The sequence below is a fragment of the Oncorhynchus nerka genome, linkage group LG19 (assembly GCF_034236695.1).
Source record: "Oncorhynchus nerka isolate Pitt River linkage group LG19, Oner_Uvic_2.0, whole genome shotgun sequence".
In the NCBI taxonomy this organism is placed as follows: domain Eukaryota; kingdom Metazoa; phylum Chordata; class Actinopteri; order Salmoniformes; family Salmonidae; genus Oncorhynchus; species Oncorhynchus nerka.
Genome location: NC_088414.1, coordinates 41997101 through 42069189, shown reverse-complemented (window position 1 = coordinate 42069189; position 72089 = coordinate 41997101). Strand labels below are relative to the sequence as shown.

At 46.4% G+C, this 72089-nt stretch overlaps 3 protein-coding genes across 5 annotated transcripts in view; 2 read left to right on the top strand and 1 right to left on the bottom strand.

The window, feature by feature from the left end:
- alg5 (ALG5 dolichyl-phosphate beta-glucosyltransferase) overlaps positions 1–977 on the top strand; it is a 14755-nt gene extending 13778 nt beyond the window's left edge. For both annotated transcript variants that reach the window (XM_029650326.2, XM_029650324.2), the window contains exon 10: positions 1–977. This exon is cut by the window's left edge and continues 63 nt beyond it. In XM_029650326.2, coding sequence (XP_029506186.1) covers positions 1–53 — 53 coding nt within the window. In that variant the 3' untranslated portion in view covers positions 54–977.
- Positions 978–16094: 15117 nt separating this feature from the next.
- smad9 (SMAD family member 9) lies at positions 16095–62424 on the top strand. 2 transcript variants are annotated; one of them, XM_065004948.1, is made up of 8 exons: positions 16095–16364; positions 22042–22934; positions 31852–32067; positions 36538–36795; positions 40693–40797; positions 42793–43014; positions 45550–45806; positions 58577–62424. In XM_065004948.1, exons 2-8 carry the CDS (start codon positions 22739–22741, stop codon positions 58718–58720), a joined length of 1398 nt encoding a protein of 465 aa, XP_064861020.1. In that variant the 5' UTR covers positions 16095–16364; positions 22042–22738; the 3' UTR covers positions 58721–62424. The 2 variants fall into 2 exon arrangements, with proteins under 2 accessions (XP_064861020.1, XP_064861021.1); XM_065004949.1 differs by having other exon boundaries at positions 16097–16364; positions 40696–40797.
- Positions 62425–66832: 4408 nt separating this feature from the next.
- Positions 66833–68825, bottom strand: rfxap (regulatory factor X-associated protein). Its single transcript, XM_029653172.2, has 3 exons — positions 67995–68825; positions 67600–67710; positions 66833–67442 (listed from the first exon to the last, which is right to left on the bottom strand). The coding sequence occupies exons 1-3, from the start codon at positions 68430–68432 to the stop codon at positions 67338–67340; spliced, it is 654 nt and encodes a 217-aa protein (XP_029509032.1). The 5' UTR covers positions 68433–68825; the 3' UTR covers positions 66833–67337.
- Between the last annotated feature and the right edge of the window lie 3264 nt (positions 68826–72089).

Genomic DNA, 72089 nt, shown 5'->3' with positions numbered 1-72089 from the left:
TGCGTTACATCACCGGTGCCTGGAGACTGGAAAGCCCTCGCAAGACCGACTAGAGCCAATCACATCAGCCCTCGCACAATGGGAAAGCCCTCCGATTGGACAGATGAACTTCCTCGTTGGACGGGATTACCGTGAACTCAGTTGTGGGCTGCGGCTCAATAGTCTGACGTGGCTTGCTCTCCTTGTGTCCTCTCCTTCAGCTGCACTGATCTGAACTAGCAGGCCAGGTGAAAACATTGAAGAGGATGCCTACTGGGAGTTTGTTTTCACCTGTTCAGCTCTTTAATGTCCTCTGCAGATTGAGGAGAGGAAGCTATTTTTAGACTATTGAGATTTTGATGGCGGCAGGGTAGCCTAGTGGTTAGAGTGTTGGACTAGTAACCGAAAGGTTGCAAGTTCAAACCCCCGAGCTGACAAGGTACAAATCTGTCGTTCTGCCAATGAACAGGCAGTTATCCCACTGTTCCTAGGCTGTCATTGAAAATTAGAATTTGTTCTTAACTGACTTGCCTGGTTAAATAAAGGTAAAATAAAATGCATCAATGGGAGGGCTATGTTCTCTTTTGAACATTGCCATTGGCTGAGAAATCTTTAGATGATTGATTGACAGGTCCCGGTCTGTCCCGCCTATTGCCAGGTTCAGAATACTTGTTTCTTTCCTTCACCTGAAAAAGGGTTTGTGGTGTCCGTGGTAACATGCACATGCCATTGCCACGGTTTCAGATACACGCACCACATGATCAATCCATGTACCATGTTACTCTTTTTTTTTACATTTCTGTCAAATTGTTTGTGTGGGTGAAGAGGAATGTTGACTGTGTCTCTGAGGGATCAAATGGATCATGTTTTGGTTTTTATCATGATTTTGGTCAGGTAAAATTGAAGGTGCCATTTTCAATGAGGGTTAATTGGTTGTATAGGTATGTCTGTAATGTAGAAGGATGGACTGAACCAAATTAAATGAAAATCAGCTCTAATCATTAATGTTGTTGTTTTTTCATGTTAATTATTATCACATGTTGTAACTGGTAATGTGGCTTAGAATTAAATGCAAAATATAATTCTTATAAATATCGTAGCGACCTTAACCCAACAACTTGGGTTAGGACCTCTTTGCATTATGGGTAAGGTGTTGGGTTGTGACAGTTGCTGTGCCTATTTTTGAGTCTCGTCCAGGGCTGCCCTTCGAATTCTCTACAATATGTTATTACAATAATCACCATATTGTGGAGAATACTGAGGGGTACCAACCCTGTAATGGTGTAAGGTGAAGTTTCCTCTGATCTTGGGTCAGTTTAGTATTTCCCTGTCTTAACGATTGGGGGGAGAGGGAACTGATCCTAGACCTGCACATAGAGGAGAACACTTCTTCTCTCAGATTGTGTCCCATGTTGGCATCTTATTCCCTATATAATGCACTACCTTTTTACCACAGTACTATGGGCCCTGGTCAAAGTGCACTAGAAAGGGAGTCGTGGGGTGCCATTTGGGAAGCACAAGCCACTTCTTTCAGTGATCTTTCCACATTGTTACAGACATTTGGCTGATGCATTCAGATGTATTAACTCTGGTTCCCACAGCCAACCCATATTAACTCTGGTTCCCATAGCAACCCATATTAACTCTGGTTCCTACAGCAACCCATAGCAACCCATATTCACTCTGGTTCCTACAGCAACCCATATTAACTCTGGTTCCCATAGCCAACCCATATAAACTCTGGTTCCCATAGCCAACCCATATTAACTCTGATTCCCATAGCAACCCATATGAACTCTGGTTCCCATAGCCAACCCATATGAACTCTGGTTCCCATAGCAACCCATATTAACTCCGGTTCCCATAGCCAACCCATATTAACTCTGGTTCCCATAGCAACCCATATGAACTCTGGTTCCCATAGCAACCCATATTAACTCTGGTTCCCATAGAAACCCATATTAACTCTGGCTCCCACAGAAACCCATATTAACTCTGGTTCCCATAGAAACCCATATTAACTCTGGTTCTCATGGTCAACCCATATTAACTCTGGTTCCCATAGCAACCCATATTAACTCTGGTTCCTACAGCAACCCATATTAACTCTGGTTCCCATAGCAACCCATATGAACTCTGGTTCCCATAGCCAACCCATATAAACTCTGGTTCCCATAGCCAACCCATATGAACTCTGGTTCCCATAGCCAACCCATATTAACTCTGGTTCCCATAGCCAACCCATATTAACTCTGGTTCCCATAGCAACCCATATGAACTCTGGTTCCCATAGCCAACCCATATTAACTCTGGTTCCCATAGCCAACCCATATTAACTCTGATTCCCATAGCAACCCATATGAACTCTGGTTCCCATAGCCAACCCATATGAACTCTGGTTCCCATAGCAACCCATATTAACTCCGGTTCCCATAGCCAACCCATATTAACTCTGGTTCCCATAGCAACCCATATGAACTCTGGTTCCCATAGCAACCCATATTAACTCTGGTTCCCATAGAAACCCATATTAACTCTGGCTCCCACAGAAACCCATATTAACTCTGGTTCCCATAGAAACCCATATTAACTCTGGTTCTCATGGTCAACCCATATTAACTCTGGTTCCCATGGCCAACCCATATTAACTCTGGTTCCCATAGCAACCCATATTAACTCTGGTTCCCATGGCCAACCCATATTAACTTTGGTTCCCATAGAAACCCATAGGAACCCATATTAACTCTGGTTCCCATAGCCAACCCATATTAACTCTGGTTCCCATAGCAACCCATATTAACTCTGGTTCCCATAGCAACCCATATTAACTCTGGTTCCCATACATTCCTTTGTACTTTTCTATTGTTTTGTTTCTGACTGATAGGTCCTGTGAGGGGCACTTGTTTCGAAACATCTCCTCCACATAACAGAGAATACATCCCAAATGACACCCTATCTCCTAGTGCATTACTTGTGATCAGAGCCCTATGGTCCCTGGTCTAAAGTAGTGCACAATATAGAGAATGGGGTGCCATTTGGGACACAAGCACACAGAGAGAGTTCTTGCGGTCTGACTAAATGAAGTCTCTGGGTAATTTACTGGGTTGTAGTGCGAGGCTGAGGTTTGGCACCGGGCTAATAATGTGGATGTGTCTACGGGTTGCCTCCTTGAGCCCCGGAGAGCACATCCTGTTTGTCCTGCTGGTTGTCTGTATGTCTCTCCCTGCACTTCCTGTTTGTCCTGCTGATTGTCTGTATCTCTCTCGCTGCACTTCCTGTTTGTCCTGCTGGTTGCCTGTAAGTCTCCCCCCTCTCGCTCTGTCTCTCTCCATCTCTCTCTCTCCCCTCTCCCTCTCCCCCCTCTCTCTCCCCTTTTTCCCCTCCTCTCTCCCCTCCCTCCTCTCTCTCTCCCCACTCCTCTCTCTCTCCCCTCTTCCCCCTGCTCTCTCTCTCCATCTCTCTCTCCCCCCTCCTCTCCCCCTCTCTCTCACCTTTCCCCCTCCTCTCTCTCCCCTCCCTCTCCCTCTCCCCCACTCCTCTCTCTCTCCCCTTTCCCCCTCCCTCTCTCTCTCTCCCCTCTCCCCCTCCTCTCTCTCTCTCCCTCTCCCCTCCTCTCTCTCCCCTCTCCCCCTCCTCTCTCTCCCCCTCCTCTCCCCTCTCCCTCTCCCCCCTCCTCTCTCTCTCTCTCCCCTCTCTCTCCCCCTCCTCTCCCTCTCCCCCTCCTCTCTCTCTCCCCTTTCCCCCTCCTCTCTCTCTCTCCCTCTCCCCTCCTCTCTCTCTCTCCCCTCTCCCCCTCCTCTCTCTCCCCCTCTCCCCTCCCTCTCTCCCCCTCCCTCCCCTCTCCCTCTCCCCCTCCTCTCTCTCTCTCTCCCTCTCTCTCCCCCTCCTCTCCCTCTCCCCCTCCTCTCTCTCTCTCTCCATCTCTCTCTCCCTCTCCCCCTCCTCTCTCTCTCCCTCCTCCTCTCTCCCCTCTCCCCCTCCTCTCTCTCTCCTCTCTCCCCCTCCTCTCCCTCCCTCTCCTCTCTCTCCATCTCTCTCTCCTCTCTCCCCCCTCCTCTCTATCTCTCCCCTCCTCTCCCCTCCCTCCTCTCTATCTCTCCCCCCTCCTCTCTCTCCCCCTCCTCTCTCTCCATCTCTCTCTCCTCTCTCCCCCTCCTCTCTATCTCTCCCCCTCCTCTCCCCTCCCCCTCTCTCCCTCCTCCTCTCTCTCTCTCCCCTCTCCCCCTCCTCTCTCCCCCTCCTCTCCCTCCCTCTCCTCTCTCTCCATCTCTCTCTCCTCTCTCCCCCTCCTCTCTATCTCTCCCCCTCCTCTCCCCTCCCCTCCTCTCCATCTCTCTCTCCCTCCTCCTCTCTCTCTCTCTCCCCTCTCCCCCTCCTCTCTCTCTCCTCTCTCCCCCTCCTCTCCCTCCCTCTCCTCTCTCTCCATCTCTCTCTCCTCTCTCCCCTCCTCTCCCCCCCTCCTCTCTCTCCATCTCTCTCTCCTCTCTCCCCCTCCTCTCTATCTCTCCCCTCCTCTCCCCCTCCTCTCTCTCTCCTCTCTCCCCCTCCTCTCTCTCCATCTCTCTCTCCTCTCTCTCCCCTCCTCTCTATCTCTCCCCTCCTCTCCCCTCCCCTCCTCTCCATCTCTCTCTCCCTCCTCCTCTCTCTCTCTCCCTCTCCCCCTCCTCTCTCTCTCCTCTCTCCCCCTCCTCTCCCTCCCTCTCCTCTCTCTCCATCTCTCTCTCCTCTCTCCCCCTCCTCTCCCCTCCCTCCTCTCTCTCCATCTCTCTCTCCTCTCTCCCCCTCCTCTCTATCTCTCCCCCTCCTCTCCCCCTCCTCTCTCTCTCTCTCTCCCCCTCCTCTCTCTCCATCTCTCTCTCCTCTCTCTCCCTCCTCTCTATCTCTCCCCTCCTCTCCCCTCCCTCCTCTCTCTCCATCTCTCTCCTCTCTCCCCCTCCTCTCCCTCCCTCTCCTCTCTCTCCATCTCTCTCTCCTCTCTCCCCCCTCCTCTCTATCTCTCCCCCTCCTCTCCCCTCCCTCTCCTCTCTCTCCCTCCCTCTCCCCCTCCTCTCTCTCCTCTCTCCCCCTCCTCTCTATCTCTCCCCCTCCTCTCCCCTCCCCTCCTCTCCATCTCCATCTGGTTCTGCTGCAGCTCCCAGTCTGGAAGTCATTTTTCCAAATAGTCCTTCTATATACAGGTAACTGCCAAAATAAAGGAAACACCAACACCAAGTGTCTTAATAGGGAGATGGCCCACCAGCAGCTAGAACAGCTTCCGTGCACCTTAGCATTCATTCTACAAGTGTCTGGAACTCTATTGGAGGGATGTGACACCATTCTTCAACTAGAAATCCCATCACTTTGGTGTTTTGTTGATGGTGGTGGAAAACACTGTCGCCACTCCAGAATCTCCCATAAGTGTTCAATTGGATTCTTGTGGCTACGAGATGCCATATGCTTTACATCATTTTCATGTTCATCAAACCATTCAGTGACCTGTGGGTGGGGGCATTATCACCCTATGGGGACATAGCCATCGTAGCCAAAATAATGGCCTAACCAGCATTATGGGATGTTTATTTGCTTACTTATCTCAGGAACCACACTTACGTGGAAGCACCTGCTTTCGATATACTCTCAATATACTCCCGAGTGGCGCAGGGGTCTAAGGCATTGCATCTCAGCGCTTGAGGCGTCACTACAGACACCCTGGTTCAAATCCAGGCTGTATCACAGCAGTCTAAGGCACTGCATCTCAGCGCTTGAGGCATCACTACAGACACCCTGGTTCGATTCCAGGCTGTATCTTAACTGGCCGTGATTGGGAGTCCCATAAGGCGGCGCACGATTGTCCGGGTATCATCCGGGTTTGGCTGGTGTAGGCCGTCATTGTAATTAAGAATTTGTTCTTAACTGATTTGCCTAGTTAAATAAAGGTAACATTTAAAAAAAAATTTTTTTTTTTTTTTTTTTTTTAAATGTACTCAAGTGTTTCCTTTATTTTGGCAGTTACCTGGACACAGAGCATTCGGAAAGTATTCAGACCTTTGTCCACATGTTGTTACATTACAGACTTATTCTAAAATGGATTAAATACATGTGTTTCATCATCAATCCACAAACAATACCCCATAATGACAAAGCGAAAACAGGTTTTAAGAATTTTTTGCAATTTTAGTACAAATAAAAAACAGAAATACCTTATTTACATAAGTATTCAAACCCTTCGCTATGAGACTCGAAAATGAGCTCAGGTACATCCTGCTTCCACTGAATATCCTTTATGTTTTTACAACTTTAAAAAAATAATAATAATTGGACATGATTTGGAAAGGCAACACACCTGTCTATATAAGGTCCCACAGTTGGCAGTGCATGTCAGAGCAGAAACCAAGCCATGAGGTCGAAGGAATTGTCCGTAGAGCTCTGAGACAGGATTGTGTTGAGTCACAGAGCTGGAGAAGGGTACCAACAAAGTTCTGCAACATTGAAAGTCCTCAAGAACAAAGTGGCTTCAATCATTCTTAAATGGAAGAAGTTTGGAGCCGCCAAGACTCTTCCTAGACCTGGCCGCCCGGCCAAACTGAGCAATCAGGGAGAAGAGCCTTGGTCAGGGAGGTGACCAAGAACCCGATGGTCACTCTAAAAGAGCTCTGGAGTTCCTCTGTGGAGATGGGAGAATCTTCCAGAGGGATAACCATCTTCGGCCTGAACGTCAAGCATCACGTTTGGAGGAAACCTGGCTCCATCCCTACGGTGAAGCATGGTGGTTGCAGCATTATGCTTTGGGGATGTTTTTCAGTGGCAGGGACTGGGAGACGAATGGCGCAAAGTACAGAGAGATCCTTGATGAAAATTTGGAGAAAGTCATAAATACATTCCGAAGGCTGTGTGTGTGTGTGTGTGTGTGTGTGTGTCTGTGTGTGTGTGTGTGTCTGTGTGTGTGTGTGTGTCTGTGTGTGTGTGTGTGTGTGTGTGTGTGTGTGTGTGTGTGTGTGTAACTGTGTGTGTGTGTGTAACTGTGTGTGTGTGTGTGTGTGTGTGTGTGTGTGTGTGTGTGTGTGTGTGTGTGTGTGTGTGTGTGTGTGTGTGTGTGTGTGTTTATTTGAACTCTTTTCTATATTGTAGAATAATAGTGAAGACATCAAAACTATGAAATAACACATATGGAATCATGTAGTAACCAAAAAAAGTCGTAAACAAATCAAAATATATTTTATATTTGAGCTTCTTCAAAGTAGCCACCCTTTGCCTTGATGACTGCTTTGCACACTCTTGGAATTCTCTCAACCAGCTTCATGACGTAGTCACCTGAAATGCATTTAAATTAACAGGTGTGCCTTGTTAAAAGTTAATTTATGGAATTTCTTTCCTTCTCAATGCGTTTGAGCCAATCAGTTGTACACTTCAAGGTAGGGGTGGAATGCAGAAGATTTAGTAAAAGACCAAGTCCATATTATGGCAAGAACAGTTCAAATAAGCAAAGACAAACGACAGTCTATCATTACTTTAAGACATGAAGGTCAGTCAATACGAAAAAATGGTTGAATTACTGCAAAGAAACCACTACAAAAGGACACCAATAATAAGAAGAGACTTGCTTGGGCCAAGAAACATGAGCAATGGACATTAGACCGGTAGCAATCTGTCCTTTGGTCTGATGAGTCCAAATTTGAGATTTTTGGTTCCAACAGCCGTGTCTTTGTGAGACACGGAGTAGGTGAACAGATGATCTCCGCATGTGTGTTTCCCACCGTGAAGGATGGAGAAGGAGGTGTGATGGTGTGGGGGTGCCTTGTGGGTGACACTGTCAGTGATTTATTTATAATTCAAGGCACACTTAACCAGCATGACTACCACAGCATTCTGCAGCGATACGCCATCCCATCTGGTTTGCGCTTATTGGGACTATCATCTGTTTTTCAACAGGACAATGATCCAACACACCTCCAAGCTGTGTAAGGGCTATTTGACCAAGAAGGAGAGTGATGGAGTGCTCCATCAGATGACCTGACCTCCACAATCACCTGACCTCAACCCAATTGAGATGACTTGGGATGAGTTGGACCACAGACTGAAGGAAAAGCATTCAACAAGTGCTCAGCATATGTGGAAACTCCTTCAAGACTGTTGAAAAAGCATTCCAGGTGAAGCTGGTTGAGAGAATGCCAAGAGTGTGCAAAGCTGTCGTCAAGGCAAAAGATGGTTACTTTGAGAATATGAAATATATCAAATATTTTGATTTGTTTTACACTATTTTGGTTACTACATGATTCCATATGTGTTATTACATAGTTTTTGATGTCTTCAATATTATTCTACAATGTAGAAAATAGTAAAAATAAAGAAAAACCCTTGAATTGGTAGGTGTCCAAACTTTTGACTGGTACTGTATATATATAATTTGTATTTATTTATCAAATATTCTGTATATTAACCAGATGTATTGCTGTGACTACAGGGAAAAACAGACAAAGGCCATAGAAACGGCTTACTGACACTTCAATCTGTCTCTTATACACATTTAATTGTTCGGTCACTACTACCACCTGTAAGTTGAATTGATACACAACTCTCACTCACGGGTGCAACAAAATTGTTGTATTTTTCAAGGCGTGCCTTAAAATATTGTAATAAATCAGAAACAACAACACCGTGCACCCACTAGTGGTCAAAAGGTTTTTGTCGCTCCAGATTTACATTTACATTTAAGTCATTTAGCAGACGCTCTTATCCAGAGCGACTTACAAATTGGTGCGTTCACCTTATGACATCCAGTGGAGCAGCCACTTTTACCGTAATTACTGCATTCCGTGGGGTCGAATTACGCTCTTCTTTACAGTAATATACTGTTAAACCAAGGTTTCATTGGAACTGACGGTAATCATTCACCAGTTACATCTAAAATCTCCCAGAGTGCATTGCGAAATGCAGCAATTTACTGTAAATAATGAATATGTTAGATTGCTGTTAGTTTTATTGTATATATATATATATATATAAAAAAAAAAGATTTTAGCCCAAAGCAACAGTACCATACCATATCTCTGGAGCACCAAAAACCTTTTGACCACTAATGGTATTGGTATTGTTTCTTTCTGGCTCATTGTCATATTTTAAGGCGTGCCTTGTAAAAGGCAACCATTTTATTTTAGGACCTGTGAATAAGAGTTCGGGTATCAATGCAATTTATAGGTGGTATTAGTGCCCCAAAGATGATGGTATGGTCAGATTGGAGAGGTAGCACATTTACCATGTTCTTGTTGTGTTTTGCCCTGTGGTCACTGCAAGTTTGGAAGCCTTTGTTAAGGCCTCTCATACCTATTCAGTGTATATACAGTATATAATTGATATCCCTCATGTGTACAGGTGTTATTCTCCTATCACCCTCCCTTTAGTAGGACACATGTTCTGCTCTTTCTGGGCGTCATTATTTAACTCGGCAAATCAGTTAATAAGAACAAATTCGTATTTTCAATGACGGCCTAGGAACAGTGGGTTAACTGCCTTGTTCAGGGGGCAGAGCGAAAGATCTTTACCTTGTCAGCTCGGGGGATTTGATCTTGCAACCTTTCAGTTATTAGTCCAACGCTTTAACCACTAGACTACCTGCCGCCTCTAATAATAACAGCCTATAGTATATCATATTTGGTTGTTACAATGATGTTGTTTATTGAGCTACACCCAGAACGAAATGTTATACTAGCCTCAGCCCAAGAAGTCTGACTGTGACGACATAATGTTAGGTTATTGAGTCCTAATATATAAAGAAAACAATGAAACAAAACCCAACGAAATGTTATACTAGCCTCAGCCCAAGAAGTCTGACTGTGACGACATAATGTTAGGTTATTGAGTCCTAATATATAAAGAAAACAATGAAACAAAACCCACCTGTGATTTGTTTATAATAGGTTATAAACAATAATGTCCTACAAAAAACGCCATAGAAGCTCTCTCTTTATTTATTCTCAACATCAAGCTGATGCAGTTCTATGAACATGTGATACTAGTTATCCATTTGCTTCAGTATCCTAGAGCCCCCTCGGACTGCTGTTCATTGCGGATGTATACAACCCGTATTGTCTGAGTGCCGTGCCTGGTCCGTTAATGACGCAAGCCCGACTGGCGACAGTCAGTCTAGAAGTTTGACATTTTCACAGTTTACAGCAACTGCTGTGGAACTTAACAATACTTCCAATTTTAAGCGCATCCATTTCGAGAAAGATCCTCTCGAACCATATTTATCGGGACTCTGATGGATCGTGTCCAGAGCGTAGTGTGGAAAAGTAGTCAGGAGACCTGTCACACTGGTTGAATCAATGTTGTTTCCACTCATTTCAATTAAATTAAATTGAACCAACGTGGAATATACGTTTAATTGACGTCTGTGCAGAGTGGGTCGTGACTCAAGGTACCTACATCCAACCCGTTCACGGAGAAGCGCTAAGCACGCAATGAATGTGTGTTTCTATCATCCCAGTATCAAACAGTTTACCAATATTTCTGGTCCTTCCTCATCCCTCTTTTGCATAGAAACAAGTCTATTGTAGGTTCAAATTAGGTACAGAAGTACACTGACTAATACACTGACTAGGCTAAACCAATCATTTCAGACATTTGTAGAATATATGAGAATGCGTATTGAAGCTGTTCTGGTGATTCGTGGTGGCCCAACCCCCTAATTAAGACTCTTTATGTTGGTGTTTCCTTCATTTTTGCAGTTACCTGTATACCATATACATAGAGCGGTAAGAGTACCGGGTGTTATCTTCTGGATTCAGGTTCACTCAAACATCGTTTTAAGCTTTGTTTTAATATTGAAAGTCACAGCTGATTTCTTGCATTTATATCGATTTGTTCTCCTTAAATATGATGTATTCGTTTCAGTCTCTGAATTTCTTTAATCAAACCGTTTGCCGACAGCTCCCGATATCCAGGCATAAAAACTACAATCTGTCCTGAATTAGCATAGTTCGCATGTGCGCCGAGCTATATCCTGTCCCCGGTTTTCCTTGGCAAAAGTAGTTGGCTAGCTGAACTATGCTCGTTTTCGTCCTCATTGCCTAACTCCATAAATACTCTACCCTCAACTTCCAAACCCATTTGCTAGTTATACAATCATTTAACTAAGAAATTCACTTGAAAATGTGTTGTTTTATTGTTTTATTGAATAGTCATGACTGGTTCGAGCTATCTGTCACTCATGTCATAAGACAAAAGTGGCAAATTATTTTATTTATGTTTTTATTCAACTAGGCAAGCCAGTTAATTAAACAAGAACAAATTCTTATTTACTATGATGGCCGAACCAAGATGACACTGGGCCAATTGTGTACCGCCCCTACGGGACTCCCAATCACAGCCTGTTGTGAAACAACAGAGGATTGAACCAGGGTGTCTGTAATGACTCCTCTAACACTGAGATGCAGAACCTTAGACCGCTGTGATACAGCCTGGATTTGAACCAGGGTGTCTGTAGTGACTCCTCTAACACTGAGATGCAGTGCCTTAGACCGCTGTGTTACAGCCTGGATTTGAACCAGGGTCTGTAGTGACACCTCTAGTACTGAGATGCAGTGCCTTAGACCACTGTGATACAGCCTGGAATCAGATCCAGGATCTGTAGTGACACCTCTAGCACTGAGATGCAGTGCCTTAGACCACTGTGATACAGCCTGGATTCGAACCAGGGTGTCTGTAGTGACTCCTCTAACACTGAGATGCAGTGCCTTAGACCGCTGTGTTACAGCCTGGATTTGAACCAGGGTCTGTAGTGACGCCTCTAGTACTGAGATGCAGTGCCTTAGACCGCTGTGATACAGCCTGGATTCGAACCAGGGTCTGTAGTGACACCTCTAGCACTGAGATGCAGTGCCTTAGACCGCTGCACCACACAGGAAGGAGCCTAAGTATTAAGGATTCAAGTTCAGTTTTGAGATCCACAGGCGTTGCTGGACGTTTCTAGTCATTTGACTCAATGGGACATGTAGTGATTTTGACAACACAGCCAGATACACTACATGACCAAAAGTATGTGGACACCTGCTCATCGAACATCTCGTTCCAAAATCATTGGCATTAATATGGAGTTGGTCCCCCCTTTTGCTGCTATAACAGCCTCCACTCCTCTGGGAAGGCTTTCCACTAGATGTTGGAACATTGCTGCGGGGACTTGCTTCTATTCAACCACAAGAGCCACAATTAGTGAGGTCAGGCATTGATGTTGGGTGATTAGGCCTGGCTCGCAGTCGGCGTTCCAATTCATCCCGAAGGTGTCCGATGGGGATTGGGGTCAGGGCTCTGTGCAGGCCAGTCAAGTTCTTCAACACCGATCTCGACAAACCATTTCTGTTTGGACCTCGCTTTGTGCACAGGGGGCATTGTCCTGCTGAAACAGGAAAGGGCCTTCCCCAAACTGTTGCCACAAAGTTGGAAGCACAGAGTCGTCTAGAATGTCATTGTATGCTGTAGTGATAAGATTCCCTTCACTGGAATTAAGGGGCCAAACCCGAACCATGAAAAACATCCCCAGCTTGTGTGGCCTACCACTTTGCGGCTGTGACGTTGTTGCTCCTAGACGTTTCCACTTCACAATAACAGCACTTACAGTTTACCGGGGGCAGCTCTAGCAGGGAAGAAATTTGATCTAATTGACTTGTTGGAAAGGTGGCATCCTATGACAGTTTCACATTGAGAGTCACTGAGATCTTCTACTGCCAATATTTTGTCTATGGAGATTACATGGCTGTGTGCTCGATTGTATACACCTGTCAGCAACTGGGTGTGGCTGAAATAGCGGAATCCACTCATTTCAAGGGGTGTCCACATACTTTTGTAAATATAGTGTATGTACATTCCTGTACCCTTTAACCTTCTTAGTTGTTGATTAAATAAAACTTTATTGATTGACAAGAGATTGACAAGAGAAAACTCAATGAAAATAGAAACTCTCTACAGGATGCCAATGGCTACAATGAATGACTAAATAACTTCTTGGAGACAAAGGCGGCAGGGTAGCCTAGTGACCGGAAGGTTGCAAGTTCAAACACCTGAGCTGACAAGGTACAAATCTGTCGTTCTGCCCCTGAACAAGGCAGTTAACCCACTGTTCCTAGGCCATCATTGTAAATAAGAATTTGTTCTTAACTGACTTGCCTAGTTAAATAAAGGTCAAATAAAAATAAATTTAAAAAAGTCTCTATGGAATCATCACCACTCTATATACCCATATATATATATATGTGTTTAATTGGCTGTAATATAAGCATCATGGACAGCTTCAACCTCGCCCTAACTGACATGTCAGATGATTGGTCAGTGGGCGGGAACAAGGTCAACGGTATCACAATCATCCCCGTTGACAACCAGGCTCCATATATATATGTGTTTAATTGGCTGTAATATAAACATCATGGACAGCTTCAACCTCGCCCTAACTGACATGTCAGATGATTGGTCAGTGGGCGGGAACAAGGTCAACGGTGTCACAATCATCCCCGTTGACAACCAGGCTCCATATATATATGTGTTTAATTGGCTGTAATATAAACATCATGGACAGCTTCAACCTCGCCCTAACTGACATGTCAGATGATTGGTCATCATCCCGGTGTCACAATCATCCCCGTTGACAACCAGGCTCCATATATATATGTGTTTAATTGGCTGTAATATAAACATCATGGAAAACATGTCAGATGATTGGTCAGTGGGCGGGAACAAGGTCAACGGTGTCACAATCATCCCCGTTGACAACCAGGCTCCATATATATATATGTGTTTAATTTGCTGTAATATGAAAAGACATTACTGAGCAGTCAACCTGTTTGCACCAATCCCATGCAATTTACGGTAAAATAATGTAAAATACTTTTTTTGTAATCAAAATTACTGTATTTATCAAAAAATGTTGTACATTTACAAGGAAAGTTGTAATCATTACAATAATTATTATATGGGGTGATTTTTTGTTTTTAAAAAAAAGATTAATGTGGCTCACCCGACAGCATGAGGTTGGTGCCTGAACATTTTAATCTACAGTAGGCATAAGCAATTGGGGCGGCCAGGTAGCCTAGTGGTTAGAGCGTTGGACTAGTAACCGGTAGGTTGTAAATTCAAATCCCCAAGCTGAAAAGGTACAAATCTGTCGTTCCCAGACCAGTTAACCTCACTGTTCCTAGACCGTCATTGAAAATAAGAATTTCTTCTTAACTGACTTGCCTGGTTAAATAAAGAAATACAGCAATTTAGAGACATTTTTTTACAGGAGGATTCCAATTACACTTAATAGCCATATCTTACCCATAATGCAATGCAATCTACAACATTAATTCTATGGTACCCATTGAAGGTATTTTACTGTTGAAATTAAAGTGTTTCCAGTGCACACATGCTGTGGTGCTCTCTAGCCAACACCTTCTATTTATTTACCCTTTATTTAACTAGGCAAGTCAGTTAAGAAGAAAAACGTATTTTAAATGACAACCTAGGAACAGTGGGTTGCCTTGTTCAGAACGACAGATTTGTTTACCTTGTCAGCTCAGGGATTCGATCTTGCAACCTTGCGGTTACTAGTCCAACGCTCTAACCACTAGGCTACCCTGCCGCCACCGAAATCTCAATAGTCTAAAAATAGCTTCCTCTCCTCAATCTGCAGAGGACATTAAAGAGCTGAACAGGTGAAAACAAACTCCCTTTTGGCTACTAGTCCAACACACTAACCACTAGGCTACATGCCTCGAACCACTAGGCTACATACCTCTGACCACTAGGCTACCTGCCTCTGACCACTAGGCTACCTGCCTCTGACCACTAGGCTACCTGTCTCTAACCACTAGGCTACATGCCTCTAACCACTAGGCTACATGCCTCGAACCACTAGGCTACATGCCTCTGACCACTAGGCTACCTGCCTCTGACCACTAGGCTACCTGCCTCTGACCACTAGGCTACCTGCCTCTGACCACTAGGCTACCTGCCTCGAACCACTAGGCTACCTGCCTCGAACCACTAGGCCACCTGCCTCTAACCACTAGGCCACCTGCCTCTAACCACTAGGCCACCTGCCTCTAACCACTAGGCCACCTGTCTCTAACCACTAGGCCACCTGTCTCTAACCACTAACCACTAGGCCACCTGTAGGCCACCTCTAACCACTAGGCCACCTGCCTCTAACCACTAGGCCACCTGTCTCTAACCACTAGGCCACCTGCCTCTAACCACTAGGCCACCTGCCTCTAACCACTAGGCCACCTGCCTCTAACCACTAGGCCACCTGCCTCTAACCACTAGGCCACCTGCCTCGAACCACTAGGCCACCTGCCTCGAACCACTAGGCCACCTGCCTCGAACCACTAGGCCACCTGTCTCTAACCACTAGGCCACCTGTCTCTAACCACTAGGCCACCTGCCTCTAACCACTAGGCCACCTGCCTCGAACCACTAGGCCACCTGCCTCGAACCACTAGGCCACCTGCCTCGAACCACTAGGCCACCTGCCTCGAACCACTAGGCCACCTGTCTCGAACCACTAGGCCACCTGCCTCGAACCACTAGGCCACCTGCATCTAACCACTAGGCCACCTGCTTCTAACCACTCGGCTACCTGCCGCCCCTCTCCTAATAACCTGGAGTAGAATAATAGGATATGAAGTTGTTATGTTGTGCATTTCAGACATCAACATTACACGACATAGAGTGACAGATATTTGATAAGTGGAAAAATAATGTTTTGAAACATTTTCATAATTCTGAGCCGATCAATGTCAGTTAAATGAAGGTTAAATAAATAAAAATATCCTCATACATATTCACTCTACTAGGTTCATTCAAACATTTATTCATAGTGGGCTATTAATTCTGTAAGAGCAATAGAATTCCAAATAGTTTTGCAGTGTAGTCAATCATGACTTTAGGATGAGCTGCAAACAGAGACAGAGATTTCACTTTATATATTCACTTTATATATTATCTACCTCACTTGCTTTGGCAATGTTAACACATGTTTCCCATGCCAATAAAGCCCTTGAATTGAATTGAGAGAGAGAGACAGACAGAGAGAGAGAGAGAGAGAGAGAGAAAGACAGAGAGACAGAGAGAGAGCACACCGCTGCTGTCTGTCTGAATCTTTCTCGAATCCTGGGAAAGTTCCAGGGGCAGGCTGGCTGGCGGAGGGATCTGGCACGCAGGCACTGCGGCTCCAGCCTGGCTGACGCCGGGGTTGTGGCGCTCCGCTCCGCTCGTGGAGGCTCAAGGGCTCCTAGCAAACACGCTCCCCACCTTGCTCTATCCGCGCCACGCTCAACTGGGCAGCCAGACATCACACGCAGGAACAGAGGGACAGGAATTGCCCCCGTCTTTCACAACAGTGAAGCGCTGTAGTGAATGGACATCACACAGCAGAGGTGAGAGATGAAAAATGTACCTTTTTTAAAGGATATTAATAACTTTGTGTGGGTCTTCTAGGGGGTTATTGTAGGCTATCACTTACAGGAGCATGTTGTTTAAGGGTACAGTGTAATGGAAAATGGTAAATGATACGGTCATTTTGGGTATTATCAACAGTAAAATACTCTCAAACGTTTTACTGCAGCATACTGTACATTATAGTGCATTGTGGGAAAATGTTGTGGGTGGGAATGGAATTGCTGTATTTTGAACGGTACTGTAATTCCACCCCACAGAATACAGTACCATACTGTATTTTTGGAGTGACAAAAACATTTTGACCACTAGTGGGTGCACGGTATTGTTGATTCTGGCTCATTAACATATCTAGAGGCGTGCTCTACATGTTGCACCCCTGAGTGAGAATGCTGTACCAATTTAACTCCTATATGGTTATAGATCCCCTTCAATGTGTGTAGGAGACAGATTGTAGTGGCAGCAAGTCTTAAACCTTAAATGAGTTGAGCCTTTTTACCATGTAGTCACTGCCAGTGTGGAAGCATTTATTTAGAAGTGCCACTGATATAAACCACCAAAAATATGAATTCATATACGTTAATGTTTAAAATCTTTAGCTAGCTGCCAAACGGCTCGCACCAATCATATGTCATTATTACAGTATAAGACGTGGGAAATAAAACCCCTCACCTCAATGAATGTCAAACATCCATTAATTCATTCAGATTACTGAAGAAGTCTTTAAACCCCTCACCTCAATGAATGTCAAACATCCATTAATTCATTCAGATTACTGAAGAAGTCTTTAAACCCCTCACCTCAATGAATGTCAAACATCCATTAATTCATTCAGATTACTGAAGAAGTCTTTAAACCCCTCACCTCAATGAATGTCAAACATCCATTAATTCATTCAGATTACTGAAGAAGTCTTTAAACCCCTCACCTCAATGAATGTCAAACATCCATTAATTCATTCAGATTACTGAAGAAGTCTTTTTTTTTTACTGTATTTTACTGTTTTGCTTTTTTTACATTTTACTGTATTTTGTATTTTACTGTAATATGTGTACAGCATTTTACTGTATTTTACTTTGATACTTGCTTTGATATTAATCTGACAGTAGGTGTGCTGTAATATGAATACAGAAATACAGCATTTTACTGTATTTTACTGTGTGTACTTGCTTTGATACGGTATTAATCTGACAGTAGGTGTGCTGTAATTTTACTGAAATACAGCAGGTGTGCTGTTTTACTGTATTTTACTGTGTGTACTTGCTTTGATACGGTATTAATCTGACAGTAGGTGTGCTGTAATATGAAATACAGCATTTTACTGTATTTTACTGTGTGTACTTGCTTTGATACGGTATTAATCTGACAGTAGGTGTGCTGTAATATGAAATACAGCATTTTACTGTATTTTACTGTGTGTACTTGCTTTGATACGGTATTAATCTGACAGTAGGTGTGCTGTAATATGAAATACAGCATGTTACTGTATTTTGCCTGAAATACAGCATTTTACTGTATTTCACTTGCTTTGAAGTATTAAACCTGTTTACAGTGTAGGTACTTGCTTTGATGTATTAATCTGAATAGGTGTCACAGCATGTTATGATGGCTACTGTCAAAGTAACCCTTTTACAGTGAACTGAAACAATATCAACATGATGGCTGTTGAACAGCATGACAAACATTTTCAAATGTCTGATTAACTTTATTTTATCTCAGAAACTTTTTTTTATTTCACCTTATATTTAATAATGATCTTAGGTTATTGTGTGTTGATAGGAAGTTAATGTGCCGTTTAAAAGCGTGGTTGGCTTTTTGGCTATGGTGGGAAACAACATTGTGAAATGGTAGGAAGAAATTGTCATGCATATGTAACCTACGACTATGGGGAAAGCGGTTACCTTGTCGCTCTGTGATAGTGTGTAACTGTGCAGAGGGCTGGGGAGGGGACCTCGTCCTCAACATGTCATGTACAAAAGAAAAAAACGTTCTCGTAGTAAAGGGAAACTGGTGTGTTTACCTTCGGGGTTGTGTGCTGATGATAAAGCATTAGGTAATTAAGCCTATCTCAGCCCGTAGACTGAGTGACGCCAGCTTCAGAAAGGAGTCAACGCAGGCAGAGCGGAACAGACGCGCTGGTGCCGCGCTGCCGCATTCAAGTGCAGTGGGCGTTGAGCGCCTGTAGTGCGCACCACATTTAGCCAAAATACAAACCCACGCTGTTTTTATAGGCTACTTTTCCAACTAACATATAAGCTAAATATGTGGTGTCAGATGATTGAATTTCTTAATTGACCGTGACTGACTGAACTGAAGAACAGATAAGAGTTTCTGTCCTGTAGCCGTTCGAACAGAGTGCTGCGCGTCGGCACACAGCATACCTCACGTGTCTGCTGCTGAATTATAGTGATGCTTGCTCACGGCATGTTTGGCATTCCTATGTTCCCCAGGCTAGTACATTATTTATATGTGGTATGGATTTTAATCCACATATATCATGATTATAACAATACATTCGTTTTGTTGTCATCTCAGTCCAAGAGAGGTTCATGTTTCATGAAGAGCAACAGATCATAAACAGTAGCCAGGGTTTTTCAGGAGAAAACGTAGGACTGAAAATCACAAGAATCACTCTTTTACAAGACCACATAAACGACTCAAGAGAGAGAGAGAGAGCTAGAGAGAGAGAGAGAGAGCAAGCTAGAGAGAGAGAGAGAGCTAGAGAGAGAGAGAGAGAGAGCAAGCTAGAGAGAGAGAGAGAGAGAGAGAGCAAGCTAGAGAGAGAGAGAGAGCTAGAGAGAGAGAGAGAGAGCAAGCTAGAGAGAGAGAGAGCTAGAGAGAGAGAGAGAGAGCAAGCTAGAGAGAGAGAGAGAGGGAGCTAGAGAGAGAGAGAGAGAGCAAGCTAGAGAGAGAGAGAGAGAGAGCTAGAGAGAGAGAGAGAGAGCAAGCTAGAGAGAGAGAGCAAGCTAGAGAGAGAGAGAGAGCTAGAGAGAGAGAGAGAGAGCGAGCTAGAGAGAGAGAGAGCAAGCTAGAGAGAGAGAGAGAGAGAGCTAGAGAGAGAGAGAGAGAGCAAGCTAGAGAGAGAGAGAGAGGGAGCTAGAGAGAGAGAGAGCAAGCCAGAGAGAGAGAGAGATAGAGAGAGCAAGCTAGAGTGAGAGAGAGAAAGAGAGCAAGCTAGAGAGAGAGAGAGAGAGAGCAAGCTAGAGAGAGAGAGAGAAAGCAAGCTAGAGAGAGAGAGAGAAAGAGAGCAAGCTAGAGAGAGAGAGAGAGCAAGCTAGAGAGAGAGAGAGAGAGAGAGAGGGAGAGAGCAAGCTAGAGAGAGAGAGGAGAGAGAGATAGAGAGACAGAGAGGAGAGAGCAAGCTAGAGAGAGAGAGAAAGCATGCCTGTCTGGATCAGAATGTTTCCGTTTCCATGCTGTCTGTCTGTCCGTCCATCTGTGAGTGGTGTGACCTATGCTGTCTGTCTGTCTGTCCGTCCATCTGTGAGTGGTGTGACCTATGCTGGCCAGACTGTGGGGCTCCTCGCTATGAGACAGAGGGATGTACACTGAGTCCAAACTTTGTAGAAGCACCTTTGGCAGCGATTACAGCTGTGAGTCTTTTTTTTGGTTGAGTCTCTAAGAGCTTTGCACATCTGGATTGTACAATATTTGCCCATTATTCTTTAAAGAATTCTTCAAGCTCTGTCAAGTTGGTTGTTGATCATTGCTAGACATCCATTTTCAGGTCTTGCCATAGATTCTCAAGCTGATTTCACTCAAAACTGTAACTAGGCCACTCAGGAACATTCAATGTCATCTTGGTAAGCAACTCCAGTGAAGATTTGGCCTTGTGTTTTAAGTTATTGTCATGCTGAAAGGTGAATTAGTCTCCCAGTGTCTGTTGGAAAGTAGACTGAACCAGGTTTTCCTCTGGAATTTTGCCGATGGTTATAGCTGTATTCTGTTTCTATTTGTCCTTAAAAACTCCCTTGTCCTTGCCGATTACAAGCAGACCCATAACATGATGCAGCCACCACCATGCTTGAAAATATGAAGAGTGGTACTCAGTGATGTGTTGGATTTGCCCCAAACATAACGCTTTATATTCAGGACATAAAGTTAATTTCTTAGCCACATTTTTGCAGTATTACCTAAGTGACTTGTTGCAAACAGGAAGCATGTTTATATATTTTATTGTATACAAGCTTCTTTTCACTCTGTCAATTAAGTTAGTATTGTGGAGTAACTACAATGTTGTTGATTCATCCTCATTCTTCTTCTATCAGAGCCATTAAACTCTGTAACTGTTTTAAAGTCACCCCTGTCCTCATCAAATCAAATCAAAGTTTATTTGTCACGTGCACAGAATACAACAAGTGTAGACCTTGCAGTGAAATGCTTACTTACAGGCTCTAACCAATAGTGCAAAGAAGGTATTAGGTGAACAATAGGTAGGTAAAGAAATAAAAACAACAGTAAAAAGACAGGCTGTATACAATAGAGAGGCTATAAAAGTAGCGAGGCTATATACAGTAGTGAGGCTATAAAAGTAGTGAGGCTACATACAGTAGTGAGGCTATAAAAGTAGTGAGGCTATATACAGTAGTGAGGCTATAACAGTAGCGAGGCTATATACAGTAGTGAGGCTATAACAGTAGGGAGGCTATATGCAGTAGAGAGGCTATAAAAGTAGCGAGGCTATATACAGTAGTGAGGCTATAACAGTAGAGAGGCTATATGCAGTAGTGAGGCTATAACAGTAGCGAGGCTATATACAGTAGTGAGGCTATAAAAGTAGTGAGGCTACATACAGTAGAGAGGCTATAAAAGTAGTGAGCTATATACAGTAGTGAGGCTATAACAGTAGCGAGGCTATAACAGTAGAGAGGCTATATACAGTAGTGAGGCTATAACAGTAGCGAGGCTATATACAGTAGTGAGGCTATAACAGTAGCGAGGCTATAACAGTAGCGAGGCTATAACAGTAGAGAGGCTATATGCAGTAGAGAGGCTATAAAAGTAGCGAGGCTACATAGCGAGGCTACATACAGTAGAGAGGCTATATACAGTAGAGAGGCTACATACAGACACCGGTTAGTCAGGTTGATTGAGGTAGTATGTACATGTAGATATGGTTAAAGTGACTATGCATATATGATGAACAGAGAGTAGCAGTAGCGTAAATGAGGGGTTGGCGGGTGTTGGGACACAATGTAGATAGAAATCCCTGAGCAGTTTCCTTCCTCTCCGGCAACTTCTAAAAACATGTTTTCACTTCGTCATTATGGGGTATTGTGATGTCATTATGGGTTATTGTGACGTCATTATGGGGTATTGTGACGTCATTATGGGCATTGTGACGTCATTATGGGGTATTGTGACGTCATTATGGGGTATTGTGACGTCATTATGGGGTATTGTGACGCCATTATGGGGCATTGTGTGTAGATGGGTGAGAGAGAGAAAAAATCAATTGAATCCATTTTGAAGACTTTCTGAAGGTCATAGACATCCCCTATAGTCCCCATAGACTTGATTCAGTGTCCTAGAGTCCTAATTCTCTCCTAAGTCTTCTGTTATATTTAACCTCTAGTTCATATGACTCATAGCCCTGCTGAACAGCTCTTTGTTTCTGTTAAATTAGCGCCTAATTTCATCTCTCTCTTCTCTGGTCAGATGACTGAAACCTGACCTGCACGAGGAATAACATTCATGACCGGAGGCTACCATTCTGACCAGACCGTATTTCTGCTGAGAGAGAGAGGGAGAAAGAGACAGAGAAAAATCCGATATTTGGGATTATTCCAACATTCCCACCTCCGTTCCAGACCTTCCTCCCTACTTCTGGTCTCTTCAGGAAGCACCAACGGAACTAATGAACCCCAGTTTCTGTTTACATAGACTCCTCACACTTCGAGCTCCATCCCTGATCCCTCGTTCCTGCTCTCCTTTAGCCATCTGGGAAACAATCCATCCATCACGCTCCTCTTCTATCTCCCTGTCCCCCCCCCTCTCTCACCTCCTCTCATCACATTCCCTCCCTCTTTCACCCGAAGTGGTGGTTCTTCTCCCTCCATCCATCCATCCATCTCTACATAGCACCATCCCTCCCTCCATCCATCTCTACATAGCACCATCCCTCCCTCCATCCATCTCTACATAGCACCATCCCTCCCTCCATCCATCTCTACATAGCACCATCCCTCCCTCCATCCATCTCTACATAGCACCATCCCTCCCTCCATCCATCTCTACATAGCACCATCCCTCCCTCCATCCATCTCTACATAGCACCATCCCTCCCTCCACCCATCTCTACATAGCACCATCCCTCCCTCCATCCATCTCTACATAGCACCCTCCCTCCCTCATCATGCATTCCTCCACCTCCATCACGTCCCTCTTCTCCTTCACCAGCCCTGCAGTGAAGAGGCTTCTGGGATGGAAACAAGGGGATGAAGAGGAGAAGTGGGCAGAGAAGGCTGTGGACTCTCTGGTCAAGAAACTAAAGAAGAAGAAGGGAGCAATGGAGGAGCTGGAGAAGGCCCTCAGCTGTCCCGGACAACCCAGTGAGTAAACCCGTCTGATCAAATCACATTTTATTTGTCACATGCGTTGGTGTAGACCAACAGTGAAATGCTTACTTACTCAGGGCCTTTCCCAACAATGCAGAGAGAAAGAAAATAGAGACACAATAGAAAAGTAATAACATGTAAAAAAATTAATTCACAATGAGTAACGATAACTTGGCTATATACACAGTGGGTACCAGTACTGAGTCAATGATAGCTAGGTTATATACAGGAAGTACCAGGTAATAACATGGCTATATACACAGTGGGTACCAGTACTGAGTCAATGATAACTAGGTTATATACAGGAAGTACCAGGTAATAACATGGCTATATACACAGTGGGTACCAGTACTGAGTCAATGATAACTAGGTTATATACAGGAAGTACCAGGTAATAACATGGCTATATACACAGTGGGTACCAGTACTGAGTCAATGATAACTAGGTTATATACAGGAAGTACCAGGTAATAACATGGCTATATACACAGTGGGTACCAGTACTGAGTCAATGATAACTAGGTTATATACAGGAAGTACCAGGTAATAACATGATAACTATATATACACAGTGGGTACCAGTACTGAGTCAATGATAACTATAACTACCAGGTAATAACATGGCTATATACACGGGTACCAGTACTACCAATGATAACTATAACATGTACCAGGTAATAACACTATAGTGGGTACAGGTAATGATACAGGTACCAGTACTAGGTTATATACAGGAAGTACCAGGTAATAACTTGGCTATATACACGGGGTACCAGTACTGAGTCAATGATAACTATATACAGGAAGTACCAGGTAATAACATGGCTATATACACAGTGGGTACCAGTACTGAGTCAATGATAACTAGGTTATATACAGGAAGTACCAGGTAATAACTTGGCTGTATACACAGTGGGTACCAGTACTGAGTCAATGATAACTATATACAGGAAGTACCAGGTAATAACATGGCTATATACACGGGGTACCAGTACTGAGTCAATGATAACTATATACAGGAAGTACCAGGTAATAACTTGGCTATATACACGGGGTACCAGTACTGAGTCAATGATAACTATATACAGGAAGTACCAGGTAATAACTTGGCTATATACACGGGGTACCAGTACTGAGTCAATGATAACTATATACAGGAAGTACCAGGTAATAACATGGCTATATACACGGGGTACCAGTACTGAGTCGATGATAACTATATACAGGAAGTACCAGGTAATAACTTGGCTATATACACAGGTACCAGTACTGAGTCAATGATAACTATATACAGGAAGTACCAAGTAATAACTTGGCTACATACACAGGGTACCAGTACCTAGTTGATGTGCAGGGGTATGAGGTAAGTGAGGTAGATATGAAAATAATATTTATGTTATAGGAATAAAGTTAGCGATAGTAAATAGTAGCAGTAGCGTATGTGATCAGTCAAAAAGGTTAGTGGGTAGTTATTGGTTAACTATTTAACTAACTATACTGAACAAAGATATAAAACGCAACATGTCAAGTGTTGGTCCCATGTTTCATGAGCTGAAAATAAAAGATCCCAGAAATGTTCCATTTGTGAAAAAAGTTTATTTCTCTCAAATGTTGTAAACACAAATTTGTTTACCTCCATGTTAGTGAGCATTTCTCCACTGCCAAGATAATCCATCCACCTGACAGGTGTGGCATATGAAGAATCTGATTAAACAGCATGACCATTACAGAGGTGCACCTTGTGCTGGGGACAATAAAAGGCCACTCTAAAATGTGCAGTTTTGTCACACAACATAATTCCACATATGTCTCAAGTTTTGAGGAAGCGTGCAATTGGCATGCTGACTAAAATAATGTCCACCAGAGCTGGAGAAAAATCCACCAGGGGAAAATGAATGTTCATTTCTCTACCATACAATACAGTAAGCCACCTCCAACGTTGTTTTAGAGAATATGGCACCACTTCCAACAGGCCCCACAACCTCAGACCACATGTAACCACGCCAGCCCAGAACCACTTCCAACAGGCCCCACAACCTCAGACCACATGTAACCACGCCAGCCCAGAACCACTTCCAACAGGCCCCACAACCTCAGACCACATGTAACCACGCCAGCCCAGAACCACTTCCAACAGGCCCCACAACCTCAGACCACATGTAACCACGCCAGCCCAGAACCACTTCCAACAGGCCCCACAACCTCAGACCACATGTAACCACGCCAGCCCAGAACCTCAGACCACATGTAACCACGCCAGCCCAGAACCTCAGACCACATGTAACCACGCCAGCCCAGAACCTCAGACCACATGTAACCACGCCAGCCCAGAACCTCAACATCCGGCTTCTTCACCTGTTAGATTGTCTGAAACCAGCCACCTGGGCAGCTGATGAAACTGAGGAGTATTTCTGTCTGTAATAACGCCCTTTTGTGGGGAATAACTCATTCTGATTGGTTGGGCCTGGCACCCAAGTGGGTGGGCCTATGACCTACCAGGCCCACCTATGACTGAGTGAAATCCAAGATTAGGGCCTAATGCATTTATTTCAATTGACTGATTTGCTTATTTTCTCAGTAAAATCGTTGAAATTGTTGCATGTTGCATTTATATTTTTGTTTAGTATATTTAGAAGGCTTATGGCTTGGGGGGGTAGAAGCTGTTCAGGGTCTTGATAGTTCCAGACTTGGTGCGTTGGTACCGCTTTCCGTGCTGTAGCAGAGAGAACAGTCTATGAATGGAGTGGCTGGAGTCTTTGACCATTCTTAGGGCCTTTCTCTGACACCGCCTGGTATAGAGGTCCTGGATGGCAGGGAGCTCAGCCTCAGTGATGTACTGGGACAAACGCATTACCTTCTGTTGCACCTTGCGGTCGGATGCCAAGCAGTTGCCATACCAAACGGTGATGCAGCCAGTCAAGATGCTCTCGATGGTGCCTGCTGTAAAACATTTTGAGGATCTGAGGGGCCCCATGCCAAATCTTTTCAGCCTCCTGAGGGGGAAGAGGCTTTGTCGTGCCCTCTTCACTACTGGGTTGGTGTGTTTGGACCATGATAGATCCTTAGTGATGTGGACACAGAGAAACTTCAAGCTCTCGACCCGCTCCACTACAGCCCTGTCGATGTGAATGGGGGCGTGGCTCGACCCCTCGTTTCCTGTAGTCCACGATCAGCTCCTTGGTCTTGCTGACGTTGAGGGAGAGGTTGTTGTCTTGGCAACACACTGCCAGGTCACTGACCTCCTCCCTATAGGTTGTCTCATCACCATCGGTGATCAGGCCTACCACTGTTATGTCGTCAACAGACTTAATGATGGTGTTGGAGTTGTGCCTGGCCACGCAGTCGTGGGTGAACAGTGAGTACAGGAGGGGACTGAGCACACACCCCTGAGAGGCCTCCGTGTTAAGGGTCAGTGTGGCGGATGTGTTGTTGCCTATCTTTACTACCTGGGGGCTTCCCGACAGGAAATCCATGATCCAGTTGCAGAGGGAGGTGTTCAGTCCCAGGGTCCTTAGCTTGGTGATGAGCTTGGAGGGCACTGTGGTGTTGAATGCTGAGCTGTAGTCAGTCAATGAACAGCATTCTCACGTAGGTGTTCCTTTTGTCCAAGTGGGAAAGGGCAGTGTGGAGTGAAATAGAGATTCGATCAGTTGTATGTGAGTTGGAGTGAGTCCAGTGTCAGTGTGTCTGGGATTATGGTGTTGATGTGAACCAGGATCAGCTTTTCAAAGCAGTTCATGGCCACAGATGTGAGTGCTACGGGACGTTAGTCATTTAAACAGGTTACCTAGGTGTTCTTGGGCACGGGGACTATGGTGGTCTGCTTGCAACATGTTGGTATTACAGGCTGGATTAGGGAGAGGTTGAAAATGCCAGTGAAGACACTTGCCAGCTGGTCAGCGCATGCTCTGAGTACTCATCCTGGTAATCTGTCTGGTCCTGCGGTCTTGTGAACGTTGACCTGTTTAAAGGTCTTACTCACATCGGCCACGGAGAGCGTGACCACACAGTCGTCCTGAACAGCTGGTGCCTTCAAGCATGGTTCAGGGTTGCTTGCCTCTAAATGAGCATAGAAGACATTCAGCTCATCTGGTAGGCTTGTGTCACTGGGCAGCTCGCGTCTGGGTTTCCCTTTGTAACCCGTGATAGTTTGCAAGTCCTGCCACATCCAACGAGTGTCAGAGCCGGTGTAGTAGGATTCAATCTTAATCCTGTATTGATGTTTTGTATGTCTTATAAACATTTGGGTTCGTGTCCCACTCTTTGAAAGCTACAGGTCTAGCCTTTACCTCAGTACGAATGTTTCCTGCTATCCATGGCTTCTGGTTGGGATATGTACGTACGGTCACTGTGGGGATGACTCATTACATTTACATTTAAGTCATTTAGCAGACGCTCTTATCCAGAGCGACTTACAAATTGGTGCATTCACCTTATGACCTCCAGTGGAACAGTAGTGCATCTAAATCTTTTCAGGGGGGGGGGTGAGAGGGATTACTTTATCCTATCCTAGGTATTCCTTAAAGAGGTGGGGTTTCAGGTGTCTCCGGAAGGTGGTGATTGACTCCGCTGTCCTGGCGTCGTGAGGGAGTTTGTTCCACCATTGGGGGGCCAGAGCAGCGAACAGTTTTGACTGGGCTGAGCGGGAACTGTACTTCCTCAGTGGTAGGGAGGCGAGCAGGCCAGAGGTGGATGAACGCAGTGCCCTTGTTTGGGTGTAGGGCCTGATCAGAGCCTGGAGGTACTGAGGTGCCGTTCCCCTCACAGCCCGTAGGCAAGCACCATGGTCTTGTAGCGGATGCGAGCTTCAACTGGAAGCCAGTGGAGGGAGCGGAGGAGCGGGGTGACGTGAGAGAACTTGGGAAGGTTGAACACCAGACGGGCTGCGGCGTTCTGGATGAGTTGTAGGGGTTTAATGGCACAGGCAGGGAGCCCAGCCAACAGCGAGTTGCAGTAATCCAGACGGGAGATGACAAGTGCCTGGATTAGGACCTGCGCCGCTTCCTGTGTGAGGCAGGGTCGTACTCTGCGGATGTTGTAGAGCATGAACCTACAGGAACGGGCCACCGCCTTGATGTTAGTTGAGAACGACAGGGTGTTGTCCAGGATCACGCCAAGGTTCTTAGCGCTCTGGGAGGAGGACACAATGGAGTTGTCAACCGTGATGGCGAGATCATGGAACGGGCAGTCCTTCCCCGGGAGGAAGAGCAGCTCCGTCTTGCCGAGGTTCAGCTTGAGGTGGTGATCCGTCATCCACACGGATATGTCTGCCAGACATGCAGAGATGCGATTCGCCACCTGGTCATCAGAAGGGGGAAAGGAGAAGATTAATTGTGTGTCGTCTGCATAGCAATGATAGGAGAGACCATGTGAGGTTATGACAGAGCCAAGTGACTTGGTGTATAGCGAGAATAGGAGAGGGCCTAGAACAGAGCCCTGGGGGACACCAGTGGTGAGAGCACGTGGTGTGGAGACGGATTCTCGCCACGCCACCTGGTAGGAGCGACCTGTCAGGTAGGACGCAATCCAAGCGTGGGCCGCGCCGGGAGATGCCCAACTCGGAGAGGGTGGAGAGGAGGATCTGATGGTTCACAGTATCGAAGGCAGCCGATAGGTCTAGAAGGATGAGAGCAGAGGAGAGAGAGTTAGCTTTAGCAGTGCGGAGCGCCTCCGTGATACAGAGAAGAGCAGTCTCAGTTGAATGACTAGTCTTGAAACCTGACTGATTTGGATCAAGAAGGTCATTCTGAGAGAGATAGCGGGAGAGCTGGCCAAGGACGGCACGTTCAAGAGTTTTGGAGAGAAAAGAAAGAAGGGATACTGGTCTGTAGTTGTTGACATCGGAGGGATCGAGTGTAGGTTTTTTCAGAAGGGGTGCAACTCTCGCTCTCTTGAAGACGGAAGGGACGTAGCCAGCGGTCAGGGATGAGTTGATGAGCGAGGTGAGGTAAGGGAGGAGGTCTCCGGAAATGGTCTGGAGAAGAGAGGAGGGGATAGGGTCAAGCGGGCAGGTTGTAGGGGCGGCCGGCCGTCACAAGACGCGAGATTTCATCTGGAGAGAGAGGGGAGAAAGAGGTCAGAGCACAGGGTAGGGCAGTGAGCAGAACCAGCGGTGTCGCTTTTGACTTAGCAAACGAGGATCGGATGTCGTCGACCTTCTTTTCAAAATGGTTGACGAAGTCATCTGCAGAGAGGGGGAGGGGGGGGGAGGAGGATTCAGGAGGGAGGAGAAGGTTGCAAAGAGCTTCCTAGGGTTAGAGGCAGATGCTTGGAATTTAGAGTGGTAGAAAGTGGCTTTAGCAGCAGAGAGAGAAGAGGAAAATGTAGAGAGGAGGGAGTGAAAGGATGTCAGGTCCGCAGGGAGGCGAGTTTTCCTCCATTTCCGCTCGGCTGCCCGGAGCCCTGTTCTGTGAGCTCGCAATGAGTCGTCGAGCCACGGAGCGGGAGGGGAGGACCGAGCCGGCCTGGAGTATAGGGGACAGAGAGAGTCAAAGGATGCAGAAAGGGAGGAGAGGAGGGTTGAGGAGGCAGAATCAGGAGATAGGTTGGAGAAGGTTTGAGCAGAGGGAAGAGATGATAGGATGGAAGAGGAGAGAGAGGGGGGGGAGAGAGAGCGAAGGTTGGGACGGCGCGATACCATCCGAGTAGGGGCAGTGTGGGAAGTGTTGGATGAGAGCGAGAGGGAAAAGGATACAAGGTAGTGGTCGGAGACTTGGAGGGGAGTTGCAACGAGGTTAGTGGAAGAACAGCATCTAGTAAAGATGAGGTCGAGCGTATTTCCTGCCTTGTGAGTAGGGGGGGAAGGTGAGAGGGTGAGGTCAAAGGAGGAGAGGAGTGGAAAGAAGGAGGCAGAGAGGAATGAGTCAAAGGTAGGCGTGGGGAGGTTAAAGTCGCCCAGAACTGTGAGAGGTGAGCCGTCCTCAGGAAAGGAGCTTATCAAGGCATCAAGCTCATTGATGAACTCTCCGAGGGAACCTGGAGGGCGATAAATGATAAGGATGTTAAGCTTGAAAGGGCTGGTAACTGTGACAGCATGGAATTCAAAGGAGGCGATAGACAGATGGGTAAGGGAGAAAGAGAGAATGACCACTTGGGAGAGATGAGGATCCCGGTGCCACCACCCCGCTGACCAGAAGCTCGGGGTGTGCGAGAACACGTGGGCAGACGAAGAGAGAGCAGTAGGAGTAGCAGTGTTGTCTGTGGTGATCCATGTTTCCGTCAGTGCCAAGAAGTCGAGGGACTGGAGGGAGACATAGGCGGAGATGAACTCTGCCTTGTTGGCCGCAGATCGGCAGTTCCAGAGGCTACCGGAGACCTGGAACTCCACGTGGGTCGGCGCGCTGGGACCACCAGATTAGGTACGCGCCACGCGGTGTGGAGCGTTTGTATGGTCTGTGCAGAGAGGAGAGAACAGGGATAGACAGACACATAGTTGACAGGCTACACAAGAGGCTACGCTAATGCAAAGGAGATTGGAATGACAAGTGGACTACACGTCACGAGTGTTCAGAGAGTTAAGCTTACGTAGCAAGAATCTTATTGACTAAAATGATTAAAATGATACAGTACTGCTGAAGTAGGCTAGCTGGCAGAGGCTACGTTGTTGACTAAGTAGGCTACCGTCGATACACTTATTACTGAAGCCAGTAACTGATGTGCCTGTTTGAGTTTTTGCTTGTAAGTATGAATCAGGAGGATAGAGTTATGGTCAGTTATGCCAAATGGAGGGCGAGTGAGAGCTTTGTATGCATCTCTGTTTTTGGAGTAAAGGTTTTTTTCGCCTCCAGTTGCACATGTGGTAGAAATGAGGTAAGACGGATTTCAGTTTTCCTGCATTGAAATCACCGGCCACTAGGAGAACGTTCTCTGGATGGGCATTTTCTTGTTTGTTTACGGTCCTATACAGCTCATTGAGTGCCGTCTTAGTGCATCGGTTTGCGGTGGTAAATCAACAGCTACGAAAAATATAGATGAAAACTCTTCTCGGTAAATAGTCTACATTAAGGATCTCTGCTCACCTCAGACAGGTATTCTGTCTGAGGTGAGCAGAGATCCTTAATGTTAGAGATGTTAGACCCCCCCTTGTAATAATGCCGTTCTATCCTACCGATGAACAGGGAAAAAAACAGCTAGATGTATATTATCCATGTCCTTGTTTAGCCACGACTCCCAGGAAGCGTAGGATGTTACAATTCTTCAGGTCCAGTTCATAGGATGGTCTCGAACGGATCAGTTCGACGACAGAGGGGCTTTATTTACCCTTATTATATTATATTATATTTACTTTATTTATTATTTACTCTTATTATATTATATTATATTTACTTTATTTATTATTTACGCGTCGCCATAGTTTCATCAGGACGGCCGCACGTCGGCCTCTATGTCGCCCATCTCTTTTCGCTTCCGGGCCTCGGGGATTTTAGGGCCTGGATTGGGATGAGCAGGAAGTCCTGCGTTCTCGACCTGTTGAAAGTAGAAATGTTCAACCAAACGGAGGTTGGTGATCTCTGTTCTGATGTCCAGAAGATCTTTTCATCACAGGAAACGATGACGGGAACATTATGTAAGAAAAGACAAAAAACTATTTTAAAAGTTATGAGGAGCGCAAAAAATATCAGAACTGGTCAGGAGCACGTAAAACAGCTAAACAATTCAGCGCCACGTGAGTGTGTGTGTGTGTGTGTGTGTGTGTGCGTGTGTGCGTGTGTGTGTGTGACCAGATCAAAGAGTGTTTATCCAGAGATTGTCACAACTAGGACCAGGAAACACGTCACTCCCCAGTGTCCATAACAGACAGGAAGTACACATCCATAGGAACCAACCTGTTCCTAAACTGTTCCCTTCGCCTTTCTTGTAGCTTATTCTGAAACTCCTCTGATCCAATCTCTCTCTCCACCTCCTCCAACAGGTAAGTGTGTGACCATCCCTCGGTCTCTGGACGGTCGTCTCCAGGTATCCCATCGTAAAGGTCTCCCCCACGTTATCTACTGCAGAGTGTGGAGGTGGCCCGACCTACAGTCTCATCACGAACTCAAGGCCTTGGAGTGCTGCGAATTCGCCTTCGGATCCAAACAGAAAGACATCTGTATCAACCCCTACCACTACAGACGGGTAGAGACACCAGGTATGAAGCTATATTAACCTCTACAGACACCAGGTATGAAGCTATATTAACCACTACAGACGGGTAGAGACACCAGGTATGAAGCTATATTAACCACTACAGACACCAGGTATGAAGCTATATTAACCCCTACCACTACAGACGGGTAGAGACACCAGGTATGAAGCTATATTAACCTCTACAGACACCAGGTATGAAGCTATATTAACCACTACAGACGGGTAGAGACACCAGGTATGAAGCTACATTAACCACTACAGACACCAGGTATGAAGCTATATTAACCACTACAGACGGGTAGAGACACCAGTTATGAAGCTATATTAACCTCTACAGACACCAGGTATGAAGCTATATTAACCACTACAGACGGGTAGAGACACCAGGTATGAAGCTATATTAACCACTACAGACACCAGGTATGAAGCTATATTAACCACTACAGACGGGTAGAGACACCAGGTATGAAGCTATATTAACATCTACAGACACCAGGTATGAAGCTATATTAACCCCTACCACTACAGACGGGTAGAGACACCAGGTATGAAGCTATATTAACCTCTACAGACACCAGGTATGAAGCTATATTAACCACTACAGACGGGTAGAGACACCAGGTATGAAGCTATATTAACCACTACAGACACCAGGTATGAAGCTATATTAACCCCTACCACTACAGACGGGTAGAGACACCAGGTATGAAGCTATATTAACCTCTACAGACACCAGGTATGAAGCTATATTAACCACTACAGACGGGTAGAGACACCAGGTATGAAGCTATATTAACCACTACAGACACCAGGTATGAAGCTATATTAACCACTACAGACGGGTAGAGACACCAGTTATGAAGCTATATTAACCTCTACAGACACCAGGTATGAAGCTATATTAACCACTACAGACGGGTAGAGACACCAGGTATGAAGCTATATTAACCACTACAGACACCAGGTATGAAGCTATATTAACCACTACAGACGGGTAGAGACACCAGGTATGTAGCTATATTAACCTCTACAGACACCAGGTATGAAGCTATATTAACCACTACAGATGGGTAGAGACACCAGGTATGAAGCTATATTAACCCCTACCACTACAGACGGGTAGAGACACCAGGTATGAAGCTATATTAACCACTACAGATGGGTAGAGACACCAGGTATGAAGCTATATTAACCTCTACAGACACCAGGTATGAAGCTATATTAACCCCTACCACTACAGATGGGTAGAGACACCAGGTATGAAGCTATATTAACCTCTACAGACACCAGGTATGAAGCTATATTAACCCCTACAGACAGGTAGAGACACCAGGTATGAAGCTATATTAACCCCTACAGACACCAGGTATGAAGCTATATTAACCACTACAGACGGGTAGAGACACCAGGTATGAAGCTATATTAACCACTACAGACGGGTAGAGACACCAGGTATGAAGCTATATTAACGTCTACAGACACCAGGTATGAAGCTATATTAACCCCTACAGACAGGTAGAGACACCAAGTATGAAGCTATATTAACCCCTACAGACAGGTAGAGACACCAGGTATGAAGCTATATTAACCACTACAGACACCAGGTATGAAGCTATATTAACCCCTACAGACACCAGTTATGAAGCTATATTAACCACTACAGACACCAGGTATGAAGCTATATTAACCCCTACAGACGGGTAGAGACACCAGGTATGAAGCTATATTAACCCCTACAGACACCAGGTATGAAGCTATATTAACCCCTACAGATGGGTAGAGACACCAGGTATGAAGCTATATTAACCCCTACAGACACCAGGTATGAAGCTATATTAACCCCTACAGACACCAGGTATGAAGCTATATTAAACCCTACAGACAGGTAGAGACACCAGGTATGAAGCTATATTAACCCCTACAGACAGGTAGAGACACCAGGTATGAAGCTATATTAACCCCTACAGACACCAGGTATGAAGCTATATTAACCCCTACAGACAGGTAGAGACACCAGTTATGAAGCTATATTAACCCCTACAGACAGGTAGAGACACCAGGTATGAAGCTATATTAACCACTACAGACAGGTAGAGACACCAGGTATGAAGCTATATTAACCACTACAGACAGGTAGAGACATCAGGTATGAAGCTATATTAACCACTACAGACAGGTAGAGACACCAGGTATGAAGCTATATTAACCCCTACAGACAGGTAGAGACACCAGTTATGAAGCTATATTAACCACTACAGACAGGTAGAGACACCAGGTATGAAGCTATATTAACCCCTACAGACAGGTAGAGACACCAGGTATGAAGCTATATTAACCACTACAGACAGGTAGAGACACCAGGTATGAAGCTATATTAACCCCTACCACTACAGATGGGTAGAGACACCAGGTATGAAGCTATATTAACCTCTACAGACACCAGGTATGAAGCTATATTAACCCCTACAGACACCAGGTATGAAGCTATATTAACCACTACAGACGGGTAGAGACACCAGGTATGAAGCTATATTAACCACTACAGACGGGTAGAGACACCAGGTATGAAGCTATATTAACCCCTACAGACACCAGGTATGAAGCTATATTAACCCCCACAGACAGGTAGAGACACCAGGTATGAAGCTATATTAACCACTACAGACAGGTAGAGACACCAGGTATGAAGCTATATTAACCCCTACAGACACCAGGTACGAAGCTATATTAACCCCCACAGACAGGTAGAGACACCAGGTATGAAGCTATATTAACCCCTACAGACAGGTAGAGACACCAGGTATGAAGCTATATTAACCACTACAGACAGGTAGAGACACCAGGTATGAAGCTATATTAACCCCTACAGACAGGTAGAGACACCAGGTATGAAGCTATATTAACCCCTACAGACAGGTAGAGACATCAGGTATGAAGCTATATTAACCCCTACAGACAGGTAGAGACACCAGGTATGAAGCTATATTAACCCCTACAGACACCAGGTATGAAGCTATATTAACCCCCACAGACAGGTAAAGACACCAGTTATGAAGCTATACTAACCCCTACAGACAGGTAGAGACACCAGGTATGAAGCTATATTAACCCCTACAGACACCAGGTACGAAGCTATATTAACCCCTACAGACAGGTAGAGACACCAGGTATGAAGCTATATTAACCACTACAGACAGGTAGAGACACCAGGTATGAAGCTATATTAACCCCTACAGACAGGTAGAGACACCAGGTATGAAGCTATATTAACCCCTACAGACAGGTAGAGACATCAGGTATGAAGCTATATTAACCCCTACAGACAGGTAGAGACACCAGGTATGAAGCTATATTAACCCCTACAGACACCAGGTATGAAGCTATATTAACCCCTACAGACACCAGGTATGAAGCTATATTAACCACTACAGACGGTTAGAGACACCAGGTATGAAGCTATATTAACCCCTACAGACACCAGGTATGAAGCTATATTAACCCCTACAGACACCAGGTATGAAGCTATATTAACCACTACAGACAGGTAGAGACACCAGGTATGAAGCTATATTAACCCCTACAGTCACCAGGTATGAAGCTATATTAACCCCTACAGACAGGTAGAGACACCAGGTGTATTACAATACAGGATGATATAATACGTCACACGTAGCCTAGACTCTTCTTACCTTTTACTGATTGCATACCTTTTTACTATATACAGTATGTAAATCAGAGATATAAATCAGAGATGGGATTTTGCCAGACTCAGTAGACTTTCCTGTGTTATCTAACCCAGTCTTGAGTCGGGATTGGCACCCTATTCAATAAATAGTGCACTACTGTTGACCAGGGCCCTCATAGGGAATAGGGTGCCATACCAGACACATCTCTGTGGTCTGTCTGTCTCTCTATTGTTCCTGTGTTTTAATTATCTGAGATAAAGGTCAGTAGAGGGATGTGGGACGAAACCTGATCACAGCCGCACTGTGTTCTGTTCAGAGACAAACTGGATTTACAGTTATTTGATATGAGAAGAACTGTACTGACTGATCAATCTCTCTGTCTCTCTCTTTCTCTGTCTCTCTCGGTCTTTGTCTCTCTCTCTCCTCTCCCTCTCTCTGTTTCTCTCCTCTCTCTCTGTTTGCCTCTCTCCTCTCCCCTCTCTGTTTCTCTCCTCTCTCTCTCTCCTTGTCTCCCTCTCTCTCCCTCTGTTTCTCTCCTCTCTTTGTCTCTCTCCTCTCCCTCTCTCCCCTCTCTCTGTTTCTCTCCTCTCCCTCCTCTCTCTCTCTCTGTCTCTCTGGCTCTCTCTGTCTCTGTCTGTCTGTTTGTCTCTCTCTCCCCCATTCTCTGCCTGTCTGTCTCTCTCACTGTCGATCTCTCTCTCTTTTTCTCTCTCTCCACCTTTCTCTGTCTCTCCCTTTCTCTGTCTTGTCTGTCTCTCTCTCTGTCTGTCCCCTCCCCCCCTCAGTGCTTCCCCCAGTGTTGGTCCCCCGCCACAGTGAGTTTAACCCCCAGCACAGTCTACTGGCTAAATTCCGGAACGCCTCGCTCCACAACGAGCCCCTGATGCCCCAGAATGCTACATATCCGGACTCCTTCCCTCCTCTCCCTTGCGCCTCCTTTTCCTCCACCTCCTCATCCTCTCTCACCCAGTCCCCCACCTCCGCCAGCTACCCCAACTCTCCCAGCAGCTCAGCCGAACCTACCAGCCCCTACCACATCACAGGTACACCTACTAAATGCATACGTATACTTAATACTACAAAACTACTACTACAGTCCTATAGCTGTGCCATACCACATTATAGGTAGAAATGCGATGACTGTATTGCTTTAGGCTGCTATTATCTCTATTGAGCTTATTACTGCAATGTAGCCCAAATGCCAGCAGGTGGCGATATTGAGTCGTTTCCATCTTACCATGCAAATGGCCGGCAATGCACTCGTATCCCCCTTGTACCGGTTCATACCTGAAACATTCTAAATTCAGGCTGCAAAGGTGTCGATTTCATCCTAAACTAGATTTAAATGGTGACAAGGCTGGGGGGAAAAAACGCTGAAAAATATGCTTTCTTTCTTTTATGAAACACAATTTTTCACCACCTTGTTAAAGCGACTAATGTCTAGGAAATGCTAGTCCTACTTCGTTGTTTACCCCTGTCTGGACGCAGGGTGCAACATCAGGAAGTAGCATTAACCACTAACATGGTGGTGCGAAACAGTGTTTTATAAAGACAGTACGCATATTTTCCCTGTTTATTCCCCCCCCCCACCTACATCCCATTACATTTAGTTCAGGAGGAAATCAACGCCTTTGCAGCCTGAATGGAGAATGTTGTAGTTAAGAACCGGTACAAGCCGACTGCATACAAAGTGTTTGGACCGTAAGATGGAGCCATCGATACCAGAACAATATTTAGGCTAATTTCAATGGCACTAGTACTACTACTAATATTGTAATACAGTACTACTACTAATATTGTAATACAGTACTACTACTAATATTGTAATACAGTACTACTACTGGTAGTGTAATACAGTACTACTACTAATATTGTAATACAGTACTACTACTAATATTGTAATACAGTACTACTACTGGTAGTGTAATACAGTACTACTACTAATATTGTAATAACGTACTACTACTGGTAGTGTAATACAGTACTACTACTAATATTGTAATACAGTACTACTACTAATATTGTAATACAGTACTACTACTGGTAGTGTAATACAGTACTACTACTAATATTGTAATACAGTACTACTACTAATATTGTAATACAGTACTACTACTGGTAGTGTAATACAGTACTACTCCTGGTAGTGTAATACAGTACTACTACTAATATTGTAATACAGTATTACTACTAATATTGTAATACAGTACTACTACTGGTAGTGTAATACAGTACTACTACTGGTAGTGTAATACAATACTACTACTAATATTGTAATACAGTACTACTACTGGTAGTTTAACACAGTACTACTACTAATATTGTAATACAGTACTACTACTGGTAGTGTAATACAGTACTACTAATAATATTGTAATACAGTACTACTACTGGTAGTGTAATACAGTACTACTAATAATATTGTAATACAGTACTACTACTGGTAGTGTAATACAGTACTACTACTGGTAGTGTAATACAGTACTACTACTGGTAGTGTAATACAGTACTACTACTGGTAGTGTAATACAGTACTACTAATAATATTGTAATACAGTACTACTACTGGTAGTGTAATACAGTACTACTAATAATATTGTAATACAGTACTACTAATAATATTGTAATACAGTACTACTACTGGTAGTGTAATACAGTACTACTACTGGTAGTGTAATACAGTACTACTACTGGTAGTGTAATACAGTACTACTACTAATATTGTAATACAGTACTACTACTGGTAGTGTAATACAGTACTACTACTGGTAGTGTAATACAATACTACTACTAATATTGTAATACAGTACTACTACTGGTAGTTTAACACAGTACTACTACTAATATTGTAATACAGTACTACTACTGGTAGTGTAATACAGTACTACTAATAATATTGTAATACAGTACTACTACTGGTAGTGTAATACAGTACTACTAATAATATTGTAATACAGTACTACTACTGGTAGTGTAATACAGTACTACTACTGGTAATGTAATACAGTACTACTACTGGTAGTGTAATACAGTACTACTAATAATATTGTAATACAGTACTACTACTAATATTGTAATACAGTACTACTACTAATATTGTAATACAGTACTACTACTGGTGGTGTAATACAGTACTACTACTGGTAGTGTAATACAATAACTACAATACTACTACAGTACTACTAATAATATTGTAATACAGTACTACTACTGGTAGTGTAATACAGTACTACTACTGGTAGTGTAATACAGTACTACTACTAATATAGTAATACAGTACTACTACTGGTAGTGTAATACAGTACTACTACTGGTGGTGTAATACAGTACTACTACTGGTAGTGTAATACAGTACTACTACTGGTAGTGTAATACAGTACTACTACTGGTAGTGTAATACAGTACTACTACTGGTAGTGTAATACAGTACTACTACTAATATAGTAATACAGTACTACTACTGGTAGTGTAATACAGTACTACTAATAATATTGTAAAACAGTACTACTACTGGTAGTGTAATACAGTACTACTAATAATATTGTAATACAGTACTACTACTGGTAGTGTAATACAGTACTACTACTGGTAGTGTAATACAGTACTACTACTGGTAGTGTAATACAGTACTACTACTAATATTGTAATACAGTACTACTACTGGTAGTGTAATACAGTACTACTACTGGTAGTGTAATACAATACTACTACTAATATTGTAATACAGTACTACTACTGGTAGTTTAACACAGTACTACTACTAATATTGTAATACAGTACTACTACTGGTAGTGTAATACAGTACTACTAATAATATTGTAATACAGTACTACTACTGGTAGTGTAATACAGTACTACTAATAATATTGTAATACAGTACTACTACTGGTAGTGTAATACAGTACTACTACTAATATTGTAATACAGTATTACTACTGGTAGTGTAATACAGTACTACTACTGGTAGTGTAATACAGTACTACTACTGGTAGTGTAATACAGTACTACTACTGGTGGTGTAATACAGTACTACTACTGGTAGTGTAATACAGTACTACTACTAATATTGTAATACAGTACTACTACTAATATTGTAATACAGTACTACTACTAATATTGTAATACAGTACTACTACTGGTGGTGTAATACAGTACTACTACTGGTAGTGTAATACAATACTACTACTAATATTGTAATACAGTACTACTACTGGTAGTTTAACACAGTACTACTACTAATATTGTAATACAGTACTACTACTGGTAGTGTAATACAGTACGACTAATAATATTGTAATACAGTACTACTACTGGTAGTGTAATACAGTACTACTACTAATATAGTAATACAGTACTACTACTGGTAGTGTAATACAATACTACTACTAATATTGTAATACAGTACTACTACTGGTAGTGTAATACAGTACTACTACTAATATTGTAATACAGTACTACTACTGGTAGTTTAACACAGTACTACTACTAATATTGTAATACAGTACTACTACTGGTAGTGTAATACAGTACTACTAATAATATTGTAATACAGTACTACTACTGGTAGTGTAATACAGTACTACTACTGGTAGTGTAATACAGTACTACTACTAATATAGTAATACAGTACTACTACTGGTAGTGTAATACAGTACTACTACTAATATAGTAATACAGTACTACTACTGGTAGTGTAATACAGTACCATTGCAGTAATCATCTTAATAAAGATCAAATAGTCATTTGTCCTAGTATAAGTAGTATAATCCTTTTGTAGCTATGTATATTTTTTAAACTTTTGATGTGTTGTAATTTTTCTTCCTCCCCCTTCTGTCCCCCTCCCGTTCCCTTCCGCCCCCCCCTCTGTTCCCCTCCGCCCCTCTTTGTTCCGCTCCACCCTCTACTCCCTCAATGCCCCCCCGCTGTTCCCTTCTTCCCAGCAGAGACCCCACCTCCCCCCTATAGCATGATGGAGACAGTCCCAACTGAGGATGTCAAGCCTGGAGACTCCACACACAAGCTCACCTTCTCAGCTCCGCACATAGGTTAAAAAAATTAATAATCCTTAAACTAATCCTAGCATTTGTCTTTTCCTACTCCTACTGGCTCTGCTGATATCGTCTTTATCGAAGAAACATGTACTTACTATGACTGTGAAATGTGGTTGTCCCACCGAGTGCATTTGGAAAGTATTCAGATCCCTTGACTTTTTACACATTTTGTTACATTACAGCCTTATTCTAAAATGGATTAAATAGTTTTTTCCCCCCTAATAATTATAGACACAATACCCCATAATGACAAAGCATAAACAGGTTTTTAGACAATTTTGCAAATGTATTCAAAATAAAAAAAACTTAAATATCATATTTCCATAAGTATTCAGACCCTTTACTCAGTACTTTGTTGAATCACATTTGGCAGTGATTACAGCCTTGAGTCTTCTTGGGTATGTCGCTACAAGCTTGGCGCACCTGTATTTGGGGAGTTTCTCCCATTCTTCTCTGCAGATCCTCTCAAGCTCTGTCAGGTTGGATGGGGAGCGTCGCTGCACAGCTATTTTCAGGTCTCTCCAGAGATGTTCGATCGGGTTCAAGTCCGGGCTCTGGCTGGTCCACTCAAAGACATTCAGTGACCTGTCCCAAAGCCACTCCTGCGTTGTCTTGGCTTTGTGCTTACGGTCATTGTCAATTTGGAAGGTGAACCTTCGCCCCAGTCTGAGGTCCTGTGTGCTCTGGAGCAGGTTTTCATTAAGGATCTCTCTGTACTTTGCTCCATTCATCTTTCCCTCTACCCTGACTAATCTCCTAGTCCCTGCTGCTGAAAAACATTCCCACAGCATGATGCTGCCACCACCATGCTTCACCGTAGGGATGGTGCCAGGTTTCCTCCAGACATGATGCTGCCACCACCGTGCTTCACCGTAGGGATGATGCCAGGTTTCCTCCAGACATGATGCTGCCACCACCATGCTTCACCGTAGGGATGGTGCCAGGTTTCCTCCAGACATGATGCTGCCACCACCATGCTTCACCTTAGGGATGGTGCCAGGTTTCCTCCAGACATGATGCTGCCACCACCATGCTTCACCGTAGGGATGGTGCCAGGTTTCCTCGAGAAGTGACGTATGGTATTCAGGCCAAAGAGTTGAGTCTTGGTTTCATCATACCAGAGAATCTTCTTTCCTTGAGTCCTTGTTTTGGTACCCTTCCCCAGATCTGTGCCTCGACACAATCCTGTCTCTGAGCTCTACGGACAATTCCTTCAACCTCAAGGCTTGGTTTTTGCTCTGACATGCACTGTCAACTGTGGGACCTTATATAGACAGCTGTGTGCCTTTCCAAATCATGTCCAGTCAATTAAATATACCACAGGTAGACTCCAATCAAGTTGTAGAAACATCTCAAGGATGATCAATGGAAACAGGATGCACCTGAGCTCAATTTCGAGTCATAGCAAAGGGTCTGAATACCTGTTTCAGTCAGCATGCTTCAGTCAGCATGCCTCAGTCAGCATGCTTCAGTCAGCATGCCCCAGTCAGCATGCCTCAGTCAGCATGCTTCAGTCAGCATGCCTCAGTCAGCATGCTTCAGTCAGCATGCCTCAGTCAGCATGCTTCAGTTCGGCATGCTTCAGTCAGCATGCCTCAGTCAGCATGCTTCAGTTCGGCATGCTTCAGTCAGCATACATCAGTCAGCATGCCTCAGTCAGCATGCATCAGTCAGCATGCTTCAGTTCGGCTGCCGAACCGAACAAGTGTACTCGCATACTCCCTTAAAAGACCTTCCCTTGAAAAACAAGAAAAAACGCGGCAATAGTACTGTTTGTCCATCTTGAGACGCCGTAGCCAGTATTCACTTCCTAGTCATAATTAATCAAAGATAACTCAAGAAATATGGCGTTAATTTTGACGGGGTTTTTTTTGCCATGGAGATCTTAGTCACGCAATTGTACATCTAACTAAGAGATTTGGTGCATTATTTTTCAACTGTTTGGTCCTGGAAGCATGTGGACGCCTTAACCCTTCCCTCTCTGTATAGATCTGCGGCCTGTGTGTTATGAGGAGCCAGAGTACTGGTGTTCAGTGGCGTACTACGAGCTGAATAATCGTGTTGGAGAGACGTTCCACGCCTCGTCCCGTAGCGTCCTGGTGGACGGCTTCACCGACCCCTCCAACAACAAGAACCGCTTCTGTCTCGGCCTGCTGTCTAACGTCAACCGCAACTCAACCATCGAACACACACGCAGGCACATAGGAAAAGGTGAGAAGGCACACGCAGAGGCGGAAAGCACACACACACACACGCACATACACACGCACATACATAGGCACACACACACACACACACACATACAGAGGCACACAGGCAAAGGAACATAGTGAAAATGACCCATTTTAAATAAAGTGTTCATTCATTATGAGTGTTTGTTTCACAATGTAAACAACTAGTCATCTGCCACTGTGCCTCCCTAATGGTACTCAATTCCTTATATAGTGTATTCCTTTTGACCCAGAGACCTCTGGGAGCCATAGAAAGCCATTTGAAGCCATAGGAAGCCATTTGAAGCCATATAGAGCCATAGGAAGTGATAGGGAGCCATAGGAAGTGATAGGAAGCCATTTGAAGCCATAGGGAGCCATAGGAGGCCATATGGAGCCATTTGAAGCCATAGGAAGCGATATGGAGACATTTGAAGCCATAGGGAGCCATTTGAAGCCATAGGAAGCCATAGGGAGCCATCTGAAGCCATAGGAAGCGATATGGAGACATTTGAAGCCATAGGAAGCCATAGGAAGCCATTTGAAGCCATAGGGAGCCATTTGAAGCCATAGGAAGCGATATGGAGCAATTTGAAGCCATAGGGAGCCATTTGGGATGCAGACATAGTAACATGTCTTCTTATTTTATTAAAGAGAGTTCAGTAACAGAGGAAAAGTCCTGCTGGTCTCTCACTTAGACTGGCGACAAACCATGTACCATGGCTGTTGTAGGTCTCTCTCTGTGTGTGTGAGTGTGAGTGTGTGTGTGTGTGTGTGTGTGTGTGTGTGTGTGTGAGTGAGTGAGTGAGTGAGTGAAAGAGGCCCATATGACCTGGGACAGCCTGGCCTTTTGGCTTTTCTCATGGTGTCAGATCATAGTTGCCGTGCCAACATTGGATAAAGATAAAACGTTGCCATGGGCTGCTGTCAAAAACATGTGTGGTGTTGGGAACTAGGAGAGGTGGTGTTGGGAACTAGAAGAGGTGGTGTTGGGAACTAGGAGAGGTGGTGTTGGGAACTAGGAGAGGTGGTGTTGGGAACTAGGAGAGGTGGTGTTGGGAACTAGGAGAGGTGGTGTTGGGAACTAGGAGACGTCGGAGGGGTGGGAGAGGTGGTGTTGGGAACTAGGAGACGTCGGAGGGGTGGGAGAGGTGGTGTTGGGAACTAGGAGAGGTGGTGTTGGGAACTAGGAGAGGTGGTGTTGGGAACTAGGAGAGGTGGTGTTGGGAACTAGGAGAGGTGGTGTTGGGAACTAGGAGAGGTGGTGTTGGGAACTAGGAGAGGTGGTGTTGGGAACTAGGAGACGTCGGAGGGGTGGGAGAGGTGGTGTTGGGAACTAGGAGAGGTGGTGTTGGGAACTAGGAGAGGTCGGAGGGGTGGGAGAGGTGGTGTTGGGAACTAGGAGAGGTCGGAGGGGTGGGAGAGGTGGTGTTGGGAACTAGGAGAGGTGGTGTTGGGAACTAGGAGAGGTCGGAGGGTGGGAGAGGTGGTGTTGGGAACTAGGAGAGGTCGGAGGGGTGGGAGAGGTGGTGTTGGGAACTAGGAGAGGTCGGAGGGGTGGGAGAGGTGGTGTTGGGAACTAGGAGAGGTCGGAGGGGTGGGAGAGGTGGTGTTGGGAACTAGGAGAGGTCGGAGGGGTGGGAGAGGTGGTGTTGGGAACTAGGAGAGGTCGGAGGGGTGGGAGAGGAGCCAAGTTTGGGCCTCCTCCCACATCCATCAGTCCCCCAGTACACACACACACACACAGGGGATCGGACACAAGTGATGTGAATCTATCCAGACACGGCTGGTTTATAAGGAGACCATTACCGCTCTGTCTTGGCAAGGGATGAAACACTCAGCTAGGTGTGTCATGATAGCTAGCTTTAGAGACATTACACTGGAATGATAGTGTCATGATAGCTAGCTTTGGAGACATTACACTGGAATGATAGTGTCACGATAGCTAGCTTTAGAGACATTACACTGGAATGATAGTGTCATGATAGCTAGCTTTAGAGACATTACACTGGAATGATAGTGTCATGATAGCTAGCTTTGGAGACATTACACTGGAATGATAGTGTCACGATAGCTAGCTTTAGAGACATTACACTGGAATGATAGTGTCATGATAGCTAGCTTTAGAGACATTACACTGGAATGATAGTGTCATTATAGCTAGCTTTAGAGACATTACACTGGAATGATAGTGTCACGATAGCTAGCTTTAGAGACATTACACTGGAATGATAGTGTCATGATAGCTAGCTTTAGAGACATTACACTGGAATGATAGTGTCATGATAGATAGCTTTGGGAGACATTACACTGAGAAACTCTGCTAGGAACCAGGGAGTAAACCATAAATATAGTCCGTTTTCAAAGACGCAAACTGTTATTGTAGGCTACTGCTAGAAAATAATGATATTATTGGAGCGATTTTATTTTCTACTTATTCATGTCTCTCCGTACAGCCTCTTCTCTGCCAAGATGATAGCAGATAGCAATGAGGTCAAGGATTTTAACCCTTCTGGCTCTCTCCTCCCCCCTCCAGGTGTCCATCTCTACTACGTGGGTGGTGAGGTGTATGCCGAGTGTCTGAGTGACAGCAGTATCTTCGTCCAGAGTCGTAACTGTAACTATCAGCATGGTTTCCATGCCACCACCGTGTGTAAGATCCCCAGCGGCTGTAGTCTGAAGATCTTCAACAACCAGCTGTTCGCCGAGCTCCTCTCTCAGTCCGTCAACCACGGCTTCGAGGTGGTCTACGAACTCACCAAGATGTGTACTATACGCATGAGCTTTGTCAAGGTAACTGGGGTCAGGGGTTAGAGGTCAGATGGTGAAGGGTCAGGTATTAGAGGGTGGGGTTAGAGGTCAGGGGTGAAGGGTCAGGTGTTAAGAGGGTGGGGTTATGAGAGAGTCTGCATGGGCAGTGAATGTAGCACTGAAACGCACATTTAAACAGATGTCTGTGAGCGAAGAGAAGAGAACTGAGATGTCTACTTTGTTTCCACGGTAACTCAACACCATGTTATTCTGATACTTGGCTCTGTAGAAACGACATTGTTTAGGAGCTTCAAGAAAAAATGATGTAATAGTTAACAGCCTACAAACTTCAGATGGCATTCAATATCTTTTTTTATGTTTGCCAAATATTTCTAAATGGTTTTATGAATTGTACAAATTTGAAAGAAGTCATTATGTTGAAAGCGTTGTTTCCATGGTAACTCAACACAATGATGTTCTGATATTTGGCTCCCGCCTGGAGTGAGAGTGTTCCAAGACCACTACACACACACATATTGGTCACGGTCGTATCTTGTTACACACACGTACACCAACACACACACCCCGCGTGCACGTATATACGCAAAGGGAGGGACTACAGGGAGGGACTACAGGGGGGAACTACAGGGGGGAACTACAGGGGGGAACTACAGGGAGGGACTACAGGGAGGAACTACAGGGAGGAACACAGGGAGGGACTACAGGGAGGAACACAGGGAGGAACACAGGGAGGGACTACAGGGAGGAACACAGGGGGGAACTACAGGGAGGAACACAGGGAGGGACTACAGGGAGGGACTACAGGGAGGAACTACAGGGAGGAACACAGGGAGGGACTACAGGGAGGAACAAAGGGAGGGACTACAGGGAGGAACTACAGGGAGGAACACAGGGAGGGACTACAGGGAGGAACACAGGGGGAACTACAGGGAGGAACTACAGGGGGACTACAGGGAGGGACTATAGGGGGACTACAGGGAGGAACTACAGGGAGGGACACAGGGGGGACTACAGGGAGGGACACAGGGGGACTACAGGGAGGGACTACAGGGAGGAACACAGGGATGAACTACAGGGAGGGACTACAGGGAGGAACTACAGGGAGGGACTACAGGGAGGGACTACAGGGAGGAACACAGGGAGGAACTACAGGGAGGGACTACAGGGAGGGACTACAGGGATGAACTACAGGGAGGGACTACAGGGAGGAACACAGGGAGGAACTACAGGGAGGGACTACAGGGAGGAACACAGGGAGGAACACAGGGAGGAACACAGAGAGGGACTACAGGGAGGGACTACAGGGAAGAACACAGGGAGGGACTACAGGGAGGAACACAGAGAGGGACTACAGGAAGGGATTACAGGGATGAACACAGGGGGGAACTACAGGGAGGAACAACAGGGGGGGACTATAGGGAGGGACTACAGGGAGGAACACAGGGAGGGACTACAGGGAGGAACACAGGGAGGGACTACAGGGAGGAACACAGAGAGGGGCTACAGGGAGGGACTACAGGGAAGAACACAGGGAGGGACTACAGGGAGGAACACAGAGAGGGACTACAGGGAGGGACTACAGGGAGGAACACAGGAGGGACTACAGGGAGGAATACAGGGGGGACTACAGGGAGGGACTACAGGGAGGGACTATAGGGAGGGACTACAGGGGGGACTACAGGGAGGAACACAGGGAGGGACTACAGGGAGGGACTACAGGGAAGAACTACAGGGAGGAACTACAGGGAGGAACACAGGGAGGAACACAGGGAGGGACTACAGGGAGGAACACAGAGAGGGACTACAGGGAGGAACACAGAGAGGGACTACAGGAAGGGATTACAGGGATGAACACAGGGGGGAACTACAGGGAGGAACAACAGGGGGACTATAGGGAGGGACTACAGGGAGGAACACAGGGAGGGACTACAGGGAGGAACACAGGAGGGACTACAGGGAACTACAGGGGGAAACCAGGGGGACTACAGGGAACTACAGGGGGAACTACAGGGAGGAACACAGGGGGGACTATAGGGAGGAACACAGGGAGGGACTACAGGGAGGAACACAGGAGGGACTACAGGGAGGGACTACAGGGAGGGACTATAGGGAGGGACTACAGGGGGGACTACAGGGGGGAACACAGGGAGGGACTACAGGGAGGAACTACAGGGAGGAACACAGGGAGGAACTACAGGGAGGGACTACAGGGAGGAACTACAGGGAGGGACTACAGGGAGGAACACAGAGAGGGACTACAGGGAGGGACTACAGGGAAGAACACAGGGAGGGACTACAGGGGGGAACTACAGGGGGGAACTACAGGGAGGAACACAGGGGGGACTACAGGGAGGAACACAGGGAGGGACTACAGGGAGGAACTACAGGGAGGAACACAGGGAGGAACACAGGGGGGAACACAGGGGAGAACACAGGGAGGGACTACAGGGAGGAACACAGAGAGGGGCTACAGGGAGGGACTACAGGGAAGAACACAGGGAGGGACTACAGGGAGGAACACAGAGAGGGGCTACAGGGAGGGACTACAGGGAAGAACACAGGGAGGGACTACAGGGAGGAACACAGAGAGGGACTACAGGGAGGAACACAGGGAGGAACACAGGAGGGACTACAGGGAGGAATACAGCGGGGACTACAGGGAGGGACTACAGGGAGGGACTATAGGGAGGGACTACAGGGGGGACTACAGGGAGGAACACAGGGAGGGACTACAGGGAGGAACTACAGGGAGGGACTACAGGGGGAACTACAGGGGGAACTACAGGGGGAACACAGGGGGGACTACAGGGAGGAACACAGGGAGGGACTACAGGGAGGAACTACAGGGAGGAACACAGGGAGGAACACAGGGGGGAACACAGGGGGGAACTACAGGGGAGAACACAGGGAGGGACTACAGGGAGGAACACAGAGAGGGGCTACAGGGAGGGACTACAGGGAAGAACACAGGGAGGGACTACAGGGAGGAACACAGAGAGGGGCTACAGGGAGGGACTACAGGGAAGAACACAGGGAGGGACTACAGGGAGGAACACAGAGAGGGACTACAGGGAGGAACACAGGGAGGGACTACAGGGAGGAACACAGGAGGGACTACAGGGAGGAATACAGCGGGGACTACAGGGAGGGACTACAGGGAGGGACTATAGGGAGGGACTACAGGGGGGACTACAGGGAGGAACACAGGGAGGGACTACAGGGAGGAACTACAGGGAGGAACACAGGGAGGGACTACAGGGAGGAACTACAGGGAGGAACACAGGGAGGAACACAGGGAGGGACTACAGGGAGGAACACAGAGAGGGACTACAGGGAGGGACTACAGGGAAGAACACAGAGAGGGACTACAGGGGGGAACTACAGGGAGGAACTACAGGGGGGAACTACAGGGAGGAACACAGAGAGGGGCTACAGGGAGGGACTACAGGGAAGAACACAGGGAGGGACTACAGGGAGGAACACAGAGAGGGACTACAGAGAGGAACACAGGGAGGGACTACAGGGAGGAACTACAGGGAGGAACACAGGGAGGAACTACAGGGAGGAACACAGGGAGGAACACAGGGGGGAACACAGGGGGGAACTACAGGGAGGAACTACAGGGGAGAACACAGGGAGGGACTACAGGGAGGAACACAGAGAGGGGCTACAGGGAGGGACTACAGGGAAGAACACAGGGAGGGACTACAGGGAGGAACACAGAGAGGGGCTACAGGGAGGGACTACAGGGAAGAACACAGGGAGGGACTACAGGGAGGAACACAGAGAGGGACTACAGGGAGGAACACAGGGAGGGACTACAGGGAGGAACACAGGAGGGACTACAGGGAGGAATACAGGAGGGACTACAGGGAGGGACTACAGGGAGAGACTACAGGGGGAACACAGGAGGGACTACAGGGGAGGGAGGAACACAGGGAGGAACTACAGGGAGGAACTACAGGGAGGAACTACAGGGGGAGGAACACAGGAGGGACTACAGGGAGGAACACAGGGAGGAACACAGGGGGGAGAGGACTACAGGGAGGGAACAGGGAGGGACTACAGGGAGGGACTACAGGGAGGAACACAGGGAGGAACAGGGAGTACAGGGAGGAACTACAGGGAGGAACTACAGGAACACAGGGAGGAACTACACTACAGGGAGGAACACAGGGAGGGACTACAGGGAGGAACACAGGAGGGAACACAGGGAGGGACTACAGGAAGAACACAGGAGGGGGGGACTACAGGGGACTACAGGGAGGAACTACAGGGAGGAACTACACAGGGAGGGACTACAGGGAGGAACACAGAGAGGGGCTACAGGGAGGGACTACAGGGAAGAACACAGGGAGGGACTACAGGGGGGAGGAACACAGAGGGAGGGAGGAACTACAGGGGGAACACAGGGAGGAACAGGGGGAACACAGGGAGGAACTACAGGGAGGAACTACAGAACACAGGGGGAGGGGGAACTACAGGGAGGGGACTACAGGGAGGACTACAGGGGGAACACAGGGAGGAACACACAGGGGGAACTACAGGGAGGGACTACAGGGGGAACACAGGGAGGGACTACAGGGAGGAACACAGAGAGGGACTACAGGGAGGAACACAGGGAGGGACTACAGGGAGGAACACAGGAGGGACTACAGGGAGGGACTACAGGGAGGAGACTACAGGGAGGAACACAGGGAGGGACTACAGGGAGGAACTACAGGGAGGAACACAGGGAGGAACTACAGGGAGGAACTACAGGGAGGAACTACAGGGAGGAACACAGGGAGGGACTACAGGGAGGAACACAGAGAGGGACACAGGGAGGGACTACAGGGAGGAACACAGGAGGGACAGGGGGAACTACAGGGAGGGACTACAGGGGGAACACAGGAACTACAGGGAGGACAGGGAAGAACACAGGACAGGGAGGAACACAGAGAGGGACTACGGAGGAGGAGGGACACAGGGAGGAACACAGGAGGAGGGGGAACTACAGGGAGGAACACAGGAGGGGAAACTACAGGGAGGAACTACAGGGGAGAACACAGGGAGGGACTACAGGGAGGGAGGGGCTACAGGGGGAGGGACTACAGGGGAACACAGGGAGGGACTACAGGGAGGAACACAGAGAGGGGAGGGAGGGACTACAGGGAAGAACACAGGAGGGACTACAGGGAGGAACACAGAGAGGGACTACAGGAGGAACACAGGAGGGACTACAGGGAGGAACACAGGAGGGACTACAGGGAGGAACTACAGAGGGAGGGGGACTACAGGGAGGAACACAGGGAGGGACTACAGGAGGACTACAGGAGGAACACAGGGAGGAACTACAGGGAGGGACTACAGGGAGGAACACAGGGAGGGACTACAGGGAGGAACACAGGGGGACTATAGGGAGGGACTACAGGGAGGAACACAGGAGGGACTACAGGGGGGGAGGAACACAGGAGGGAGGGGGAACTACAGGGAGGAACACAGGAGGGAGGAACTACAGGGACTACAGGGAACACAGAGGAGGGGGAACACAGGGGGAGGGAGGAACTACAGGGAGGAACTACAGGGGGAACTACAGGGGAGGGACTACAGGGGGAGGGACTACAGGACTACAGGAGGAACACAGGGAGGAACTACAGGGGGAACTACAGGGGGGAACAGGGAGGAACACAGGGGGAGGGAGGGACTACAGGGAGGGACAGGGAGGAACTACAGGGAGGAACTACAGAGGAGGGGGACTACAGGGAGGGACTACAGGGGAAGAACACAGGGAGGAACTACAGGAGGAACACAGGAGGAACACAGGGACTACAGGGAGGAACACAGAGAGGGACTACAGGGAGGAACACAGGAGGGACTACAGGGGGAGGGACTACAGGGGGAACTACAGGAGGAGGGGAACACAGGGAGGGACTACAGGGAGAGGGAGGACTACAGGGAGGAACACAGGAGGGACTACAGGGAACTACAGGGGGAGGGAACTACAGGGAGGAACACAGGGGGATAGGGAGGAACACTACAGGGAGGAACACAGGAGGGACTACAGGGAGGGGGAGGAACAGGGGGACTACAGGGGGAGGAACACAGGGAGGGACTACAGGGAGGAACACAGGGAGAGGAACTACAGGAGGGAGGAGGAACTACAGGGAGGGACTACAGGGAGGAACACAGGAGGGACTACAGGGAGGGACTACAGGAAGAACAGGGGGGGGCCATAGGGAGGGACTACAGGGGGGAACTACAGGGGGAACTACAGGAGGAGGGGGACTACAGGGAGGAACACAGGGAGGGGACTACAGGGGGAACTACAGGGAGGAACTACAGGGAGGACAGGGGGAACACAGGGAGAACACAGGGAGGGACTACAGGGAGGAACACAGAGAGGGGCTACAGGGAGGGACTACAGGGAAGAACACAGGAGGACTACAGGGAGGAACACAGAGAGGGGCTACAGGGAGGGACTACAGGGGGACACACAGGGAGGAACACAGGAGGGAGGAGGAACACAGGGGGACTACAGGGAGGAATACAGGGGGACTACAGGGAACTACAGGGAGGGACTATAGGGAGGAACTACAGGGGGACTACAGGGAGGAACACAGGGAGGGACTACAGGGAGGAACACAGGAGGGAGGGGGGAACTACAGGGGGGAACTACAGGGGGAACACAGGGGGACTACAGGGAGGAACACAGGGGGAGGGAGGAACACAGGGAGGAACAGGGAGGAACACAGGGGGAACACAGGAACTACAGGGAGAACACAGGGAGGGACTACAGGGAGGAACACAGAGAGGGGCTACAGGGAGGGACTACAGGGAAGAACACAGGGAGGGACTACAGGAGGAACACAGAGAGGGACTACAGGGAGGGGGAAGAACACAGGGAGGGACTACAGGGAGGAACACAGGAGGGACTACAGGGAGGAACACAGGGAGGGACTACAGAACACAGGAGGGACTACAGGGGAGGGACAGGGAGGGACTACAGGGAGGGACTATAGGGAACTACAGGGGGACTACAGGGAGAACACAGGGAGGGACTACAGGGAGGAACACAGGGAGGGAGGGACTACAGGGAGGAACTACAGGGAGGAACACAGGGAGGAACACAGGGAGGGACTACAGGGAGGAACACAGGGAGGACTACAGGGAGGGACTACAGGGGAGGAGGGACACAGGGAGGAACTACAGGGGGAACTACAGGAGGGAACACAGGGAGGGACTACAGGAAGAACACAGGGAGGGACTACAGGGAGGAACACAGAGAGGGACTACAGGAGGAACACAGGAGGGACTACAGGGAGGAACTACAGGGAGGAACTACAGGGAGGAACACAGGGGGAACACAGGGGGAACACAGGGAGGACAGGGAGAACACAGGGAGGGACTACAGGAGGAACACAGAGAGGGGCTACAGGGAGGGACTACAGGGAAGAACACAGGGAGGGACTACAGGGAGGAACACTACAGGGAGGGACTACAGGGAAGAACACAGGGGGGACTACAGGGAGGGAGAGGGACTACAGGGAGGAACACAGGGAGGGACTACAGGGAGGAACACAGGAGGGACTACAGGGAGGAATACAGGAGGGACTACAGGGAGGGACAGGGAGGGACTACAGGAGGAACACAGGGAGGGACTACAGGGAGGAAACAGGGAGGAACACAGGAGGAACTACAGGGAGGAACTACAGGGAGGAACTACAGGAGGAACACAGGGAGGACTACAGGGAGGAACACAGAGAGGGACTACAGGGAGGGACTACAGGGAGGGACTACAGGGAGGAACTACAGGGAGGAACTACAGGGAGGAACACAGGGGGACTACAGGGGAGGAGGGACTACAGAGGGAGGAACTACAGGGAGGAACACAGGGAGGAACACAGGGAGGAACTACAGGGAGGAACACAGGAGGGGGAACACAGGGAGGAACAGGGAGGAACACAGGGGGGAACTACAGGGAAGGAGGGACTACAGGGAGGAACACAGAGAGGGGCTACAGGGAGGAGGGGGACTACAGGAGGAACACAGGAGGGGCTACAGGGAGGGACTACAGGGAGGAGGGACTACAGGAACACAGGAGGGACTACAGGGGAGGAACACAGGGGAGGGACTACAGGGAGGAACTACAGGGGGAGGAACACAGGGGGAACTACAGGGAGGAACACAGGAGGAACACAGGAGGGACTACAGGGAGGAACACAGGGGGACTACAGGGAGGAACACAGGGGGGGGAGGAACACAGGAGGGACTACAGGGAGGGGGAACTACAGGGAGGAACACAGGAGGGAGGGGGAACACATGGGGGACTACAGGGAGGAACTACAGGGGAGGAACACAGGGGGACTACAGGGGAGGGACTACAGGGAGGAACACAGGAGGAACTACAGGGGGAACTACAGGGGGAACACAGGGGGGAACTACAGGGGGAACTACAGGGAGGAACACAGGGGGGGAACTACAGGGAGGAACTACAGGGAGGAACACAGGGAGAACACAGGGAGGAACTACAGGGAGGAACTACAGGGAGGGGAGGAACTACAGGGAGGAACACAGGACTACAGGGAGGAACTACAGGGAGGAACACAGGGAGGAACTACAGGGAGGAACTACAGGGAGGAGGGACTACAGGGAGGAACACAGGAACTACAGGGAAGAACACAGAGAGGGACTACACAGGGAGGAACTACAGGGGGGACTACAGGGAGGAACACAGGGGGACTACAGGGAGGGGGACTACAGGGAGGAACACAGAGAGGGACAGGGAGGAACACAGGGAGGGACTACAGGGGAGGAACTACAGGGAGGAACACAGGGAGGAACTACAGGGAGGAACACAGGGGGACCACAGGGGGAACTACAGGGGGAACTACAGGGGAACACAGGAGGGACTACAGGGAGGAACACAGAGGGCTACAGGGAGGGACTACAGGGAGGAACACAGGGGGGACTACAGGGAGGAACACTACAGGGAGGACTACAGGGAGGAACTACAGGGGGAGGGACTACAGGGAGGAACACAGGGAGGGACTACAGGGAGGGGAGGGACTACAGGGAGGAATACAGGGGGACTACAGGGGGACTACAGGGGGACTACAGGGAGGAACACAGGGAGGGACTACAGGGGGACTACAGGGAGGAACACAGGGAGGAACTACAGGGAGGACTACAGGGAGGAACACAGGGGGACTACAGGAGGAACACAGGGGGATAGGGAGGACTACAGGAGGAACACAGGAGGGACTACAGGGGGACTACAGGAGGAACACAGGGGGACTACAGGGAGGAACTACAGGGAGGAACACAGGAGGGACTACAGGGGAACTACAGGGAGGAACTACAGGGAGGGACTACAGGGAGGAACACAGGGGGAACACATGGGGGACTACAGGGGGAACTACAGGGAGGGGGGGAACTACAGGGAGGAACACAGGGGGACTACAGGGAGGAACTACAGGGAGGGACTACAGGGAGGGACTACAGGGAGGAACACAGGGAGGAACACAGGGAGGAACTACAGGGGGACTACAGGAGGAACACAGGGGGAACTACAGGGAGGGACTACAGGAGGGACTACAGGGGGGAACTACAGGGAGGAACTACAGGAGGAACACAGGGGGACTACAGGAGGAACACAGGGGAGGAACACAGGAAGGAACACAGGGGGAAACTACAGGGAGGAACTACAGGGAGGAATTACAGGGAGGAACACAGGGGGAGGGAGGCACTACAGGGAGGAACACAGGGAGGAACTACAGGGAGGAATTACAGGGAGGAACACAGGGGGGACTACAGGGAGGGACTACAGGGAGGAACACAGGGGGACTACAGGGAGGGACTACAGGAGGAACACAGGGAGGAACTACAGGGAGGGACTACAGGGAGGAATTACAGGGAGGAACACAGGGGGGACAGGGAGGACTACAGGGAGGAACACAGGGGGACTACAGGAGGGACTACAGGGAGGAACACAGGGACACAGGGAGGAACTACAGGGAGGAACTACAGGGAGGAACACAGGGGGAACTACAGGAGGAGGGGGACTACAGGGAGGGACTACAGGGAGGAACACAGGAGGGACTACAGGGGGAACTACAGGGAGGAACACAGGGAGGGACTACAGGGGGAACTACAGGGAGGAACTACAGGGAGGGACTACAGGGAGGAAACAGGAGGAACACAGGGGGAACACATGGGGACTACAGGGAGGAACTACAGGGGGAACTACAGGGAGGAACTACAGGGGGAACTACAGGAGGAACACAGGGGGACTACAGGGAGGAACTACAGGGAGGGACTACAGGGAGGGACTACAGGGAGGAACACAGGGGGGACTACAGGAGGGACTACAGGGAGGAACACAGGAGGGACTACAGGGAGGAACTACAGGGAGGGACTACAGGGAGGAATTACAGGGAGGAACACAGGGGGGGACTACAGGGAGGGACTACAGGGAGGAACACAGGGGGGGACTACAGGGAGGGACTACAGGGAGGAACACAGGGAGGAACTACAGGGAGGGACTACAGGGAGGAACACAGGGGGGGACTACAGGGAGGGACTACAGGGAGGAACACAGGGAGGGACTACAGGAAGGAACTACAGGGAGGAACACAGGGGGACTACAGGGGGACTACAGGGAGGAACACAGGGAGGGACTACAGGGAGGGACTACAGGGAGGAACACAGGGAGGAACACAGGGGGGACTACAGGGAGGGACTACAGAGAGGACTACAGGGAGGGACTACAGGGAGGGACTACAGGGAGGAACTACAGGGGGGACTACAGGAGGAACACAGGGGGGCTACAGGGAGGGACTACAGGGAGGAACACAGGGAGGGACTACGGGGGAAGGGAGGAACTACAGGGAGGAACACAGGGGGGACTACAGGGAGGAACACAGGGGGAACTACAGGGAGGAACACAGGGAGGAACTACAGGGAGGAACACAGGAAGGAACACAGGGGGGAAACTACAGGGAGGAACTACAGGGAGGAATTACAGGGAGGAATTACAGGGAGGAACACAGGGGGGGACTACAGGGAGGCACTACAGGGAGGAACACAGGGAGGAACTACAGGGAGGAATTACAGGGAGGAACACAGGGGGGGACTACAGGGAGGGACTACAGGAGGAACACAGGGGGACACAGGGAGGGACTACAGGAGGAACTACAGGGAGGGAACAGGGAGGAATTACAGGAGGAACACAGGGGGACTACAGGGAGGGACTACAGGGAGGAACACAGGGGGACTACAGGGAGGGACTACAGGGAGGAACACAGGGAGGAACTACAGGGAGGGACTACAGGGAGGAACACAGGGGGACTACAGGGAGGGACTACAGGAGGAACACAGGAGGGACTACAGGAAGGAACTACAGGGAGGAACACAGGGGGACTACAGGGAGGAACACAGGGAGGGACTACAGGGTGGAACACAGGAGGAACACAGGGGGACTACAGGGAGGGACTACAGAGGGACTACAGGGAGGAGGAGGGACTACAGGGAGGAACTACAGGGAGGGACTACAGGGAGGAACACAGGGGAGGGGGAGGAACTACAGGGAGGAACACAGGGAGGGACTACAGGGAGGAACACAGGGAGGGACTACAGGGAGGGACTATAGGGAGGAACACAGGGGGGGACTACAGGGAGGAACACAGGGAGGAACTACAGGGAGGGACTACAGGGAGGAACACAGGGAGGAACTACAGGGAGGAATTACAGGGAGGAACACAGGGGGGGACTACAGGGAGGGACTACAGGGAGGAACACAGGGGGGGACTACAGGGAGGAACTACAGGGAGGACTACAGGGAGGAATTACAGGGAGGAACACAGGGGGACTACAGGGAGGGACTACAGGAGGAACACAGGGGGACTACAGGGAGGGACTACAGGGAGGAACACAGGAGGAACTACAGGGAGGGACTACAGGGAGGAACACAGGGGGACTACAGGGAGGGACTACAGGGAGGAACACAGGGAGGACTACAGGAAGGAACTACAGGGAGGAGGGGGACTACAGGGGGGACTACAGGGAGGAACACAGGGAGGGACTACAGGGAGGGACTACAGGGAGGAACACAGGGAGGAACACAGGGGGGGACTACAGGGAGGGACTACAGAGAGGGACTACAGGGAGGGACTACAGGGAGGGACTACAGGGAGGAACTACAGAGAGGGACTACAGGGAGGAACACAGGGAGGGACTACAGGGAGGAACTACAGGGAGGAACACAGGGAGGGACTACAGGGAGGAACACAGGGAGGGACTACAGGGAGGGACTATAGGGAGGAACACAGGGGGGGACTACAGGGAGGAACACAGGGGGGGACTACAGGGAGGAACACAGGGAGGAACTACAGGGAGGGACTACAGGGAGGAACACAGGGAGGGAACACAGGGAGGGACTACAGGGAGGGACTACAGGGAGGGACTACAGGGGGGGACTACAGGGAGGAACACAGGGAGGAACACAGGGAGGGACTACAGGGAGGAACTACCTGAACTTGTTCAATAAGAAACTTTTTTTGTTTTCTGTTGCCAAACCCTTTTGCAATGTTTTGCTACAGTGTGCACTAATCTATACAACCCATCTGTGCCACATTCAATTGCCAAACGTTATCGAATGTTGCACATAGAAATTCCATGAATAGAGCAGATGTGATACTTTGTCTGAGAGGCATGTTTGTTCTACATAACATATTTCTATCCGAAGGTTCCAAAACGTCCCGGTTGAACATGTCTCTGAAAACGTTGTGTTTACTTCCTCTTCTTCTATGCAGGGCTGGGGTGCAGAGTACCACCGACAGGATGTCACCAGCACCCCCTGCTGGATAGAGGTGCACCTGCACGGCCCTCTGCAGTGGCTGGACAAAGTCCTCACACAGATGGGCTCTCCTCATAACCCCATCTCCTCCGTGTCCTAACACATACACACACACACACACACACACACACAGATGTGGTCTGTCCTAAAACACACACACACACATCCTCTGTATCCTGACACACACACATCTTAATGGATCTATGCTTATCTCGACTGACACTATTGAAATAGCAGCCTTTTTCTTCCTGACAGGAATCAACCGTCATTTAACATTACGAATGTTATTGAAGTTGATGACAATCACACATACAGAAGTTACTGTAGCTTTCAGTTAGTCAATGTACAATGTGTCAGTGATCCAGATGCCTAATTGTATTGTTTTAGCTACTCTGCTGTCTAGTTTTACTGTACGGGCGCTATCCAGCGTCAACCGACGTCGCTATATCCGTTTCATTGTGTTTTGTTTGTTTAGGTGATGTCAGAGGTGTGTAACTGTGATGGGAGCTGTCGAAATAACACATCTTTAATAAATCCCACCTGCGTTAGAAGTTCAGAAGGAGAAAAGTGTAGGCTATAGTTGAAATAATAATAACACTCAACTGAAGCAATTATAAGGATTTTTACATCAGCCAGTCGAGGCGTAGATTACAACACCGGGAGTCATTACTAATGCAACTAGACGCATCCAAAGGCAATGTCCTGCACAGCTACAACACCGGGAGTCATTACTAATGCAACTAGACACATCCAAAGGCAATGTCCTGCACAGCTACAACACCGGGAGTCATTACTAATGCAACTAGACGCATCCAAAGGCAATGTCCTGCACAGCTACAACACCGGGAGTCATTACTAATGCAACTAGACGCATCCAAAGGCAATGTCCTGCACAGCTACAACACCGGGAGCCAGTGTTCCAGCTTGTAACACAGCTACATGAGGTCATTACTAATGCAACTAGACGCATCCAAAGGCAATGTCCTGCACAGCTACAACACCGGGAGCCAGTGTTCCAACTTGTAACACAGCTACATGAGGTCATTACTAATGCAACTACTAGACGCATCCAAAGGCAATGTCCTGCACAGCTACAACACCGGGAGCCAGTGTTCCAGCTTGTAACACAGCTACATGAGGTCATTACTAATGCAACTACTAGACACATCCAAAGGCAATGTCCTGCACAGCTACAACACCGGGAGTCATTACTAATGCAACTAGACACATCCAAAGGCAATGTCCTGCACAGCTACAACACCGGGAGCCAGTGTTCCAACTTGTAACACAGCTACATGAGGTCATTACTAATGCAACTAGACGCATCCAAAGGCAATGTCCTGCACAGCTACAACACCGGGAGCCAGTGTTCCAACTTGTAACACATGAGGTCATTACTAATGCAACTACTAGACGCATCCAAAGGCAATGTCCTGCACAGTTACATGAGGTCATTACTAATGCAACTAGACACATCCAAAGGCAATGTCCTGCACAGCTACAACACCGGGAGCCAGTGTTCCAGCTTGTAACACAGCTACATGAGGTCATTACTAATGCAACTAGACGCATCCAAAGGCAATGTCCTGCACAGCTACAACACCGGGAGCCAGTGTTCCAGCTTGTAACACAGCTACATGAGGTCATTACTAATGCAACTAGACGCATCCAAAGGCAATGTCCTGCACAGCTACATGAGGTCATTACTAATGCAACTAGACGCATCCAAAGGCAATGTCCTGCACAGCTACATGAGGTCATTACTAATGCAACTAGACGCATCCAAAGGCAATGTCCTGCACAGTTACATGAGGTCATTACTAATGCAACTAGACGCATCCAAAGGCAATGTCCTGCACAGTTACATGAGGTCATTACTAATGCAACTAGACGCATCCAAAGGCAATGTCCTGCACAGTTACATGAGGTCATTACTAATGCAACTAGACACATCCAAAGGCAATGTCCTGCACAGCTACATGAGGTCATTACTAATGCAACTAGACACATCCAAAGGCAATGTCCTGCACAGCTACATGAGGTCATTACTAATGCAACTAGACACATCCAAAGGCAATGTCCTGCACAGCTACATGAGGTCATTACTAATGCAACTAGACACATCCAAAGGCAATGTCCTGCACAGTTACATGAGGTCATTACTAATGCAACTAGACACATCCAAAGGCAATGTCCTGCACAGTTACATGAGGTCATTACTAATGCAACTAGACACATCCAAAGGCAATGTCCTGCACAGCTACAACACCGGGAGCCCGTTGCTGCTTTGGCAGCTCCAACGCGGTACACCTCTCCCACAACGCCTAAACAAAAAACAATGATGCTGCTAGGCAGTTGTGGGTTAAGGCAGAATGGATTTAATCTAGCCCTTCAGTGTCATTAGACTGTGGTTTCAACTATCATTCAATCACCTTTTTGTTCACTGTAATCTACAGATACTGTATTCAACCACACAACTCTAGTTTAAATAACACTTTAACTCACTCAAAGACAGTAGAGTGTGCCCCCTATGGCACCCTATTCCCTATATAGTGCACTACATTAGACCAGCCCCCTATGGCACCCTATTCCCTATTATGGTGCACTACATTAGACCAGCCCCCTATGGCCCCCTATTCCCTATATAGTGCACTACTTTAGACCAGAGCCCTATGGCACCCTATTCCCTATGTAGTGCACTACTTTAGACCAGCCCCCTATGGCACCCTATTCTCTATATAGTGCACTACTTTAGACCAGAGCCCTATGGCACCCTATTCCCTATGTAGTGCACTACTTTAGACCAGAGCCCTATTCCCTATATAATGCACTACATTAGACCAGAGCCCTATATAGGGCATTACATTAGACCAGAGCCATATATAGTGCACTACATTAGACCAGAGCCCTATTCCCTATATAGTGCACTACATTAGACCAGAGCCCTATTCCCTATATAGTGCACTACATTAGACCAGAGCCCTATTCCCTATATAGTGCACTACATTAGACCAGAGCCCTATTCCCTATATAGGGCATTACTTTAGACCAGAGCCCTATTCCCTATATAGTGCACTACTTTAGACCAGAGCCCTATTCCCTATATAGTGCACTACATTAGACCAGAGCCCTATATAGTGCACTACACTACACCAGAGCCCTATTCCCTATATAGTGCACTACTTTAGACTAGAGCCCTATTCCCTATATAGTGCACTACTTTAGACCAGAGCCTTATTCCCTATATAGTGCACTACTTTAGACCAGAGCCCTATTCCCTATATAGTGCACTACATTAGACCAGAGCCCTATTCCCTATATAGGGCATTACTTTAGACCAGAGCCTTATTCCCTATATAGTGCACTACTTTAGACCAGAGCCCTATTCCCTATATAGTGCACTACATTAGACCAGAGCCCTATTCCCTATATAGGGCACTACTTTAGAACAGAGCCCTATGGCACCCTATTCCCTATATAGTGCACTACATTAGACCAGAGCCCTATTCCCTATATAGTGCACTACTTTAGACCAGAGCCCTATTCCCTATATAGTGCACTACTTTAGAACAGAGCCCTATTCCCTATATAGTGCACTACTTTAGACCAGAGCCCTATGGCACCCTATTCCCTATATAGTGCACTACTTTAGACCAGAGCCCTATGGGACCCTATACCCTATATAGTGCAGTAGGGTACCATTTGAGATCAAAGGAAACAGTAGTTACTAATAGATACGTATATGTCAGTGTATAAAATGGTGTCTTTACGTGTGGGAAACATTATAAACATGTATTTACTGTTGTTTCTGACTGCCTTTCTGATTATTTCATTAAATATTTTTTTTTTTTAGAATTGAAAGGATTTTGTTTTGTAGTATATTTATGATACATTAAGTATTTTTATGTGTAGTATATTTACGATACATGAAGTAGTTTTGTGTGTAGTATATTTACGATACATGAAGTAGTTTTGTGTGTAGTATATTTACGATACATGAAGTAGTTTTATGTGTAGTATATTTACGATACATGAAGTAGTTTTATGTGTAGTATATTTACGATACATGAAGTAGTTTTGTGTGTAGTATATTTATGATACATGAAGTAGTTTTGTGTGTAGTATATTTACGATACATGAAGTAGTTTTATGTGTAGTATATTTACGATACATGAAGTAGTTTTATGTGTAGTATATTTACAATACATGAAGTAGTTTTGTGTGTAGTATATTTACGATACATGAAGTAGTTTTATGTGTAGTATATTTACGATACATGAAGTAGTTTTGTGTGTAGTATATTTACGATACATGAAGTATTTTTATGTGTAGTATATTTACGATACATGAAGTCATTTTATGTGTAGTATATTTACGATACATGAAGTCGTTTTGTGTGTAGTATATTTACGATGCATGAAGTAGTTTTATGTGTAGTATATTTACGATACATGAAGTAGTTTTGTGTGTAGTATATTTACGATATATGAAGTAGTTTTATGTGTAGTATATTTACGATACATGAAGTCGTTTTGTGTGTAGTATATTTACGATACATGAAGTCGTTTTATGTGTAGTATATTTACGATACATGAAGTCGTTTTATGTGTAGTATATTTACGATACATGAAGTAGTTTTGTGTGTAGTATATTTACGATATATGAAGGAACTGTGCTCATAAACATATGACATCTCGGTGAATAGATCCGGGATTCGATGTGATTGCGCGATGTAGCTCACTTGACATTTAATTCATGGTAACTTCCGATTAGACATATTCACCGATCTCCGCCAATAGTGAAATATTGCTTTTAAAGAGGTGCAATCGTAGCCTAATTGTGCAATTGGATTGAATCCCTGCCTAAATGTATTTATTCAGAGAAAGCTAGACTAGATGTTGCACTAGTGCTTCTTAAAAAAGCATAGTTAACGAGACAAACTCGACACATAGTCAAAACACAGTGTTTAATAGACATTACATAGGCACAGCCTGATGAGAGGAGTACCATCATGTGGTAGGTAGATGCCAGATTGAAGTTGACCCTATAACCACTGATCCAAGGTCAGATGTTACCAGTAGATGACTATAAGGGAAACTACTTCAACCGTACTAACCACTGATCCCAGGTCAGATGTTACCAGTAGATGACTATAAGGGAAACTACTTCAACCGTACTAACCACTGATCCCAGGTCAGATGTTACCAGTAGATGACTATAAGGGAAACTACTTCAACCGTACTAACCACTGATCCAAGGTCAGATGTTACCAGTAGATGACTATAAGGGAAACTACTTCAACCGTACTAACCACTGATCCAAGGTCAGATGTTACCAGTAGATGACTATAAGGGAAACTACTTCAACCGTACGCAAACGTGTCTAAACCTGCAATTTGTCACTGCGCATCTATGAAGGATAACCATTTTTGATTAGCTAATTGCATTTGGTATTCATCAAGTTTGGGGTCAATTCCAATCAATTCAGAAAGGAAACCTAATTCCAAACATTACTCATTGAAAAGCATTGAAGAAAATTGGAATTTCACTTTACTTTGTGAATTGAGTTTAAATGGAATTGACCCCAAACCTGGTATAAATAGGATTTATTGGTTAAGGATCGGTTCATAGGGTAATCTGATCCTAGATCTGTGGTTAGGGTTGCAGGTTCTACCCCAAACCTGGTATAAATAGGACTCAATGGTTAAGGATCGGTTCATAGGGTAATCTGATCCTAGATCTGTGCTTAGGGTTGCAGGTTCTACCCCAAACCTGGTATAAATAGGACTCAATGGTTAAGGATCGGTTCATAGGGTAATCTGATCCTAGATCTGTGTTTAGGGTTGCAGGTTCTACCCCAAACCTGGTATAAATAGGACTCAATGGTTAAGGATCGGTTCATAGGGTAATCTGATCCTAGATCTGTGCTTAGGGTTGCAGGTTCTACCCCAAACCTGGTATAAATAGGACTCAATGGTTAAGGATCGGTTCATAGGGTAATCTGATCCTAGATCTGTGCTTAGGGTTGCAGGTTCTACCCCAAACTACAGATTACACATCACAACAATTAGATTATACCAAGGTTGTGGTTAATCCCATTTCAATTCAGAAAGTAAATTGAAAATTCCAATTCTCTTAGGAATTAGGTTATAAACTTCCTGACTGGAATTGACCCCAACCTTGATTTAAAAACCGAGCAGACAGTCACATAGTAGCTTTTTAGCACCCTGCCCCCCCCTTCAAACATCACCTGCCCCCCTTCAAACATCACGCTATGCCCCCCCAAACATCACGCTATGCCCCCCTTCAAACATCACATGCCCCCCCAAACATCACGCTATGCCCCCCTTCAAACATCACGCTATGCCCCCCCTTCAAACATCACGCTATGCCCCCCTTCAAACATCACGCTATGCCCCCCTTCAAACATCACGCTATGCCCCCCTTCAAACATCACGCTATGCCCCCCTTCAAACATCACGCTATGCCCCCCTTCAAACATCACGCTATGCCCCCCTTCAAACATCACGCTATGCCCCCCCCTTCAAACATCACGCTATGCCCCCCCACACACACACAGAAGCATGATTGTCATTGTCACATGTAATCACAGAAAAACTGATAGCAATCCGATACAGTGAATTCAGACTTGATACATCTGTCATCTAACAACAACCACACAATGCTACCTAATTATTAAACAGAAGTTTGGGTATAAAATGATATTCTTTGTCACATCTACTATCTGTTTACTACAGTCTTGTTTTCAAAATCGAATCTAAAAATTGGGCCAAAACGTCAGTTTAACACAGCAGACAAAACTAAATTTAAAAAACAACATTAAAACAAGTGAGTTCCCTTTTCTTTTTCTAGCTGACAGTGAAATTTAAAGCATGCGGTTTGTTTACCAACTTCATCAATAATATTTAACAGATTGATTGATGAATGGATTGATGGATGAATGGATTGATTGATTGATGAATGGATTGATGGATGAATGGATTGATTGATTGATGAATGGATTGATGGATGAATGGATTGATTGATGAATGGATTGATTGATTGATGAATGGATTGATTGATGAATGGATTGATTGATTGATGAATGGATTGATTGATGAATGGATTGATTGATGAATGGATTGATTGATGAATGGATTGATTGATGAATGGATTGATTGATGAATGGATTGATTGATGAATGGATTGATTGATGAATGGATTGATTGATGAATGGATTGATTGATGAATGGATTGATTGATGAATGGATTGATTGATGAATGGATTGATTGATGAATGGATTGATTGATGAATGGATTGATTGATGAATGGATTGATTGATGAATGGATTGATTGATGAATGGATTGATTGGAAGCACAGTTGATGTTGATAAGAATACAGTCTCCATTCCGTCTTTACTACTCCGGTAAACGAGCCTGAATATCTTTTCGCTGGGCGTCACTACATGGCCATGCTGTATCACCTCACCGGATGGGCAGTACAGTACATTAGGATTTCAGTTTCTGTATGGTTTTTTGGGGGGTACAGGCCCACATGATTCATCACGTAAGAAAGCAGGGAGGGAAAACCACGTGAGAACGGCTGCTCCGAGGTTTTGTGGGGGGGGGTCAACCCACTTAATTGGCCTAGTCCTGCACCAGTCCGAGCGGTGCACCTGACAGTTTGCGTATATATCAAGTGAACGAGTCATAAGATAGTTAGGGTAATGTCAGGGTTGTGTTAAGGTTAGGGGTTGGTTAACCCCTATGAGTTAGATAGGTAGGGTAATGTCAGGGTTGTGTTAAGGTTAGGGGTTAGTTAACCCCTATGAGTTAGATAGGTAGGGTAATGTCAGGGTTGTGTTAAGGTTAGGGGTTGGTTAACCCCTATGAGTTAGATAGTTAGGGTAATGTCAGGGTTGTGTTAAGGTTAGGGGTTGGTTAACCCCTATGAGTTAGATAGTTAGGGTAATGTCAGGGTTGTGTTAAGGTTAGGGGTTGGTTAACCCCTATGAGTTAGATAGTTAGGGTAATGTCAGGGTTGTGTTAAGGTTAGGGGTTGGTTAACCCCTATGAGTTAGATAGTTAGGGTAATGTCAGGGTTGTGTTAAGGTTAGGGGTTGGTTAACCCCTATGAGTTAGATAGTTAGGGTAATGTCAGGGTTGTGTTAAGGTTAGGGGTTGGTTAACCCCTATGAGTTAGATAGTTAGGTAATGTCAGGGTTGTGTTAAGGTTAGGGGTTGGTTAACCCCTATGAGTTAGATAGTTAGGGTAATGTCAGGGTTGTGTTAAGGTTAGGGGTTGGTTAACCCCTATGAGTTAGATAGTTAGGGTAATGTCAGGGTTGTGTTAAGGTTAGGGGTTAGTTAACCCCTATGAGTTAGATAGTTAGGGTAATGTCAGGGTTGTGTTAAGGTTAGGGGTTGGTTAACCCCTATGAGTTAGATAGTTAGGGTAATGTCAGGGTTGTGTTAAGGTTAGGGGTTGGTTAACCCCTATGAGTTAGATAGTTAGGGTAATGTCAGGGTTGTGTTAAGGTTAGGGGTTGGTCAACCCCTATGAGTTAGATAGTTACTAACAACTGTGTCCTCCTGCCACCGTGATAGATGGAATAGTTCCAGAATGACTTAGCATAATTCCAGAACATTCTACATTCTAGAACCCGTGTCTGGAGGTGGACACACAGAGAGTGGCTGGCCCCTCCCCTGTTGTCCCGTTAGCAGCCCTGGAAGTCAGGCTGTGATTGGCTGTGACTTTGGGTGGTCAGGAGACGCTGCTGCTGCTGTAGAAACCTGATGACCTCAGGACTCCTCAGCAGAGACTGGGGACAAAACACACACACACAGTGTGACGTAATACATTGTTTGAATTCACGGTACTGGTAGGTGCCATTACAGGGACTGAAAATATGCTGCACATTTCAACAACCTAAGATGTGTTAACTGCTGTGTCTATACGTGTCTGTCTGTGTGACCCACCAGTCTCTTCTGGTTGAGCACCTGTTCGATGAGGGAGGGTCTGGCCGGCCGGTCCCCCACGGTGCCAAGACGCTGCTTGTTTACAGACACAGGCCTCTCCTCCAAGCTCTCCTGATCACACACACACACAGTACAGATCAATATATAACCATCACACATATCCCTTTAGACTAGAGCAGTATTCTTCAGTCCTAGTCCTGAGGAACCACACCAGGGTTTTGTTCCAGCCCTATTGTAACAAACCTGACTCAACAATGATGAGTTGGATCAGATATATTCAGCACTGGGCTGGAACAAAACCATGCACATATTGTGTATTTCCTGGACTATGATAGAAAAACAGATGAAAGAATACACCCGGTGTGTGTTTGTCTGTCGGCCAGGTAAACGCTTACATCTTGTTTCCCGCTGGACATAGCCTGGTCACTTTTCTTCTTCTTGTACTTGTCTTTGTACATCTTGTTACGGTGCTTCTTACACATCCAGGGTTTCCGCTGCTTGGCTACCTGGGTCGTGGTCTCCGTACAACCGTCGTACGTGCACGTTTTCGACACGTTCTCGTTCTCCCCGAATCCGTCTTCCTCGTTGAGCTCTTCGGGACTCGCAGCGCTGTCACGCGGGTCCGAGGTGTCTAAAACATCGCTCTCCTCGTCGGCATCATCCATGTCGTACGAGAACATGTTATTGTCCGATTCTTGCGGCGTGACTACATTTCTGCAGTCGACAACACCGCTTTTGTCAACGTAGTACGTCTGTCCGTCCTTGGTTAGTAGGAGCGAAATGCTCGAGTCCTTGTTGTTACCCGTTGAGGTGGAACTCTCCTCTTCACTCATGATTTAGATCAAATAATCCCCCCACGATTTTGTAGAAAATGGATAACGTAAAACAGTTGCCCAGAGAAGTGACCTGTCCCGTAATCTATTGATGTAACGTTAGGCTGTAGCTGGCAAGGTGTTGTGAGTTAACTCGCATGTAATTGGAAGCTAACTGGTCGACTAGCTTGACATTCACTTCCCTCTCATAGATCTGAGTGAGTCTCTGCACGAAACGATGGATCACGCCAATTAAATAATACGGTTATAGATACCTGATCTAAAGCAATATCATATAATTAAGTGAGGAAATTATTTATAAATACCCCACAAATGTTTAATCTGTAGGCTTGATGCTTCCCTTCCTCTCACACAACAAAAACAAACGAGGACAGTCCGCCGAGAGAGAGCAGGACAGGGAGGAGTCCTTCTGCAGGCTGCCCTCTGCTGGTCATATATGGAATTATCTCTCTCTCACACACACACACACACACCTGCATGAAATAGATTTGTGGCACACCTGGAAATGCTCAGACAAAATGAAATGTGAAAGTTAACGTGTTATATTGATGTTGATGATATAAACAGCATATATATATATTTTTTTATCATGTTTTTTTCAATGCAAAACATGAATACAAAATACAGTTTGTCAAGTCAAGAGACATACATTTTCATTCAGTCATTTTACAAATCAATTTCTATATACATCAGAACAGGGATATTTCAAAACGTCATAATCGTATCTGTTCAAACCTCTCCAGCTGCAGTCAGAGGGGGTTATGGGGGTGTATCAATATGTGTCTCTGTTGTGGATGAGGTGGCTAGCAGGGCTGTACCTAATATACTGTAAGGCTGTACCTAATATACTGTAAGGCTGTACCTAAATTACGTGTTTTCAATGGGGCTTTCTCTATTCTGATTGTTTTATACTGTTCAATCAAACTTCAAAAGTTTCTCATTTGAGATCGTATTCTCACTGCCACGTAGGGCTGCACGATTTTGACAACAAATCAACGCTTTATTTTTTAACCAAGTATTTCAACGACGATTTCACTTGCGATTTAGATCAAAACACTGGTGAACTGTTGGAATCATGGAAATATAATAATTATTCAACTCTATAGCCTAGTTGGAATGTAATAGTGGGCATTTTGAATACAGCATTGTTTGAATTCATAGAATAAGACATTGGAATAGTAATAGGATCTCTATGGAGGTGTTGTTGTAACGGGGTAGGGACCAAAGTGTTGGTCAGTTGTTTCCCAGGGGAGTGGGACCCTATAATCTGTCGCAACACTCAATATTTCCTCTTACAAAAAATAAGGCCTAGATTTGTTGTTAAAATCGTGCAGCCCTACGTGACACTGTGGAAATTGGGGTGGCAGTTAGCCCAGTGGTTAGAGCATTGGACCAGTAACTGGAAGGTTGCTGAATAGAATCCCAGAGCTGACAAGGTAAAAATCTGTCGTTCTGCCCCCTGAACAAGGCAGTTAACCCACTGTTCCTAGGCCGTCATTGTAAATAAGAATGTATTCTTAACCCACTTGCCTAGTTAAATAAAGGTTCAAATAAATAAAAAATAAAAAACCTGTTTAATCTGACAAAACAACACTGTGGCGTTAGTGGCGATAATAGTCACTGAGGTGTCAGGATAAAACCATAGGTAGAGGGGCTCAGTGAATGTTGTGTGGAATGTGTACAGGTGGGTCAGCGTGTCAGAGATGACTCTGTAGTAGGACAGTGTTCCAGCCAACCAGTCCAGAAACACTGCTACTCTGTGTGAGCGGGAGGAGGAGGGGACAGATATTAAAGTGGTCTCCTTATTATAACAAACTTGATTATTAGAGTAATTGAAGCAGGACAGTAATCCAGGACTTGTCAATGTATCCAAACTCTGTCATCAAGGCAAAGGGTGGCTACTTTAACACTTCACTGTTGTTCTACATGATTACATGTGTTATTTCATAGTGTTGATGTCTTCACTGTTGTTATACATGATTACTGCTGCTGTGGTACTCTTCCCCCTGCCGTAGCCCCTCACATTAGTGCCACAAACAAAACAAAAAGATGATGTGCAGGTTGACGGTAGAAATTTGAGTATAACATTTTTAATTAAAGCATTATATAATCTGTTATCATTATTTTGCCATTTATGCTGTTACCAGTCATTTTTACATGTAAATATTACATTTTGATTAATATAAGTATGTCTTATTTTGGAACTAACTATTAGCTTCCAAAATGTATGTAATGACATCCCTGTCTGTCCGATAACAGGCTCTGATGGTATGGTTTGTCCTGCACTGTGTTTACATGCCAGAGTGTATAGAGTAGCACAGAATGAGTCATAATACCCATGAAACCTTGCAGTCAAACAAGGAAATGGTTCCAATTATTTTTCCACCATTCATGTTTCCCATGGGGGGATTTTAGAAACACTTAAAATAAGGGCAGTGTTTCATGTAAGTTTACCCTGGTGTGACGTTTAGATAACCATGTAAATCCCTCTAGGACAAGGTGACTTTTATCAGAACGTCATGCCAGGGTAAGCCTAAATGAAACACAGACCTTATTTTAAGTTTCTAAAATCGCCCAAGGGAAAAAATGAATGATAAGGTCTGTGTCTATTAGGTTTTCTGGGTATTGTAACGACCCTGTGTTTATAAGCGCGGAAATCGTTCCTGCCGCACGAGCGTGCTTTTGCAGCACAGTCGATAGCGCGCCGGACCTCGGGCTAGAAGGTCGAGGGTTCGTGACCTGCTCCCTACCGGTTTCATTACAGTTTTATGACTCCTACTGTGGTACTCTATATGATGACCAGTGGTTGTAGTGAAAGCGATTCAGCTAATTGGGCAGATTTGTTGCCACTCAAGACCTTTTTGCGTGGCTGATTGGGCTGTACGACGACCTGTTCAAATGTCTACTGCGCCGGTGTATTGAGCTGCTTGTAGTATCACGGTGTCGCCCACGGTAGCTAACGTGGCCTTTTCCCTCCACTGTGGGGCTCTATTGAGTAAATGTTGGAAAAATATCTTGGTTATTTTCTAAATATAGCAATGCGAATGCAAAGAGGACTCAGACCACAAACATGTTGAAGTGAAGTGGTAAGAGAGCTGAGCATTCAACGGCATGGGAAGTGTGAATAGACAGGGAACTTATGTTGCTTTTTTACCCCAGAGTTAACTTTAAAGAGGACTGAGATCGGTTACTTTAAAGAGGACTGAGAGCGGTTACTTTAAAGAGGACTGAGATCGGTAACTTTAAAGAGGACTGAGATCGGTAACTTTAAAGAGGACTGAGATCGGTAACTTTAAAGAGGACTGAGATCGGTAACTTTAAAGAGGACTGAGATCGGTAACTAAAGAGGACTGAGATCGGTTACTTTAAAGAGGACTGAGAGCGGTTACTTTAAAGAGGACTGAGAGCGGTTACTTTAAAGAGGACTGTATGTGAAAACACCCTTAAAGTCATCATTGGCCTCATGGTGATATCCCCGAGTGGCTTACTTCCTCTCCGGCAACTGAGTTAGAAAGGACACCTGTATCTTTGTAGTGACTGGGTGTATTGATACATCATCAAAAGTGTAATTCATAATTTCACCATGCTCAAAGGGATATTCAATATCTGTTTGTTTTTACCAATCGTTGCTCTTCGTTGCGAGGCATTGGAAAACCT

Excerpts from the sequence above, each read along its gene's own strand:
- rfxap (XM_029653172.2), bottom strand. The coding sequence starts at position 68,432 with ATGAGTGAAGAGGAGAGTTCCACCTCAACGGGTAACAACAAGGACTCG. Across the intron at positions 67,711-67,994 it reads TGTCCAGCGGGAAACAAGAT|GAGAGCTTGGAGGAGAGGCC; the intron begins GTAAGCGTTTAC and ends GTGTGTGATCAG. Across the intron at positions 67,443-67,599 it reads TGCTCAACCAGAAGAGACTG|TCTCTGCTGAGGAGTCCTGA; the intron begins GTGGGTCACACA and ends TTTTGTCCCCAG.
- smad9 (XM_065004948.1), top strand. The coding sequence starts at position 22,739 with ATGCATTCCTCCACCTCCATCACGTCCCTCTTCTCCTTCACCAGCCCT. Across the intron at positions 22,935-31,851 it reads CAGCTGTCCCGGACAACCCA|GTAAGTGTGTGACCATCCCT; the intron begins GTGAGTAAACCC and ends CTCCTCCAACAG. Across the intron at positions 40,798-42,792 it reads CTTCTCAGCTCCGCACATAG|ATCTGCGGCCTGTGTGTTAT; the intron begins GTTAAAAAAATT and ends CTCTCTGTATAG.